Source organism: Diabrotica virgifera, chromosome 9 (assembly GCF_917563875.1).
Source record: "Diabrotica virgifera virgifera chromosome 9, PGI_DIABVI_V3a".
NCBI lineage: Eukaryota > Metazoa > Arthropoda > Insecta > Coleoptera > Chrysomelidae > Diabrotica > Diabrotica virgifera.
The window spans coordinates 162,262,066-162,334,154 of record NC_065451.1 but is presented as its reverse complement, the minus strand read 5'-3'; positions in this window follow the sequence as shown (position 1 = coordinate 162,334,154).

Here is a 72,089-nt window from a genome sequence, read left to right as displayed (position 1 = left end):
TAACATAAGATGAAATGATCAAATATCAAATTTTGTTAATTTTGTACGAGGTATGTCAAAAAATATGAATTTCACTCAAGAGTAAAGTACCTTTATATTTCACAATATCAAAAATTTTTATAATGAAAAGTTGTTTGGGATTAAAAATTATGTTTCAATATGTAATGATATCCTTCTAATCGAAAATTTGTTTTTTTAATATTGCTTCAAATTAATTATACCCAACATCATTAAATTGTCACTTATTATTTATGATAACTGTTTTATTATTAATTTTATGAAGAAAGTTATTCGTCATAAATAGCTGTGCATGGTCTAACACTGAATATGCAAATATAAAATATTATATTTTATCAATATTATACGAGGTATGTAAAAAAATTATATTTCGCGCAATAAATATGTACCTTTATAGTTCACAATATTTAGATTAGAAGAGTGTAATTGCATATTGACACATCGTTTTTAATTCTGAACAACTTTCCATAATAACAATTTTCAGTATTATGAAAAATATAGGTATTTTACTCATAACTGAAATTTGTTTGATTGGATTCTACTTCCTTTTCATTTAAATATCCGCCATTTTGGATCCGCCATTTTGAAATTTTAATTTTTAATGTTTAATTCAGATTCAACAACTTGTTAAAAATAAAGACAATAAGGGCCTGTTGTTCGAACGCTAATCAACAATGATCATTATCAAATAATTAATTACTGTCAATGTCAACTTTGTTTGGGTTGTTAAAAAGTCTGTGGAGTCTATAATCAATTAATATAACAATAATTATTAACATAATTAATAATAAATCTCATAATTGTAATTAATTATGTTTTCAGCAACCCAAACAAAGTTGACATTGACAGTTTTGATGACAGTAATTAAATATTTGATAATGATCATTGTTGATTAGCGTTCGAACAACCGGCCCTAAATGTTTTAGAAAAATGTTCTTTTTATGTTCTTTTTAGAAAATCCGCATTTTGGATCCGCCATTTTATAGTTTATAATGTTAATATTTAAGTTAGGTTTATCAAAGCTCTCAAAAATAAATATACATATGTAGAAATAAATACATTTTGTAAAGAAATTATTATTTTACAACTATTTTTTAAGTTTTTCGCCATTTTGGATCTGCCATTTTATAATGTAAATTATCAAAATTGATTCAGGTTCAGCAACCTCTCAAAAATATCCACATATATGTAAACAAACACGTTTTATAAAAAAAATTCGGATTTTACAACTACTTTTTAAGGATTTTTAGGAAAAAATCCGCCATTTTGAATCCGCCATTTTGAATTTGCAAATTGTAATGTCAGATTCGGGTTCAGCATAATCAAAACTAAAATAAAAACATTTTTTATCGAAATAAAATGTTGAATTCACGCATATTCTTAACATTATTTATACAAAAAATTGTTATTGTTTAAAAAATTAATAAACAATTAGCGGCGAAATTTGTGAGTAGAACTTTTTACTTTAACATATTTATAAACTAACAAAAAAAGTTTTAGAAAAATATAACCTTGTTTGATTTTTTCCGAAACATCTTTTCGTTCTAATTGCACTCCCCTAATTGGATCATGGTAGACAAAAATTCAAAAAGATTTTATTAGCTTATGAGTTTCTCCAGATAACCCTGTCAAGTTTCTTTTAGTTTTAATGATCTTTGACTTTTTAGTATCACTCAAAAGTCGAAACAACGAAACAACACTCAAACAACGAAATTTTTTACAGAAAAAAGGGTGAAAATCAACATATTTATTATTGTTAAACAAAATATAATCATAAAACAAAAAACATTTTGACAGTGTTACCTCAAGGAATGTTTAAAGAAAATATGTACAAAATTCCAGGTGAGTTGGTCAAGTAGTTTTTGACTTACAATGTCTACAGGCTTTGAAAAAAGCAGTTTTGAGAAAAACGCAAGCATTGTAAATTTTTATTTTCAATTTTTTTTTGTCTGTCAAATCGTAAAGTGATGCACACCGGAATATGTTTTTGAATTTCGGGGTAATTTACAAAAGAAAATGAGAACATATGTTGACCGTTTCTCACTATGTTCAAGCGCGCTGGCGCGAGAATACTGCAAAGCGAGTAGAAGGTAGGGAGATAGTGTTGAATACCCCTATCTTCGACTCACTTTGCAGCAGGTTGGCGTCAGCACGCTTGAACGTAATGAACAACGGTCAACAGCTGTTCTCATTTTCTTTTGTAAATTACTCCGCGATTCTAAAAGATATTCATGTGTGCATCATTTTACGATTTGACAGACAAAAAATAAATTTAAAATAAAAGTTGACAATACTTTAAACGCTTTTTTCTCAAAACTGATTTTTTCAAAGGCTGTAGATATTGTAACTCAAAAACTACTTGACCGACCCACCTGGAATTTTGTATATATCTTCTTTAGACATTGCTTGAGGTTACACTTTCGATATATTTTTTGTTTTATGCTTAGTTTTTATTTAACAATAATAAATATGTTGATTTTCGCCCTTTCTTGTGCAAAAAATTTCGTTGTTTTGATTTCTGAGTGATACCAAAAAGTCATATATCGTTATAACTAATAAATTTCGACAGAGTTATCTCGATAAACATAATATAAGATAATAAAATCTTTTGAATTTTTTGTTTACCATGACCCAATGGTAAGTTCAAAAATTCACAAAAATGTGCTTGAAATGTTGATTTCAACCCCTACGGCCCCCCTTAAGGATAGCTATGACACGATTTTGATAGGCAACCCATGCTGGTCTTGTTTGTCTATGTATGACATTTAGTAAAAAAATGTTTCATCCAGTAAGCAGATGATCGGTACATTTCGACCTCCTATTCGGATCTTAGACTTATAACTTTTACCTACTTATAAATTTTTAATATTAAATTTTTGTGTAATTTTAAAAAATATGTTTACTGAAAATTATATTATGGTGGCTACCCATTGTTTTATATACACAAACGTTAGTCATGCTTTTGTATATACAAAAATGGTTAACTTCTGAAGAATTATTTCCGGAAATACTGCTATGAGAATTTTCAATTTTAGGAAAGGAAATGCTCGTAATTTCAAACTATTTTCAGCTCTTTGTGAAGATGCTGGCGCCACTTCTACTTTTGCAATTAAATGTATTTGAGGAAAATGTGCATTTCTTAGAATTTAAAACAGAAGTGGAAATATTTAGTTCTCAAAACCTTAAAACGTAACCACCTAATATCAATTATAAAACAAATTCTTTATTTTGCTCCTTAAAATCATAGTTAGTCCATTGGAAAGTTATAATTAAGGTTGTATTTTTCCGATGACGCCGTTTAATTTTTTTATGTATAGGGGGGTTAGTATAAGCTTAAGTTCAAGTTTGTGGGGTTGTCACCCTTGTCCCACGGCAGCCATTTTGGTATAAAAGTGGTGCAAAGGATTTTCACACTGTATCGGGTAAACTCTCAATTCTACAGGGAATTATACAGTATGGTGCATATGTTTGGAATAAATTCGTTATTTCGTAAGCCAGCGACTTTATGGAAAAATCCTGAAACTAGTGACGTCATCCATCTCGGCGTGATGACGTAATCGATGATTTTTTAAAATGGGAATAGTGGTCGTATACTAGCTCGTTTGAAAAGTAATTCAATTTTCTATTCAGTAATGCCGTAATGTAAACATTAACAAATTATTTATAGAGAGTGTTTTATTAGGAAAAATTTTTGAAGTTATACTTCTTTACGCGCGATATGAGGGTGAATTTTTATATGTTAAAACCTACGATCCCGGCGCATGCGCATTATAACTTTGTTCTGATTGGATGTTCAAATGACATGTCAAAAAATATCCAATATGGCAGCTGTGGTTTGGACGGTTGACGGTTTGGTTATGTATGGTTGTTGCGTTTTAAAATTTGTGGGAAGAGCAACAACAAAGGTTAGTTAATAGTTATACTGCCTTTTTAAATAGTTTTCATATTATATTTTTGAAGTTATACTTCAAAATGTTTTAATTTATGTATTGTATCAGTCCAGAAAAGGAGTGGAAAGAATATATTAGTGTTTTTAAATATATTTTTCTACAAACGTGTTAAAAATGCAATTTTTAGGACTCCATAGGAGCGTTAAAAATGCTACTTTAAGGCACTAGTGCTTTAACATTTTTAAGGCACTGCAGTTAAAAGTGAATTGTCAAATTGTGAAACGTCAAAATATTTATATTTCATTTATTAACATTAATATTAATAATACAACTTGCGCAATTTGAAAAAGGTGGTTTAAAAGGTTTTTTATTATAATTTTGTGTCTTTGGATTTGTCTTCCTTGGGCGTAAAATAATAAAACATCTATTTTTATATTTCACTTGTCACCGTGATGTATAATTATGTAGGATTGTAAATATTTTATCTTAATTTTTAAGATACCCTGTATATAATATTTCTTTAAAATTATTAGTATTTACAAACACGAAACGAGCGGTTGTCGGCGAGGCTCTAATGCACAGATTGGTGGGCGTATATAATCGAGGGGTAGTTTAGTGAGCAGATTTTGTTTATTTTTAAGACATAAAAATAACAAAGTAGAGCCCTTTGACCCAATTTTTATTACTAATAGGCTAGTTCCCACGAAAGCGAATTAAACCATGAAAAGGGGATATTAACATTAAGCAAAAGAATTTTGGTTGTGTTGGAATATACATTCAGTCGATGATAACACCATAAACGCGACGGACCTGTTCTTAGGTTAGGATAATACTTAGACGGGTATTATATTGATTAGACGCAAATTATCTATAAATACAGTTCCCTTTTGTAAGAATAAGAACACGTAAGATTTTTGGTCGCAAATTACACAAGCACTTTTACATTTCGTTAATTTAATGGTAGCTATCAATAATAATTTAGTAATCTATTTTATTAATTAAAACTGTTAAACATCAAACGGACTTTTATTACGATCGTCTTTAAAGAAAACCTACAATTATGTATATCTGAAAGGTAAGTAGCATGCGGCTTGATGGCCTTGTTGGTAGAGCATTGGACCAGAGATAAAAAAATCGCGAGATTGCGGGTTCAAATGGACGATTCATATTTTTTTCTTTTTTTTTAATATTTGGCATTGTTAAGTTTTGGTTCATTTTTGTTATTATTGTTAATTTTTTGTATTGTAACTGTTAAGTAGGTATATTTATTTCGTTGAAATTATATTATAATAGAAGTATAACTTCTTACGTGCGTACAAAGTACACACTCATTCTTTTTTTTTTAATTATGTATTGTAATTCAAAGTAAATTCTACTGCTATCAGAAAACAGAAAGAAATGTTTTTTTACCAATGAACATTACTTTTAGCTTAATTTCAATGTTCAAGCTTCCACCATCTGTCTCTTGGTAGAAAGAACATTGAATTTAAGCGAAAAGCAATGTTTATTAATTTATGAAATAAACATTTTTTCTGTTTTCTGACAGCAGTAGAATGTATTATGAATTAAATAAATTACATACGTTCTTCTTTTGGTGTCAATTAATTTATTAAAAAATAACTTGGACACCCCTTATTAATAACTATGTCGATGTTTATATTACTGAATAGATAACTGAATAACCTTTCAAATAAGCTAGCACACGAACCCTGTTCTCATTTAAAAATATGTCGATTACGTCACCATGCTGAGATGGATGACGTCACTAGTATGGTATATATGTCAAAAAATAATAATTTAAAGATAAAAATAGACCTGTTTCAGGCTTTTCCATTAAAGTCGCTGGCTTACGAAATAACGAATTTATTCCAGACATTTGCACCATATTGTACCTATAATAAAGTAGGTGAAATGCAACAACCTTGTCTTAAACCTTTTTACACTGTAAATTCATCTGACAATTTGTCCTGAGTTTACTTTTATCTTATTTTTGTATAGTAACCTCGTGGTAACATATTTCAATCGTGTAAATCTCCAGCAAACTGACCAATTAGCTCTTGAACCATTTCGTTTAACATACTGTATTTTCGGTTGTGCATTTCAACAATGCCAGCACGTCCATCGCGCATCGTGCAAGTTTGAATATACATAACATTAACATACAAAAGGTCTTTATGACGGTAATTGAACGTCTAGTTGGTATTTGGAGGAAACATAATAATATTCGTGAACTAGTGTAATTTGAGAACAAATATGGTAGTAAGAGAACCCATTATTGCCATGTTTAACTTTTGTATATAAGTCCCTTAGCACATATGGTCTCACACTTGGTGGTTTGTGTGAAAATATTTTCGATGTTTTTTGTACCGATATTTCCAGTAAATTATTTTTGACGCTAATTACGGATAGTAGTAACAGTGTTAGATGTACAGGGAGAGTCTAATAATTATGAACGTATTTCCAACATAATTTTTTTTTCTATGATCGTTTAATAACGATAGTAATTACCTACTACATACCTGTAATTTCGAAGCAGTTTTTCGAAGGTGTGCTTTCTATGGATGGGAAAAACCTACCGGTTATAACCTAACACCGGTTTTTTTACTTCGCAAAAACCGGTTTTACTGGTTGTTTTTTTGTCCCAATTATAACCGGTTTTTCTTTTTAAAGTAATAACCGGTAAAAAGCCGGATAAAAAATACCTTCGAAAAAATAACGAATTTGGAGAAAAAAGAAAGATTGTTTGCTTAGATTCATCAATAATTCTTAATTTTTTTAATACATATTTATATTCGCTAAACACTCACTGAGAAATGTGATAAGCTGAATTGACTATTTTGATGAACTTGAGAATAAGCACGTCGTGTTTGCTGAATTCGGGAATCCTTTTAAAAACACATATTTGTATCAATCAGCTGTGCAGTCATGGTTGTATTATAATAAATGCTATACCTACACAAATGAGTCTGTGGGTGGAGTGTGGAATATGGAATCACTTAAAAAATGAAAAAAGTAAAACAGTTTTGTGTAGCTATCTTGTGTAAAAAGTGAATTTTTTTCGGAAATACAACAAATTTGCAAAAATATTTAGGACCATAATACATCCAATTCCGAATTTTGATAATGATTCATTATTTGTTTTTACTATTTTTGATGTTTCATTTTTGTTTTTGATTTATAATTCATATTATACATGTAGGTACATAAACGTTATAGTCTCATTTACTTCATATTACGATTATAGTCTTATAAATAGGTTCCTAATTTTACTACTTTTGAATTTTTTAATTATTTGCTATTATTACTTGGACCCGAAATTTTCATTGCATTAGATCGGTTAGATTATTATAAAGGATGTAACAAAAAGATAGGTCTTAAATTAAATCACATATTCTGGGACCAAAAATAGATCGAATGAACCTAGCCCACCTTAGTACAAATGTGCACTTTTAAAAAAGTTACAGCTCTTTGAAGTTACCAAATGAAAATTGATTTTTTCCAATCTATCGAAAACTGTGAGATTTTATATTGAAAATAGGCATGTGGAGTATCACAAACTAAAGGGCAATGTAAATTTAACGTTGTTACCCATTGGGTATTGAATATTGATTCAAAAAATAATGTGTGTGTACTTTGTACGCACGTAAGAAGATATTCTTCTATTATATAATAGGTAATTTAAACGAAGTAAATATACTTAAAAGGTTATTTGTACTTATTTTATTTAAAAATCAAACTTTCTTATCTACCACTTTCAAAAAAGAAGAATATCTTCAAAAATTATATAATAATATACTTACAATCATAAAATCTATAAAAAAAAATAAAAAATAATAACTTGCTTGGGGCTTGAACCCACTTCACGTCTACCGCGCCGTACGAAAGTTGACGCCATTTCAAACTGCACCAAACTCTCGCATACGTCATGTGGGAATATACACGAACTAAACGTTTACACCATAAATTTATATGAATTTAATAAAATTATTAGTTTGATTTTTGTCGAAATAAAATACAACAAAATATAGAGTAAGAAAACGATATATGAGATGAAATTTGTAGAAAGTTTGTTCGTAATCAGATTATGTAAATTAAAGCATTGCCTACTAATAGGTAACTACATTATTTTGTTTACATTTTCCAAATAGATAGGTATTGAAACTATTAGGTATTTCCAACTGAAACATTTAGAATTACGTACCTGCGGCTTTTAAAAACTATTTAAAAAGTCACTATAATTATAAATTTGATTTTATTTCTGTCCACATATCAATAAAAACTAATATTATACAATATTTTTGTTTACCGATAACCTCCATATTGAACAATTATTGACAGATCATTTCAAAATTTCAACACCCAATCAGAGCCCGTATAACAACTAATACCATACTGTCGGTGTGCGCATGCGCGCGGATCAATCAAATTTTATCCTCAATCGATTCGCCGCTAAAGAAGAATATCTTCAAAAACCGAAAACCGATTTTTGGAGTAACTGGTTTTTTTTGACCGGTTATGACCGCCAGGTTAAACCGCAAGTTAAAAAAACTGGTTTAACCGAAAACCGGTGTTTTATCAACAACCGCCATCCCTAGTGCTTTCTCTTGATGGAGAGGAGATAGAAGGGATAAACTATTTTAAATACTTTGGCAGGTAGTTAAATGCAATTTGCGACTCGGATGAAGAGATAGTAACCATGATCAAAATATCACGTAAGGCTTTTATGACCTGGAAACCAGTTTTATGTAACCGAAGCCTGTCGATGAATATTTTTTGCAAGGTCTTGAAATGCTATGTGTGGTCTATATTATTGTATGGTTGTGAGACGTTGACGTTAAAAATCACAATGATAAATAAATTAGCATTCGACTTGTGGTGCTATCCTAAAGATGTCGTGGGTTTCGCACACTTACAATGAAGATGTTCTCCAAATGATTGATTCAGAACAACACTGATTTCTTTGAGCTATCTTTCTTAAATGTTACCATATCATGTTAACTTAAACATACCTTCACATATAAAGAAACGAGTTTTTTAAACACTACTCAATAATTTCTTACAGATAATTTCTTTAATACTAAGATGCATTAATGGTTAAACTTTAATTTTCTTATCTTAATGTTTTTGTTTTTTAAATTAAAAACTACAAATATTTCGCAGTATAAGAAATATATGTTATGTTAATCCATATTTATATTTGTGAACAAGAAATTTTCTTGCAATCAAATAAATATTTTAAACCACAAGAAACATTTCTTCAGAAATACCCTCTGTAGTAACTGTGGTTATTAAATAAAAACTTTATCATTAATTCCGAAATGTTACTTGGAAAGAGATTTTCTTCCACAAAATAATTGCGCAGTAACCATTATTCACTATTTGTGATTTAATCTCAGTGTTTGACAAGATGGCGTGGCATTAGTTCATTTTCATAGATGGATTTTGGATTTATTGGTATTCTTTAAAATCTAAGGGATAGTTTGAAGGTACGTACATGTGCATAGGTATTAAATAAAAGTAAATTGATTAATTTAAGGTGTTGATTGTTGCATATCCGAATATGTAGTTCTAAAAGAATCATAATAGTATCTATCTTTATATGCATTTTAGATAACTATATTGATGGACAACTCTGAAAAAAGGATCTTATTCTAACTGGGAAATAAGCCACAATTTAACTTAAAAAATGATTTTATTGACGTTTCGACTTCTACCTCGTAGAGAATAATATATCTAATATAAAGCTTCAGAACAATATTGAAAGGAGCTATTAACCAACTAGGGGCTTCCATAAATGGTGGAGCTGTATACAGGTAAGTTCCTTTATAAAAATGTGAATACTTATGTATAAACTATAATATGTTTCTTGAATGTATCGTCTTCTATATACAATCCTACAATTCAACGTTATATCAAACATGGCGTGTGCTTTATTTGTCATAAAGAAATATTAGTTAGTCTAAAAGAAACATCTTAACGATTAAGAACTTTTATTGCCGAAAACTGAATAAGTTAATAGGTATAAAATAACTTAAGATGTAAACTAATAATACTTTCCTGTAATAAAATTTCTTAATAATTAGGTTTGCTGTCTCTTTTAGATTATATAAATAAATAAAATTACAATATATGTCTGCTTCAATGTTTTACATTGGTTGTATTTTTCTTCTTATTTTAGCTAAACAATGTCTATTGTGTGATAATATACAGATAAATAATTAATATTTCATATACAAAAAGAAAAAATTAACATAGATGGTAGGATAAATAAAGCCATGTTTAAACTAAATATGATTGATTATTATTTGTTGAAATGCCAAGAAATGTTTTTGGATTGTAGACTGTTTTACTGATACCTACCGTTCTGATACCAAAAAATTAATAGTTTTTATGTGGGCCCGTGTATTTGCTTTTCTTGTATTTCCTTTTGTTAAAATAAGTATGTACTTATATCTTTATAAAATTTTTTTTAATAAAATAAGTTTACTCTTTCTCCATAACAGTTTTGTTTTATGCAATTGTTGATATACAAAGTGCTATTAACAAAAAGAAGGAAAAATTAAGGAAGTTGGATTTGCCTCTCCATCATTTTATTATTGTATAGAAGGCAGTGGTTTAAGAGTGGAGAAATTATTTGTATGTATTAATATCTAACGTTTTATATCCTGTTTTTATTATCTAATAAAGAATAATTTTACCTTGACAGAATGATTGATTTCGCCGTATGTAATATCACTTTATTTTTAAGAAATATAACTTAATTCTAAATATACTATATATCTGCGAAATATATTTCTTAACATTAAATACATTAATTAATAAAGGTAAGATAACAATATTCCTTACTAAGAAATATTATTGCTTAGAAAGAACAGTTTTTTAATGCCAAGAAAATATATTCTTATGACAAATATAATTTCTTTCTGACAAATAGGTTTACAGTTTGCAAGAAAGTGATAGTTCAATCATGTTTTAGATATATTTCTTTGGGTATATTAAAATGTATTTGAAATATTTTAGAAAATTATATCTTACATACAAAGATATATTTATTAGGCAATATGCCAAGTCGATCTTTCTTAAATATTAATAAAGTTTCTTTATGTCAAGAATTTTTTTCTCTCGGTGTACCCATAAACACCATAAAGAGGAGAAAAACAGAATACTTCGGCCATATAATTATAAAACCTAATTACCATCTCCTTCGCCTTATAGTACAAGGAAAACTTTAGGGAAAGAGATTGATTTGTCGAAAGAAACTTTCATGGTTGCGTATATTGCGTATATTGCAATATTAGACAATGGTGTAGATTCACGGTAATACAAGAATTATTTCGCGCAGCAGCTGATAGAGAAAGGTTTCAGGAACTTGTAAACATGATGACGGCCAACGTCTAAATATGGACACGGCTACTAAAGAACAACAATATCGAAACTATACGAGAAGTTATTGCTGAAGAGCCTGAAACCTCTGATAGACGCTAAGTCTCTAATTTCATCATAGCAGTTTGGGTTTCGAGAAAGTAATTCTACTGTCAACCAAGTCCATAGAATAATGGATATAAGAGAGAGGTCACTAGAAGGAAAGAAAGTTTGCTCCGCTGTCTTCCTCGACGTGGAGCAAATGTTTGATTAAATATGGCACTTAGAACTTCTTAGATACAAATTAAGGAGGATTATTGATTCATATATTTATTTCAGATATATTTTTTAGGGTTTTGCAAGAATAAACCTACTCGAAAATACGAGAAATCAATGCAGGTGTATCACAAGGTAGTGTGATAGGACCAGTCCTGTACCGATTGTACACTAGTGATATCCCTGAATTAGATCATATCATAACACACTAGGTACCTTTGCTGATGATATTGTCGTCTTGGCCATAGATGAAGACAATGAAGAAGCAGCAAGGAAACTACATGCCTTTCAACAGATTTAACAGATTTAACTTTGTTAACAGATTTAACAACTGGACTAAATGATGGCGAAATAAATTAAACGAAATGAAGTGAATGCACATTAATTTTACAAGCAAGAAAAATCAACACAGTGCTGTTAATGCAAATAATAGTCAGATACCATATGCCGAGGCCACAAAATATTTGGGTATTACATTAGACGCTAGGCTACGCTGAAGGGCCCATGTTAAAAAAAAAGAAAAAATAAGAGAAAAAAAAAATGAAAAGAATCTGGTTAAGGTCGTATATTCATTACTGCAAAACAGACGTTTTTTCGTTGTGCTGGAGGGCAAAGTAAGTAGGTGGAGAGTCCAAAAGAACGGTCTCCCATAGGGAAGTGTTTTAGCACCAATGCTTTTCAATATATACATAAACGACCAACCTACGCCGACTGAAACCAAGCATTTCCTCCATGCTGAGTATCTCGCAATATGTGCTCAAGGAAATAGCTTTGAAGAAGTGGAGGAGAAACTCGAAACTACCTTAAAAACAATGACAGAGTACATCTGCAGAATTCCCTGAGACCCAATCCCTCTAAAACACAAGTCTGCGCCTTCCAGCTTCACGCAAAAGAAGCCAAAGGAAAACTCCAAAATGTGTCGAATGATAATATACTAGAGCACACAGACCAACCTATATATCTTGGAGTAACTCTGGACCGGTCCCTCACCTACAGACAATACTGCATAAAAACGAGAGGGAAAGTAACAACTAGGAACAGCATACTCAGAAAGCTAACGGCAAGTAAATGGGGTGCATGTCCTGACGTCTTAAGAACAACGGCACAGGCACTCTATTTCTCAACTACTGAATATGCGTGCCCAGTTTAGGGCCGACCTGCGCCCACGGTAAACAAATTAATACTGTGCTAAATAAAACATGCAGGATAGTAACAGGGTGCATGAAACCAACGCCACTCTCAAACCTATATAAAGCAGCGGGTTTTGCAGAACCCTCAACACGCAGAGGCGTTGTAGAGCTCATAGAGAAAATTAAACAGATTGCGGATGAGCGACATGCCCTATACAAAGCTCGAACACCACGAAAGCGACTAAAATCCAGGAAAAGCTTCCTTGGAACAGTGCAGGATGAACCGCCTGGGTATTTTCCTCTTCCTCAGGTTCAATGGACCAGCCAGTCTCTAGACTTTAAAACTTGGAAAACTATGAATAGGATAAGAACGGGAGTCGCTCCAGTGAAATCAAACATGGTAAAATGGGGGAAAATAGACCAAGATGATGTGAACTGTGACGGTGGAGAAACGCAGAATATGGAACATCTTTTTACATGCAGAAACTGTCCTTATCGGTGTACTCTCGAAGATCTCGCAAACGAACATGGAACCGACGTAGTCTGATACTGGGCGCACATTTTGTGAATGACTTGTCCGGACACGATAAAGTAAAGTAAGAAACATGAAAAGAGAACAGCTGAACATAAAGCATGCAATTTTTAAAATAATTCACTCTGTCAATCAGTCAATCTACAACAAAATATCTTTGCATATAACAGATTCTAAAACCTATATTGACATATGGAATCCAGATGTGGGATTGTGCTAGTAAAATTAATTTAGACATCATCCAGCGATTTCAAAACAAAGTACTAAGGAGAATGTTCAACGCTCCTGCATACTATTATAGGAAGGGAACAGTGACCTCCATAGAGACCTAGAAATGGATACTGTTAGCACGACAATTGAAGTTTTTGCCAAGAGTCAGGAACAACGACTTCTTCAACGCGTCAATGTTGAGGCCATACAGCTCCTCAACAACACGGATCTGGCTAGAAGACTCTACTCTAGAGCAGTGGCGGCTGGTGGGGTAAATTTTGGGTAGGCCAAGCCAGCAAATTACATATGGCTATGTATAATAATTAGTGGCGGCTGGTCAGAGGAGGCAAGGGACTCTTAGCCTCCCCATAAATTTTTTACACGTGCTACACTGTTGTGTTTACTGTGCTATTTTGCTTCGCGTTAGAGATATCGGAAAAAGTTATTTGAACAAGTTATTCCAAATAATATTCTAACCCCACATACCAAATTTCATCACAAAATTCGCACTTTTAGTTTTTTCATTATTTGTAGTCAGGATTCTAAAATCGCAGAGGAGGCTGCTGGCCGGAAAATCTCACTTGCTAATGCTCCGCGCAGCCCAGCAGCGTTTAAGCATGGTAGTTTAAGGAGACCCGGTCTCCTTAGAGCTGCATTATCGCTTAACACACATGCTGCCCGGAGATTGGGCAAGGGCGGCTAATCGGCCAGCAGCTTCCTTTGCGATTTTAGGATCCTGACTACAAATAATGAAAAAACTAAAAGTGCGATTTTTGTGATGAACTTTGGTATGTGGGATTAGAATAATATTTGGAACAACTTGTTCAAATAACTTTTTCCGATATCTGTAATGCAAAGCAAAATATCGGTAATTGACCGTGTTTTTGGATTCGCAGTAGGCCGCTTTTAGAATTAAAAAAATTCAGTTGAGTATCTTAAAAAATGTGAACCTTCAACCTGAATGGACTGCAAAACTTCAAATCTGTATTTATTTTGATATGCATATCTACTTACAGAGATAGAATTGTTAACAAATAAACGACACAAACTTTGGTAATACACTTTTACAATTAGACTGTGCCGTAACTGTTGGTTATGCGAAAAAAATGCATAGGACCTTATTTGTAGAGAATATAGTGGTCTTTAATTCTGTATAAGTTTGTTTTAAAAAAATGCATAGGTAATGAGAAAATCGTCAAAACATGCTCTCCAAGAAATAGGACTAGTTTCTGCAGTTTATTTTCAAGGATAGGGGTAGTTTTCGCAGGGATGTTGCAATAATCATATATATTTATGAAAAACCCTATTGATGGATATGGGCATTTGAACATATGGGTCAAAAAGCAAAAAAAAATTTTCAACCCCCCCCCCCTTTAATGATACGTATATGAAGCATTTTAATAAAGAGCATGTTGTGCTACGGATTCCAAGAAAATCACTTTCTTTATTAATTCTCCTTTTTTTTGGGTGCTTCCGGAAAATAATCGCTGAAAGTTTTTAATCTACATAGCATAGGCGGTTCAGATGGTATAATAAGGGGTTTTTTAAAATGTAACACCCCGTAATTAAAAAATGGGCAATTCCCCTTAAATTAAACCTATACCAAAAAATCGGCCACTTACTTGTGATTAATTTCCCTAGGGTTTCTTCTTAATTTTCATTATAGTTAGGGAAAATATTTTTTTTAAAACATCTTTTTTAAAAATTTGTCAACTTTGGGGCGCCACCCCCCGCTAAACGGTGGGTGATAGACATATGCTGTCGGGAAATAAATGGTAGTAAATATTCATTTTACTATTAAGTATATTTTTGCAAAACGTACAGGAAGGGCTACGTTTCGCAAAAACCAAAAATTACCCCCTTTAAAGGGATGAAATGGGGTTATGCGGCGAAATTTTTTAAGAAAAAGTTAGTCTCATAATAAGCTCCCCTTGATATACCAGAAATAAAACAAAACCGGACTTGTGTCCATTTTGCGAGGTTCAACCTCTATTTCCCACACTATAAAAATACTTAGAAGGTAACTGTAACAGATTTACATTTAATTATATTTTAAAAACTAAATCAAATTATGAACTAAAATATACAAATAGTTTACATATTTTATTATTTATAGAGCAGGTTTATTCTTCTCTCTTTGCTTTGTGCAAATTTGTCAGTTACAATTCGATAATTGTTACAAGTGGCACGGCGAAGTGGGCGAAGGCCAGTTTGAATTGGGCCTATACACCAGGCATAACACGACAATATAAAAATCGTTGTCCGGCAAGCTGCTTCACTTCGAACGCTTTTTGTACGGAGATCTTATGTGAGCATAGTCGGCCAGCTACGAGCGGGCCTATTAATGATATTTAAAATGCCTGAATACGATTCGATGCTTTCTGTGAATTTGGTAATAACAAAGTTGTCTTAACGGACGCTAATGTCTTGAGTGATTTAGTACATTTAAAAGTTATTTACATGCTTTAACATAATTTTTGAATATGTCTTTTTCTCTTTTAAAGCTCTTAAAATTATTGGGTAGGCCCGGCCTATCCTGCCTAGCCCCAAAAGCCGCCACTGCTCTAGAGGAAGAAACCCTTCGAGTTAATTAAATGAAAAGCAGAGTATAGTGCAAGTGATGGTACAGGTTAATATTTGTGAAACAAAATAACAGAACCTAAGGGATACTCGTGAGATTGAGATTTAAGCTTGACAAAAGTTTGTTATTGATCATATTGTTCGATCAGATTGTAATGTATGTTTTCAGGGCCGGCGATAACGGGCCTGCAAGGGATGCACTGCAGGCGGGCGCCCCTGTTTGGGGGGCGCCAAAATGAGCTTTTTTATGCCGGTGCTATACAAAATACTAATTTAAAAGAAACTGAAGGGCGTCTATGCTCCTTTTGCAGGCGGGCGCCTTATACCCTAGCGCCGGTACTGTATGTTTATGTTCTTAATCATCTTATGGGTGTTTATTAAGTGTAATTTTAAATTATTGTAACATACTGTCTATGTAATATTCTAGCACGACAAATTAAATAAACATAAAAATTATAGGTACTGATAATATTGTTAGGTGTTAGGTCATAGGCTTGATAATCTTTGTGCTACATAACTTTTCGTAATACCCCGGTAAGCTAACAGTCTCAGAGAAGTGAGTTTTTGAAATAATATTTATTATAAAAAAAACTATTAATTATTGGGCGCCATCAACAAATTAAAATATACTGCCATATGCATATACAAAAATTACAAAAAAAACTACTTGCAATAGCATTCCATTGAATAGAAATCGGTACTTACCATTGCGGTCTGCGGTAGTCTGTATGGTTTTTGACAATAAGGATCAGAGATAGATTGTGCAAAATAAAAAGACATATAAGTTTAAAACATATTCATTGATTATTTATAGAAAAAAAAATTTGTTAAAATGCAAAACTGAATTGGCACGAACATATTAAGTCCTTCACGTTTTCAAGAGTTCGAAGAAAAAGAATTAAACAGTTTGTTACATATACCTCATAATCTGCGGTTGTACTCTTGGCTGGAGCTTTGTGTAGCTCGCCTGGAACTCTGGTAGAGCGACACTTCACTAACACTTTACAGTTTCGGATCGAAAGTACTATTTCACAAATTGTTTTTATACGAAAGATAAAATTCCATAGTCTTGTTTTATTTTTAAAAAAGTAACTGCTTAGTTTGATTATCAATGAAGCATTTCATCAATTTAATGATTAAAAAAGTTTGTTTAAACATTTGATCTTTAGTTAAAAGGTCGGGAAACACGTCCCGCGAAGATTGAATTTAGTTGTTCTTGAAAAAGGCATACTCTACGCCACTACTAGATACACTGTTCCATTTATTGTACCAGAACAACGACACATAAATATACCGGTGTGGTATTTACGACAAACACATAGCTCTTGCTACTTTCACTACAGAATCTACTCAAGATTCTATCTGAGCCTAACTTTGGCACAGACAAAAAAACTGGACTTCACTGCATGTCTGATCAAACTTAACTCCTCTCTTCAGAACTTTGACTTTCTATCCCAAGCTCTGTTCCCTCTCCTTACCGTCACCTAATTCTCTTTTTTGACCAATAAAAATATCTAAGCCTCCTACACTACTTTATTAACCAATAGTAAAATCAAAACACATTTTAAATCCAACCTCTTTATTAGGGAATTATACCCTTTGACCAATAGGGTCATTTAGCCATGTCAGCGATCCTTACTTAGCTTCAACATTTTGAAGAAAGGTATTGCTGAGTCCTCAATTAATACACGCGCTTTTTAATACTCAAAGCAGCATGTTTTGTGTATCTAAATTCGTAGATCCATGGAGCCAAAACGATGATTAGCTACAATGTAACACTTTTTTACATCGCAAACTGACTGTTTTAAGCTCAATTTTAGAGCGATAATATAAACACTGAAATCCGAATGTAGATATGTCTACAAAATAATATAACGTCTTTCTTTTAACAAAACGGATAAACTCCAAATTATCACGTTTAAATAAATTCCTTACATTCGCTTGGCATATGAAGCTATATTTTTATGTCTACAGGATGGGACAAAAATATGTTAAGATAAATTTACAATTTTTGGTTTCTGCATAAGGCAAAATAATTGCGTTCTTTTGAACCGTTTCAATATTCAATTAAATATCCTCTAATTTCGGTCTGTCTCTTTGTAAATTTGTAAAAAGCTCAGGCAATAGATAGTTACCAAGGATTCAGCACTCCAACCTATAGAGAATTTCCTCTGTCTCTAGATAGATGTCACTAACGCGTTTGTACGCATTTAATATTTTATTAATATGCATACTTTGACAGCTGAATTCAGTTCACTTTGGGATACAAAACAGGCGGCTCTAAAGATGCTGAAAAGCAGAAACCTTTGTCAGCCGATGGTGGTGGCCCCGAATCAAATTTAGTCTAAAGCTTTCTTTCCTTATCCTTTAATTTTTGTTAGGCCGTCGTTATAATGCATTTTTCAAACCTGTTTCTCTGCAGTGTTCGAATAAATATTGTAGAGTCTTTATTTCTTAACTAATAATGCGGGTGTACTCCAAAAACAGTCAGACAAGTATACATTAACAACTATTCCAATCCATCAATGAGAATTGCAGAAACTTTTATTCGCCATTTCAAATTCCACTTGCTCATTGATTACATAAATCGACTAATTAACTATCATCGTCTAATCAACCATAAAATGTAATGAATATAATGTGAGATCAGTCAATACCCAATAAGGAGGTCGATTGAAAAGTTGTGTTTACGGCCGCTTCCATATGTGTAGTTTGTTTTGACTTACATCGCTACTGTTTGTTTTCGTTTAATTTATGGCTAATTGCGAAGTAGCTGTGAAAGTTTCTTTTAGGGAAAAGTGTTACCAAAAAACAATCTAAATATTTAGGTCTTGCGGGTTACGAAAATAAGTAGTAGATACATCGTATGTGTGTCTTGGTGCAACATTTCCTTTTAAAATCTTTCTACATATTTATATTGTACATTATAAAGAACTATAAAAAAATCGTAATTAGTGATTAGTTGAAATATCACCTTAACGTCCATTATCGTCCTAATGGACTACTGAACGATAAAGGCATAATTGGCTTACATTGATATTTTTAACATGTATAATACATGAATACGAAGGAAATTGACCAACGGAAAATGCGAAATACATAAATTGAAAAATAAAAACAGCGAAATAACATCAAACAGAGAAGATTTACTAAATATCGTAGAAGAATTTTATTTGGAACTATATAGGAGCCAAAGGCTGAATCAAAATAATCTGAGGGAAGCGGTTTCAAAGAAAATAATAAACCAAGGCTCCGAAATACTACCAGAGATAACCACTAGCGAAATCCATCAAGCACTGAGAAAAATGAAAAATGGAAAAGCACCAGGTGAAGATGGAGTCGTAATAGAGGCCATTAAAAACGGAGGCCACATTCTTATAGGTAAAATAAAAAATCTCTTCAACTTATGCCTTCATCAAAAGTCGATACCTGAAAAATGGAAAAACGCAGTAACAATACTTTTGCATAAGAAGGGAGATAAGACAGACTTAGAACATTATAGACCCATTAGCCTGCTAAACCACTTATACAAACTCTTTACAAAAGTAGTGACATCAAGAGTAGAAAAGAAGCTAGATTTTTACCAGCCAAAAGAACAAGCTGGATTTCGATCAAACTTTGGGACAAACGACCATCTGCAGGCAGTCAAGTTACTAATTGAGAAGTCAATAGAATATAATAAACCCCTTGTCCTAGCATTCGTGGATTTTCATAAAGCCTTTGACACGATAGAGCTGGATAGCATTTTAGAAGCTCTAAATGAATGCCGCATTGACTACCGTTACAGTACACTCATCTATAATATTTATAAAGAGGCAACAATGAGTGTTAAGTTACATGATAAAACCAAACAAATAAGCATAGAACGCGGCGTAAGACAAGGCGACACACTCTCGCCAAAAATATTCATAACTGTTCTGGAATATGCCTTTAAGATGCTCAACTGGGACAATAAAGGGATCAAAATAGATGGAGAAAAGTTAAATCATCTTCGTTTTGCAGATAACATAGTCCTTATAACTGATGACCTAGGAGAAGTAAAGAAAATGCTAAATGAGTTAGACGTTATCTGCTGGAAAATAGGCCTGAAAATGAACTTTTCTAAAACTAAATTTATGACTAATCTGATTCCTAGCGGACAGCTGATTATACGCGAACAAGAAGTAGAACTAGTGGAAAAGTACATTTACTTGGGTCATGAAATTAGAATTGGCAGAGATAACCAAACATGCGAAATAAAAAGAAGATTAACTCTTGCTTGGGCAGCCTACGGAGCTCTGAGAGACATATTTAGGAGCAGTATACCGATCGGTTTAAAAAGACAAGTGTTTGACCAATGTGTGCTACCGGTAATGACATATGGAGCAGAGACACTGACTCTAACCAAGGCAACAGCGTCGAAAATGCGGGTTGCTCAAAGGCGCATGGAAAGATCCATGCTGGGCGTAACTCTACGGGATAAAATAAGAAATGAAGATCTCAGACAAACAACCGGTATCGCAGATGTTGTAGAACGTATCACCAGGCTCAAATGGAACTGGGCAGGACACGTCGCCAGGCTGAAAGATTCAAGATGGGCACGAAGACTGATGGAGTGGATACCAAGAGAAGATAAACGAAGTAGAGGAAGGCCGCCTACACGATGGACAGATGATATCAGGCGGATTAGTAAAAACTGGCAAAAATCAGCACAAAACCGTGAAGTGTGGAAACAATTGGGGGAGACCTATGTCCAGCAGTGGACGTAAATTGGTTGGATGATGATGATGATGATGATGAATACATGTACAATCCTTCAAAGCTGTCAAAATTACTAAAATCCTTTATTAAAGGTATATTCTATTAAAATCCCTAAAGAGAGTTACACCACAGAACGTTTTCGGAAGAGCAATTCCATCATCAGTGCTTTTTACCTGAAGTAAGTATAACCTTTTTAATGAAAGCAAATGTATCTTAGGTTAAATTTTGAATAAGGTTGAAAAAATTACAGTGGTTATACTTAGAGGTTAAATACATGCTTGAGCCACAAAGATACGTGGGTGAAAACTTTAAATCATATACAATTGTAGCATGTTATGTCATATGTTTACAATAAATTAAAGCGATGTTTAAAATATTTTTGAAAATAATATCAGGCACCACCGGACAGTTAGGTATTAGCAATTGAATCGAATGGAATTTTGAAGGATGTCAGAACTAAACTATCAGTGTACCAAGAAGATGGGTAGGACATCTGTGGGTTACTCTACAAGATGGGCAGGACATCTAGCACAGCAGAACAACCCTCCTAGAAGAATCTTTGTGTCACAACCTGTGGGAAGTAGCAATAGGGGTAGGTGTAGATGAGGATCGTAGAAAAATAGGCGCAACAAACTGGCAATAGTTGGCAATGAATAAAAGAACAGCTCTTTTATAGGGCTGTTCGTAACTGTATACATTTTTATTTTTGTATTAGTATTACTCAAATTGAGTAACATAGGTCCATTTTCCGTTGGAATTTAGCATGCTGAACAGACGGGGTTGTGAATTGCAAATTGTAGAATTCCCTCGTGTCTTCTTTGCTTCAGCATCCATCTGGCTTGCAAATTTTAGATGCAGTGGAGGTGTTACCAGGAAAACGGTCCAATAAGTTGTTAATTTGATATTGTTTTAAATATTTTTAAATATTTTATTCAGAGGTCGGCAACGCGGCGCCCGTGGGCGCCACTGCGCCCTTCAGTAAATTTTAATGCGCCCTTAAACTATTGGTAATTTAGACAAGAAATTCAAAACGTATATTTTTTATACGTTTATATGGTCATGGTTTGTTAGGTAAAAAATAGTTGGCGCCCGCCATGAATTTTTAATTTAGTATTTCACTCTTTACATTAAAAACGTTGCCGACCTCTGTAGGTTGAAAGCTTAGACTTGTATTCTATAAGTGTTTAAAATTAGGATAAAATGAATGTGTCGGGGTTCTGAATAATTGAAGAATTGAAATAAGAGTTGTCAAATGTAGATTAATTAGGAAAGTAAACTGAAGAAGATGGGCAGTTGAACTAAAGATCAGAAATGAGGATTATAGAAGTGGAGATGGTTGAGAAGGTTTAGAATAAGTTGACGAGGCATAATACAGTGGGTGATCATATTATTAGAGCCACCTCAGAAAATTTTAGTTTTGTTTAATAATGGTATGTAAGTTTTTCTTTATACGGTCCACGTTGCCTTTGAAACTTTAGAAATGAATGCTATGTTTCTGTTGGAGTGATTAGTATTGAATGTTAAAGTTTTTATTTCTGCTATTTTCCTTGGTGAGATGTCTTTGGATTTCCCATGATGTTCTGGTACCACTAGTGAAACGAACGCGCAATTTTTACTAATTTTACAAAAAAAATTATAGGCCTGTCAGAATATCACTAGAGAGCAATGGAAACTCGCAAAGTTTGTTATAACTCTAAACACCAGAATACAAAATAATAGGCACACGAGTTGCAAGCTAGGCTGGGCAGCACTGACAAACAATGGCATCTGAGTCACGCATTGACACACATGCGTGTTGCCACTATTGTCAGACTATTTATTGCACTTTCATAAAGTGTAACAAGACAGCCAAATGGAAATAAATCCATTAATATAATATGATACAGCTCAATTATATACCCTTCCTCTAAAACATTAAATTTTACTAGGTGGCTCTAATAATATGATCACCCACTGTAGAAGTGATATTGAATGTGTGGAAAATTAAATCAAGAAAAGATCATTATTAATAATTCAATTAGATCATTGAAAATTATAATGGGCTCTTCGTAATTATGTTCCCCACTTAACTTATGTAACCCACTAAGAAAATAACAACCGCACGAAAAAAATATTTGCTAAGCGGAAATTAAAGGAAATTGTAAAAGTTGAAAATGGCGGAGATATTGAACAAAAACCATTGCTATACAACCAATCAGGTCTTACGCTCGCGCCTTTACCGCATACGAACTACCTTAAAATATTGATTTTAGTAAAAAAAATGAAAGACAACAAAATTGTATAAAATTTAATTCTCTTCATTTTTGTATAGGTCTAGGTTGTTATAAAACTAATAATAAACGACACAATTCAAGAATTATGCTATAACTGTCAATATTTCCCCCCTTAACTCGGAAAATATCGACCGCGCGAAAAAAAATATAAAAAAATTAATTATGGGAAATCACATTTTTAATAATTTCAGTTCTCACACTTTTTGTCGAAATGTTCAAAATGATGGAGATATTGAGCAAAAACGGTTCTCGTTTAAAATCAAGATGGCGGCTAACGCAACGATATTTATTAATTTTCACTACTATTGACCCCTCGAAAGATTAGAAAAATAAAATTTTGAACAACTCGGCATGCAAGGTAAAATGCTATCCCGACTGGACTAGTAGGTATATAACTCAAAAACGTAGGAAATGTTAGTGGCACTGCTCACTCCAATGTTTGTTTTTATTTCCCTTATGTTTTATATGCATGGCATATTGCATTTGAATAACTATTAGTTCTACTTAATGCTGTGGGTGGTGCGAATAAACACATAAGTCAAAAAGAGCAACTTTTCAGGAAAACGTAAAAACTGATTAATTCCTACATTATGAAGCACCCGTTAATCAAATTTTATAACTTACTGTGATTTAATGTATTACACATTATGTCTTGTAGAAAATCAATTACAAATATACATTTTTTCCTGAGTTTTGATTGACTTATTCCATTTGTCACCCACATTGAGTATAAAAAATGACATGTGTTATTTCACAATAAATGAAATATAACAAATTAACCAAAAATAATGTAATATTCTAAAGTAATCAAGAAAAAAATCATCAAATTAACAATGCATTTTACAGAAAGTCCATATTTATGTTAAGAGGCATTTATACACATCAGTTGTTACCATCTTCATCAAATTCTTCTACATCGGGATCGGTTGATATCGACTTTGAAGAAGACGGCAATTGTCTATAAAAATCAAGGAAAACAGGTGGAATGTAGTCAAATAGTGCCAAAAGATCCCTTCTCTTTTCTTCGGAAATTGGCAATGCCATGTTTGTAATCTGTGGAACATTGCTTCCGTCTTCTAGCCATTTTTGAGCAGCGTTAATGCGTAAAAATATTTGTTGGTATGGTTCATATTCGTCTAAGCTACTTTTAAAATTGATTTCGCCAAAATTTTTATTGTACTGAAAACATCGTACAGGTTACCCCTTAAAGTCATTCTTTGCTACATCCTTCTTTCTTTTTACAAGTGGGCCTTTTAACATAGCTGAGAATGTTAAAAAGTCGGTCTGGGTCATTTCGACAACGGTAAACATTGGTCCGCAAGAGCGAACCAATTGATACCAATCATAAGGATGGCTGATTAAAATATTGGTTGTTTTCTCTTTTCTTTCCATAATAGCGTGGTCACCATCCACTTCCATATGGGAATGCCCAAAAACCATAAATTTATGTTCTATAACGTCAAGATTTTGGAACTTTTGTAAGGCTGACGTTAACATCGCAGTCACAAATGAATTTTTGTTCTGTCTCCCGCAAGTATCTGAGTATATGATTATTTTTTTAATAGTAGGGGGCTAAGGTTTGAATATTATTGTAAAGACAAGACGCAATTTCATTGGCTCCACGAGCTGCGATAGTCTCGTACCACATGTAGCAAAATGACTTACCTGTTGTATTATCATGGATTGTTAATTGTATAATTATACGTCCATAGCTGACGCTTATAGAATGAAATGGAATTAGCTAAAAATGAAGTAGCAAGGCACTGTTGTAAATCCATCGTGAAGCAGCTAATAGCTTCATCGGCTTTTGCTAGTCCTTTATTTTTTTGTTTTTGTTTTTTTGTTTTTTTGTTTTAGCCGCATCATTCTCAGCAAAGTCTAGTTTCAATTTAAATTTATCGCATTCGTCACATATGTCTGCTTTTCTCTTTTTAATTGCCAAGTTTAAATGGAGAAATTCTAAGAGTAAATACACATAAGTCAGACTTATGTTTATATTCACAACAAATTGTCGACTTGTGATAATACACTATCATTATTATTTCAGTTTGACTTATATGGATTTTCACAGTCATTTTTCATAGAGATATATTAAGTTTTTGACATATCATTTTACACAACCACGGGTAAGCATGGTTAGAAGAAGGATATGACTTAAAATTTTTTTTTCATTTTTTGACTTATGTGCTTATTCCCACCACCCATAGAATGATGCTCTCTTCCCAAGATAATTTATTTGATACGCCATTGATGCAACGCTCACATTGCATTGTATACAAGTATTCAATGAATGAGTCTGAACGCACTCCTATGAATGTAGAATTATGTTTTCCAAGTGAACAGTTAGTTCCGAACACTACTAGAGAATTAAAGAATACAAAGTAGATTGGAAGAGTTCTACTTCAATTGGTACAGTTTGTACAGCTAATAATGCTTTTATGGAAAATGAATTCAGTGGTCTTAAGCCTGTTTAAAGAAGAAATATAGATTTTTTTAAAAACAGTTTTTATGTAATTGTTGTTTTTATATACTATATAGAAGGATAATAATCTAAAAATCAAACAATTAGACATGCACATCATAGATTTAATGACATCATAACCCACTGGTACAAACTTGACGGCAAACAAATTCAACAAATTTTTCCTCATATTTCAGTTTTTAGTCAAGTCACCTACCGTCAAGTTTAGGAGGAAAACGCTGTTGCCAAATAAAAAAACATATATGTTTACCACAGCAGCTACCGGATACACTGGTTCTTGTCTTTAACTTTAAGAGTGTGAAACAAATAAAAGATAATATCTGTAATATAAGTGTCAAAGTCATGTTGTCCAATAAAAGGTTTTTGTTTGTTAATTTTTTTCTCATTCTTTTATGCCCTTTGGGAGCTGTGCCTATTTAGTCAGCAAAATTTCTGAAAATTAACGTCTAACTAAACCTACCAGAGTGGCGGACTACGGTGAAGGAAAATGAGGAAACTTCCCCCATAACAAGGTTCAAAATTAAAGAAAAAACTGGTTGAAACATAAAAATATATTAGCTGACATGAAACTTCAATCACAGGCAAATTCAACCAAATAAACACGTTACTTTGGAAAATTAAGGCAATTTAGTGCATATAAGTTATTATTTATGTCTTTTATAGGCTATTGATTATGTACTATAGAAAGGAACTACAACGTTAACGGGGTTTTATTATTTCATATGGTCAATGAATCTCTATATATGAAAAAACCGCGGAGTGCTACCATTTAAAGGGGTGCGTTTTTGAGAAATGGGTGAATTAGTCCCTGGGCACAGGTTACATTAGGGTGAGTTCTATGCACTTTTGGTACAAACACGTCTACATAAAAATTGTTCCTGGTTAAAGTTCCTATCTAAATATAACTTTTTAAAGTCAAAGATACTTTTTTTTACAAAAATATATTCAAAAGAAAAAGCACAAAGAAACCCAAAAGAAAGAAATTTTGTTTTTTGTCCCATAACTTTTGTCCACGGGAATATAGGTATAGACATTGCTTCACAGAAAAAAAACTTACATATTTTCTCTTTAAAATGATGTTTGGTAGAGGTCATTAGGATTTACAGTTTTCGAAATATGAGTTTTCAAAGTTTGCCATTCACAGCAATTTTGGGCAAGTTTCCATGTTACAGTAGAACCCCGCAAATCCGAACTAATTGGGGGGACAGCCTGTTCGGATCCCGAAAAGTTCGGATTATCCGAAAGTTAGCTTAACCGTTGATTAAAATATTAATATTAGCCTAACTAAGAATTCAAAGCTTACACTGCCTTTGATTTTGAGTCGCAAAACGTTCTCGCAAGAGTGTGGACAATATTTTTAGGACTCAAGTTGACTAAGAGAAAACCGAAGTAAGTTTATATTTAAACTTTTCAAGCACTACGCATAAAGTATGTATTTATTTTTAAGAAATTTTCAATGTCAAAGTCCTACTAATCCTACTGTGCAATTTTCTGGTTATACTCTGTATAATAAACATGTTGTTAAGTTTTTGTCTTGAATTTTTTTATTTTTTTTTCACTTTCCGTTGGTTCGGATTTGCCGAACGTTCGGATTAGAGGGGTTCGGATTTGCGGGGTTCTACTGTATTTCGCAAATATTGTTCTGTAATTTTTTCTACGCAACTTTAGGCATATGCAATGGTACATGTAAGAGGAATAGGAATCAATTACCTTTAAAATGTTCTACTGTATAATGTCGTACGACTTCTTTTAAAGAGGTTATCTTTTTCAAGATTTTATACTTTTAACGAGTTCCTATATTTTTTACGATTATTTTTTAAATTTCCCATTATAACATTTTTTTTTCTACATTTAGGTATATATCATATAATAAAAAAGAAAGCTTATTCTGTGTGCTTTAAAATGGTTTATTATAAAATATTCTAGGATTATTTTTGAATAAGATATGCTTTTTCAAAATGTAATAAGTACTTGCAACGATTTTTGATTTTAGGATTATTTTTTAAATTTCTCATTATAACTTTTTTATGTGATTGTGTGTTATGATTGAATCTTATTTTTTATAGGTAATACTTTACTTTGGATCCACTTGACTCGGCCGGGCAAACTTCAAAATATGGATTAATTCCAATATTTACTGTCAAAGCTCCTGCACCACAAGTTTGCGTCAAAAAATAGCGTGTAAATGTACCAAAGGATGTACAAAAAACTGCGGTTGTAGGAAGATAGGAATTAGTTCATCAATATTCTGCAAAGGGTGCATGTGCATGGGTACTAATTGTGGGAACTCTATGACTGAAGTGTCAGAGAAAGATATTGAAGCTAATGCTAACGACGAGATGGACTTTGATTTTGAAAATTTTTTAAATGTCAACGTTTAAATAATTTTAACTGAAGTGATGTTTTCTAAGACTAACGTTTATGTAATTTTTGTAAAAGAAATAATTTTAAATAATACAGGTAAAAAAATATCAAATAATCACTCGGTTTCCATTATTTAAATATAGATGATACACCATTTTAAAGAACAGAAAGTAAGCCCCCTTTATTGAGCAATATATAGTATATTCATGTACAAGAAAAAAGAGTTATATTGAGAAAATTAAAAAATAATCCTAAAATCAAAAATCGTTGCAAGAACTTATTACATTTTGAAAAATAATATATCTTATTCAAAAATAATCCTAAAAAATGTAAAAAATAATATTTTTTTATATTTAATTAGGTATTATATAATATATAATATAATATTATATTATATATACTATATATAATATAATATTATTGTTTTATTTTTATATTATATTATAAAAAATCGTTAAAAGTATAACACATTAAAAAACCATAATCTCTTTAAAAAAAAAGTCGTACAACGTTATACAGTAGACCATTTTAATGGCAATTGATTTCTATTTCTATTACGTGTACGTGTGGCATATACCTAAAGTTACGTAGAAAAAAGTTACAGAACAATATTGGCGAAATAACAAGGAAAATTGCCCAAAATCTCTGTGAGTGGCGAACTTTGAAAAATCATATTTCGAAAACTATAAATCCTTATTACCCCTACTAAACAACATTTTAAAGAAGAAATATGTAGGTTTCTTTTCTGTAAAGCCATGTCTATACCTATATTCTCGTGGACAAAAGTTATGGGACAAAAAACAAAATTTCTTTCTTTTGGGTTTCTTTGTGCTTTTTCTTTTGAATATATTTTTGGAAAAATAATCAATAATCAATATTGATCAATAATCAATATCATTGACTTTAAAAAGTGATATTTAGATAGGAAATTTAACCAGGAACAATTTTTATGTGGACGTGTTTGTACCAAAAGTGCATAGAACTCACCCTAATGTAACCTGTGCCCAGGGACTAATTCACCCATTTCTCAAAAACGCACCCCTTTAAATGGTAGCACTCCGCGGTTTTTTCATATATAGATGTCCATTGACCATATGAAATAATAAAACCCCGTTAACGTTGTAGTTCCTTTTAGCTATCTTATTTTGAATATAATCAATAGCCTATTATGTAGTTTGGGTTTATCCTTTTTATGTCCTTTGGTTAATGTTTCATTGGAAGTTCCCCCTAAGGCAGATGTCCCCTCCCAAGGCAAATGTCTAGATACGCCATTGAACTACCATACAAGACTATTACGAACCTAATTGACTAATCAAGGATAGGGAAGTAAAAGTGAAGTTGGTTAAATAATAAACTGACGTTAAAATATAAACTAAATATAGAAAATATAATTTGAAAAGAATAATTTGACATTATATTTAACTTCTAATATTATGGCAGACGTCAGTTACCATTTACCATCTCACCAAATATAATAATGACGTCATATATACCCGTCACTACTTCTAGCCGTCATTGGCTGTAAAAGAAATGGCATGCCAAGAAAATCTGTTTATTTTCTATATATTTTTTTAAATCTAAAATATGGTAACAATAGTATGATACAATTGATCCAAATAATGCCATAACCCAGACATCCAAAGTGAAAGTTATCCTCCAACACCAAATTGTTCTACATGGTCCACATAATGTTCAGAAAAAAGTCACACCATTTTGAGCGTCGGGTTTGGGAAGTAGAGGGGGAGAAATCGGTAAATTCGTAGTTTTTTACGTTTTTCGTCAATATTTCTAAAACTATACGGTTTACCATGAACAACTTTCTATACAAAAATGTTCTACATTAAATTTGCAATAAAAAAGGTCCTATCCATAATCCTTCTAAAATGAACGGTTCCAAAGTTACGGAGGTAGTATAGTATAATTGATCCAAAAAAGGCCTAACCCAGACATCTAAAGTAAAAGTTTTCCTCCAACGCCAAATTGTTCTATATGGTCCACCTATTGTTAAGTAAAAAGTTACACCATTTTGAGCGTCCGGTTTGGGGGCGAGATGGGAGAGAAGTCGGTAAATCAGTAGTTTTTTTACGTTTTTCGTCAATATTTCTAAAACTATGCTTTAGCGTAAACAATGGTCTATACCAGGGGTTCCCAACCGGTGGTACGCGTACCACTGGTGGTACGCGGGAAGATTTCAGGTGGTACGCGTCGCGTTGGTGAAACAAGCGATTACGCTGGTCTGCGAAACTGTCAGTGCAGTTTGTCGGGTCGGGTACTGCTTTCTAGGCTGTCATCCAGTGGCGGCTCGTCAGAGGAGGCAAGGAAGGCTTAGCCTCCCCATAAATTTTTTACACACGCTACACTGTTTTGTTTATCATGAATCGCGAAAACAACCAGCACTCTCACTATTATACAACGTGTACATTCCATATTATCATTAAATATCCATACGCACGGAGCATTAGCATTAGAACACATGATTGCGTCTCAGTTTTTTTATTATTATTGTAGGCAGAACCCTGGGTTATCCCGAGATGCATGAACGGAGCCGAGAAGTGGAGCAGCCTCCGTAGCTGATGCACCACGCAGCGCAGCAGGCGTTTAAGGAGACGCGGTCTCCTATCGGAGAGTTTAACGTTACACTGACCACATTTCGGTTCAGGTTCTTTTGTTATTAAGAACTTTTGTGTGGCACTGGTATGACCTAACCTAAGGCGGGTTATTGTCACTTGATCCCTTCTTTTGGTGGGGAAACATGTCCATGGTTTAATGTTCGGTTTAATATTCCAAAGATTGGACACTGAAAATTGCCACCGGTTTTGCCACTCACTTAGGATACGCGATTTGATAACACTTGAAACATCACTAGTTGTCACATATTGCACGATAGTAGAGTCAGCTGAGTTGACGGCTTCACGCGCACACTTATCTGCTTCTTCATTGCCTCTTATACCAATATGTGACGGGATCCAGATGAAGATTACCTCCTTATTACGATTTTGTATCTCGATCAGATTTTGTTTTATTTTTGCCAGAATGTAATTCTCTGGGTATATTTTTCCTATGGATTGTAGTGAGCTTAGTGAATCAGTCAAAATGATGTATTTCTGATTTGGTGAGGATATAATATATGTCAGTGCCCCGTATATGGCATATAATTCTGCATTAAAAGTACTGCAGTGTATTGGCAACTTATATTTTTGGCACATATTCGAGGATATAACTGCTGCTCCCACGCCATCTGTTGATTTTGAAGCATCTGTATATATTTGAGAGAAGTTTGTATACTGTGATAATAAGTTTTGCAGATTTTGATGTATTATACTATGGTTAGTAGTATGTTTGTCCAATGAAGTTAAGGTGGTAATTATTTTTGGTACTCCCAAATTCCATGGCGTAGCAGGTTCAAAACTAACAGGATAGCAAGGAGGTAAGGTGGTGTTAAGAGATGAGAGATCCATTTTGATTCGGTGGTAGAAAGGTTTGTGTAGACGTGGTTTATTGGAGAAAAATGTTGATAATCGGTTAAGGTGATCATATTTGAAGGTGTGGTTATTAGGATTTGCATTTGATTTAATTGCATAGGTTAACTTTAAGTACATTCTTCTGTAATACAGTGATGGTTCAGCTGCTTCACAATACAGGCTTTCTATTGGTGTGGTTCTGAAAGCTCCCAAGACAATGCGGAGTGCAGTATTGTGGATTGAATCTAAAATTTTAAGAGAAGACTCAGTAGCCGATGAATATGCTATCGCGCCATAGTCTAATTTAGATCTGATTAGAGTTCTGTAGAGCGAGAGCATAGTTTGTCTATCTGCTCCCCAGTCTTTTTTTGACAATGATTTAATGATATTAAGTCTTCCTTGGCATTCGATTGCCAGTTTCTTAATATGTTCTTTCCAATTTAGATGTTGGTCGAATGTAATTCCTAAAAATTTTACAGTATTTTTCCGAACTAACGAATTGTTATATAGTGAGAGTGAAGGGTGATTAGGGCAGCTTTTCTTTGAGAATAATATAAATTGTGTTTTTTCTGTAGAAAATTGAAACCCACAACTTTGCGACCATTTCTCTAGTTGATGTAAGAACGTTTGTAGCATATTCGTGATGTTTTCCATATTTTGACTTCTCGCATAGATAATAAGGTCGTCTGCGTATAAGAGACCTTTCAGTGGTAAGTTCATATTGGTTAGGACATCATTTATTGCTACTAAAAAAAGTGTAGTGCTTAACACTGATCCTTGTGGAATACCATTCTCTAGCTTTGTTTTTGGTGATAGCATACCATTAGTTTTAAGTTGGAATGATCTATTGGTAAGGAAATTGTTAATGAACGCTAGGCAGTGTCCCCTGATATTTAAATTATGTAGTTTCTTGACTATTAGGTGTTTCCAAGTGACATCATAGGCTCCCCTGATGTCAAAAAATATAGCGACGCATTTTTGATTGACAGCAAAAGCTTCAAGTATGTCATTTTCTAATGCTAAAATATTGTCTATTGTTGATCGATTTCTACGAAAACCACTTTGATTTGGAATGATTAGGTTTCGATTCTCAAGAGTCCATAAAAGCCTTTTATTTACAATTTTTTCCATTAATTTACCCATAGCACATGTCAAAGATATTGGTCTATATGAATTTGGATTACTTTTTGGATTGTTTGGTTTTAAAATTGGTATAATAATAGATTCTGACCATTTTGGTGGAAATCTATGTTGAGTCCAGATTAAATTAAACAACCTTAGTAAGTACTGGTGAGCGTTTGAAGGTAAATTTTTTATAAATTTTACCGGAATATCATCAGGTCCCGCTGCCGAATCTTTAAATGAGTTAAGGGCTTCGTTGTATTCTTCCATTAAAAAAGAAGAGTTTATAGGACTTTTATCTATCTCATCGAAGTTAATTAGATTACGTTCTTCATGTTGCTTAAGTGTAATAAAGCTCTGGTTATACTGGGTATTACTAGATCTGTGTTTATAAGTGTTAGCCATTTCTTCTGCGATTTCGTTCTCGGAGGTAATAACCTTATCTTGAATATTTAGTGAGTTGATTTTTAAATTTAAACTTTTTCCCGATATTCGTTTTATCTTGTTCCATGTGTCACTCATAGGAGTAGAGCTGTTTATTTTAGAAACATAATCAATCCAGGATTGACGTTTAGCTGTCTTTATTGTCAATTTAGTTATGGCTCGAGTTCTCTTATATTCTAGTTGGTTTTCAAGTGATTTATTTCTTTTATATTTATTAAAGGCAGTTTTACTTTCTCTTATGACCTTTTTACAAGACTCGTTCCACCATGGAACTGGTGTTGAATGTTTCGCTGGAGCTGTTTTACCGATTGAGTTTTCAGCTGCCTTAATAATTATTTGGGTCAAATTGTCTAGACATTCTTCGACATTAATTATTGTTGTCGAGCACTTGTTTATATATGATTCTATCTGTTGGGCGAAATGCTTCCAATCGGCTTTATCTATTTTCCATTTGGGAGAGAAATGGGTTGTGCGTTTATGTTGATTGTTTTTTATACTTAATGGATAATGGTCACTGTTGTATGTGTACTGCTTTGGATACCAAGACAAATGTGGGTAAAGATGACTGTCACATATTGTTAGATCAAGTGGTGTAGCTTCTCCAGTTCTTATATTAAATCTAGTCGGGCTTCCGTCATTTAAGAGAGACAAATTAAGATGATCTATAATTTCTTCAATGGCGGTACCCCGTTGATCTTTATATGCTGATCCCCAGATGTGATTATATGCGTTTAGGTCACCCAAAATGCTTCGAGGAGTAGGAATTTGTTTAAAAAGATCCTCTAGTTCGTTTCTGGAAATTACTGCTCCAGGAGGTAGATATATGTTGCAAATGTTTATATTAGTTTTCCCAATTACGGTGACAGCAATGGCCTCTAAGTTAGTATTTAGAGGTATTCTTATCGAGTCATATGAATTATTAATTAAAATTGATACACCGCCACTAGCAATGTTTTGGTTAAGTCTTATTTGATTATGACAAACATAGTTTCTTAAGATTATATTTTGATTTGGTTTAAAATTGGTCTCTTGTAAACATACAAAATCTGGATTTTGTTCTGAAAGAATGATCTGTAGCATAGGTAAATTATTGAAATAGCCATTTATATTCCACTGTATTAATTTATTAAACTCCATTTTAATTTATTAAATTTATTTATTGATTTGTTTGTGAGAAGTCACTTTCTGTATCGGATACTAGGTCCTGTGGGATTTGCATCTGTGTGTTTTTAGAAGTGTTTTAGAAGAATTTTCCTTAATTTGGTATTTCGGGTCTTTGTAGATCTGTCTTGAGTATAGGGATAATATTTTGTTTAACATATCGATGAGAGCTGTAAAGTTATCTGTATAATTTTCAACGGTAATAAGTGGATCGGGTGAACTCTTTATGTTTTCGAATAGGTCTGTTATCTGAACATAGCTTAGAACAAATGGTGGCGACTGCTGGTTTATGAATTCTTCTAGAGATTTTCCTTTATTTTGTTTTTTCTTTTTCTTGGGATTAAGTGCTATTTCTGCTGGATTGGTAAACATCGGTTTATCAGTGGTATCATTAGGGGGCGGGGAAGGACTTAAGGTATCGTCAATCGTTCTTTTTGAACTATTTTGTGAAGACTCAATATTCATATGTAAGGTAGTTGATTCGCTCTCAGTTTCTTTGGGGTTCAGTTGATTGTTTGTAGTTGGGGTAGCTGATTGAATTGAAACAGATGCTGGTGTGATGGTTGATATTTCTGGAGGATTTAATATTGGGTTTTTTTCTGCTGTGGTTGGAGCAATAGGATTTGGTTTTGGATTGATAGGTTCTTGTATGCTGGTTGATATTTCTGGAGGAGTGAATGTTGGGATGTTTTCTACTGAGGTCGAAGCGATAGGATTTGAGTTTGGATTGATAGGGTTTTTGCAGTTAGTTGCCGTATGACCATTTTGTTTACAGTTGTAACATGTCAAGTTGCCACTCGATAAGAATATTCTGTATGAAGTATTATCGTAGTTGATTAAAAACGATTCTGGAATTGTGAGGTCTGGTGGGCTGATAAAGATTTCCCTTCTGAAGCTCATTATATGACTAAATTCAGGTAACGGTGCACCAATTTTTAAAAAGGACATTGTAGATTGAATAACAAGTCCCATGGACTCGAGTTCTTTAATTAATATATCATGAGGAATTGATGGACAAACATTAGAGAGAATAATTCTTTCGGAAGGAGTTATATACCTTCGAGCTTGTATAATCTGATTGTTAACCACGATGTTGCCGTTATTTTCAGTCATGAATTTTTCTACGATATTTTCAGATGATAAATACAAACATATTCTATTGTTTGATAATCTAGAGCAGAATAGTATATTTTTTGGATGGATGATTTTTCCCAGCGGGAGGAGGTAATCTTGTATTTTCGCATCTTCAATGGAATTAAAAATGATTGCCTGGCGCTTAGAGGGATGTTTTTGTTGAATAAGGGCGGTAGAGTAACTTCTTGGTGTAGAATTATCCATTTGAGAATTTCCTGGTAAATTTATTTCACCGCTTTGTGACATCTTGATCGATTTTTAAACATTTCTAAGTACGGACCTGTCCCCGACTGGGAAAAAAGCCGAGTGGACACACAGGTCGATGGTAATTAAATGTTTTTGTTTAACGTCAAGCAAATTTCGATATAAAAATTTACAATAATGTTAAATACTAATTAGATGTTTTCTGTGGAAATTACAGTAAAACTGTACTTACAAATTTGGAAAGTTGAGATTCAATTGATCACTAATAACTTCACCAAGTTTGGTTAAATTTTGAAAACTTATTCTCACTTAATTTGAACTATTTTGTAGAGCCAAAATAAACACACCGTTCCGACATACAGTCAGGATCGGCCTCCTTAACTACTTTTATTATATTCTGAAACACGAAATATGAAATGCCTTAAAAATGTTTATCCTGATACTGATTCGTTAAATTGATAAACATAATTTCACTTATAACAGTTAGTTTCCACGTTAACAACAATAAACAGAATAATTCAATTTGGAGGTTACGAATTGTCCGTTACGAATTTGTATAGTTACGAACTGTCGCCGTTACGAAGTGTCATGGAACCATTTTACATGGAACCCCTGGATTGTATTATATTGCACACTCATGCTCCGCTCATGTTCCGAGCCTGTTACAATAGGACAGTAGTATTCAAGTGAAAAACGCTTAAAATTTGTAACCAGATCAAGCACAGTAACATGTGTTTGCAATAATTATCTGGACTTTTCTCCACAACAAAAGATGAAAAGATACAGATGAGATAATTATTCAGAGATTAGAGGGTATTCAGAAGTTATAAAATGAAAATCAATTTTTTCCAGTATATCGAAAACTATTAGAGATTTTTTATTGAAAATGGACATGTCGCATTTTTATGGCAGGAGCATCTTAAAAAAATTATAGTGAAATTTGTGCACCCCATAAAAATTGTATGGGGATTTTGTTACCTTAAATCCCCCTAAACTTTTGTGTATGTTCCTATTAAATTATTGTAGTACTATTAGTTAAACACAATAGACCTGGATCTCGCGTACCAAAAAAAAGTTGATTAATATCAAGCTGAACATTTGTTAACATCTTAACGGTGTCTAGTCGGACAAACTTTGATGTACGGGAACACTGGAACAGGGGAAGTTTTAATTGTGGAACAGTTTAAAAATTTGGAACGTCAGATTACGAAAACGTCCCATGTATTTTGTCGGGACAGAACATCCAATTGATTTGTTACCCTTTCATTAAACTCTCATGCAAAAATCAGACTGCTATTACTAACCAACATGATTCCTGTCACTTGACATGTTCTTCGTGTTCCACTCATTAAAATGCCCATTTGGTGATAAACACCAGTCTGATTTATGCATGAGAATTTAATGAAATAGTAACAAATCAATTGGAAGTTCTGTCCGACAAAATATGGAACGTTTTCGTAATCTGACGTTCCAAATTTTTACACTGTTCCACAATTAAAACTTTCCCTGTTCCAGTGTTCCCATACATCAAAGTTTGTTCGACTAGACACCGTTAAGATATTAACAAATTTTCAGCTTGCTATTAATCAACTTTTTTTTTGGTATGCGGGATCCAGGTCTACAATGTTTTTCAAACTTTTGTTTTTGTGTTTAACTAATGGTACCTACCACAATAATTATTTTATTTCCAACGTATACAAAAAATGGTTGTTGGGGGGTTTAAAGGAACAAAACCCCATAAAACTTTTATGGGGTATACAAATTTCACTGTTTTTTTTTAAGATGTTCCTGCCATAAAAGATGTTCCTGCTCTAAAGGTAGACTTCCGCACCAAGCGACCGAGACAGGAGACCGCGACAGGCGACAGATAGGTCGCGATTAGACGATAGTTGGTCGCTGGTCTCGGTCGCGGGCTGCAGAACTACCCTGATATAATTGCATTGAGAGCAGTCGTGGGGAGACCTCGCCTATCTGTCGCCTGTCGCGGTCTCCTGTCTCGGTCGCTTGGTGCGGAAGTCTACCTTAAGAGTTTTCGATATATGAAAAAAAATCGATTTTCATTTTGTAGTTTCAAAGGACTGTAACTTTTTTGTGTGTACTATTGTATATAGGTAAGTGAGGTTCAATCAACCTATTTTTGACCCCAGAATCTGTGGTATAATAATTTATGACTAATCTTTACGGGACATCCTATACAGGGTGTCTGCGTAACTTGGAACCATATGGGAAACTTTTTTAATATCAATTTAACGAAAAAAAGTCATTCTTTATAAAGTGCTCTGCATAGTCTAAAACCTAAGATGCAATCATCAGATATCAAATTTTGTCAACAGTATACGAGGTATGTCAAAAAATATGAATTTCGCTCAAGAGCAAACTACCTTTATATTTCAAAATATCAAAAATTTTTATTATGAAAAGTTATTTGTAATTAAAAACCATATTTAAATATGCAATAACAGCCTTATACTTGAAAGAAAAAATTTCTGAAATTTTCCTAAATTACCGATTCCGAACATCATTTTTATTTATTAGACATGTAATAACTCTTTTATTAATAATTTTAGGAAAAAAAGTTATTCTTCATAAAAATCTGTGCATGATCATCTCAAGATGCAACCATCAGTTATCCAAGTTTGTTAATTTTATACGAGGTGTGTCAAATAATATGAATTTAGAAAGAATTTAGAAATTCTTATAAATTATAATTCATAATATTTGACACGCCTCGTATAAAATTAACAAACTTGGATAACTGATGGTTGCATCTTGAGGTTTAGACCATGCACAGATTTTTATGAAGAATAACTTGTTTTCCTAAAATTATTAATAAAAGAGTTATTACATGTCTAATAAATAAAAATGATGTTCGGAATCGGTAATTTTGGAAAATTTCAGAAATTTTTTCTTTCGAGTAGAAGGCTGTTATTGCATATTTGATTATGGTTTTTAATTACAAATAACTTTTCATAATAAAATTTTTTGATATTTTGAAATATAAAGGTAGTTTGCTCTTGAGCGAAATTCATATTTTTTGACATACCTCGTATACTGTTGACAAAATTTTATATCTGATGATTGCATCTTGGGTTTTAGACTATGCAGAGCACTTTATAAAGAATGACTTTTTTTCGTAAAATTGATATTAAAAAAGTTTCCCATATGGTTCCAAGTTACGCAGACACCCTGTATATTTAGTATTATTTCAGTATATTAATGTTATGAAAAACGTCACTACCGTTTGAAGTCCACAAATAATAGATTACCTTTTATACATTTCTTTCTTCTCAAGAAAGCATCTGTAACATAAGCTGCACCGAAGATATTTCAACAAAGCCTTGAAATCTAAAACCTCTGACAAAAGGTGTACAAGACACAAAAAGAATAATGGCCTAACAACAATTACATAAAGAATGAGAGAAGATTACACGGTGTGTTCACGGCTCTAGAGATTGTTTTGTCATAAATTTATGTAGTTTTGGAACAAGGGGCTTATTTATGTAATTTTAGATGTTACAAAACTAGTCTCACGATTATGTGTAGTTATTTCATTATTTAAGGGGTTTATTAATTAAGGAAAAGATTTATGGATGTACATATAAAGAAATAAACAACTCTATATATCTTTAGTTCAGATATATTATACAAGGAGTTCCTTAAGTAGTACTGTCGCCAGGGGTGGTAAAACAGCCTATTTTATTTAAATAGACTTACCCAAGTTTTTTTCATGTATTTTAACCCGTAGAACACGAATTTTTTGGGTAACAGTTGGTCCGGATGTCGATAAGATTGTTATAAACAAAAAACTTGCAAAATTACAAAAAAAGCGACTTTGCACAAAACAAAACTTTTTTTGTATTGTTTTGATCATTCTAAGCAAAACATTTTCTTACAAGTTTTTCCGTAAGATACATAGTTTTCGAGATAAACGCGGTTAAACTTTCAAAAAATTGAAAAATTGCAATTTTTGAACCCGAATAACTTTTGATTAAAAAAATAAAATAGCAATTCCACTTACAGCATTTGAAAGTTCAAGTCAAATTATACCGATTTTGATTATTTGTATTGCTAAAAATTATTTTTTTTATTGTTAAACAAAGCTATAAACAAATTAGTCTAGGCGCCAGAGGGGTCACCGTGTCCTTTTCAATTCTGATGGACAAACTCAACGGTTTCTTATGGATTTTTGGCTGCTGATTACGAATTTCGAGGGTGGATTTCAATCCGAGTGGTCAAAAAATTGTTATAAACAATTTAATTGTTTATAAATTGTTTATAAGGCTCTGGCTCATAAACTAAAAGAGATAAAAATAAATGTTTCAAATAAAATTTGTTCGTTAATAAAAAACGAAGAAAAAACGTTTACTAAACTTAAATCCAACAGTTAGAACTCAAGATATTGTAAAATTAGTGCACAATGCAAATTGCAAAATAAGTATTTTTCGAAGCTTTATCGATCGTAACTCAGTTTCTACGCATGCAAATGAGCCCTAGTAGGTCTTATTTTAAAGCTTCCTTATTAGAATTCCAAAAAAAGTTTGTTAAATTACTTTATCTTCATTTGTTTTAAAGTTATACCAGTTTGAAATTATAATTTTCTTAAAAAAATTGTACATTAATTTGTTTATAAGGATTTCAAGTAAATTTGAGCTGTAAACATTTATACTTTAATTAACAATAATGATAGAAAAACTCAAAAAGAATATTTTGAGCTTTTTAAAATGTTCGTAAGTTTATTTTTGGTCAAGATATCGATATTTTAATGGCGCGCTATGAGGCGCAAAATCGGCTCACAGTCAAGTCAAGTATGTAAGTATTTTTCGACGCTTTATCGATCGTAAGTCGGCTTCTACACATGCAAATGAGCCAATATGTAATATCGATATAAAAATGAATCGAGTTCTTTTACAGCATCATCATTGCATATAAGACGAGCATTTATGTTGTGGCGGCATACACACAATTGACGTGCCTTGATGATGTTGCAAAAGAACTAGATCCACTTTATATGGATATCATATAGATAATTAGACTCTAAGGCCCCAGAAAGTTTTAGTTTTACTGCCTATAAGAACAGACTTAGTACCACCATGTAACTATGTAACTGTAAAAATTGCTCCAAGAACTTATGCAGAAGTAAAAAAGCTGATATTATCTGTATATCTCGATGCAGATGCATGAAAGATAATGTTTGTAAAAATAGTATTAATAAATAATATCAACTTATAGGTCTGGATCCCGCGTATGAAAAAAAAGTTGATTAATAGCAAGCTGAAAATTTGTTAATAGCTTAAGGGTGTCTAGTCGGACAAACTTTGATATATGGGAACGCTGGAACAGGGGAAGTTTTAATTGTAGGAGAGGTTAAAAATTTGGAACAGTCAGACCACGAAAACGGCAAATGTATTTTGTCCGACAGAACAGACTTAAACTCTCCGAACCGAGATTAAACTCTCATGCAAAAATCAGACTGCTATTTATCACCTAATGGGCGTTTTAATGAGTGGAACATGTAGAATATGTCAAATGACAGGAATTATGACAGATGATAAATAGCAGTCTGATTTTTGCATGGGAGTTTAATCTCTGTTCGGAGAGTTTAAGTCTGTTCTGTCGGACAAAATAAATGTGCCGTTTTCATTGTCTGACCGTTCCAAATTTTTAACCTGTACCACAATTAAAACTGCCCCTGTTCCAGTTTTCCCATATATCAAAGTTTATCCTACTAGACACCCTTAAGCTATTAACAAATTTTCAGCTTGCTATTAATCAACTTTTTTTTCATACGCGGGATCCAGACCTATTACTTTTTAGTTATATTTCTGAAATATTAGTTGTTAATGTTTTTTTTCTCATTTAGTACAAAAAATAGAAGACAAAGTAAATAGAATGAAAGGTGATACGAGGTACAGTATGATGATTTAACTATAAGAATTATATGATACAATTTTATTAGGATTTTCAAAAATGAAAAATGAACATAACGTATATATACACATAGATATTATAATTTGCATCGAGAAGTTAGCGCGTGAACCTTTAAGCGGTGAGCCAACCTCGCGCCTCAGAGCGCGCTATTAAAATATCGATATCTTCGCCAAAAATAAACATACGAATATTTTCTTAAGCTCAAAATGTTCCTTTTGAGTTCTTCTATCATTAATATTAATTAAAGTATAAATGTTTTGTTATGTAATATACTTGATAAACTGACAATTAAATGTGGATTCGGTTAAACAACTTTATTTAATGTACATTACCCATACAGTGCCACAATTAACTTTATATAGTCTAGTCGGATACAATACGTATGTTCCCTAACCACTAGCTTGGATAACTAACGTCGAAAATGACACACACTGTCAGTCCTGCTAAGTGTTACCCATCATTTCCATCTGTAACTAACTTAACACTAACAGATATACAACATTTCCTTCCCTACTAAACTAAAGGTCTAATCTAACACGTTTTTTGCCTATCCTGGAACTACGTCTCAGGGACGTTTCAGTTCCAGGTGAATTTACTGCGCAGTCACCACTAACTGCTTGTGACAGGCTACTACTAGGGTGTGCCTCTGTTTGGATGGATGGAGATTTTACCTGTATCAAATTTCCTTTGTCTTGTTCATCCGAATTTGGAATTTTAGCTATAGGAACCATGTCATTGCCTACATTTGCATGTGATACTGGTAAAAGCTCCGTACATTTTTCAACATCCAAGTTTACACGTGTGTTAGTTAATTTTCTTAAATTATTCACATGTTTATACATAATTTTATCATCTACCTTTACAAAATATGTAGTTGCACTTACACATCTTACAATAACCCCTTCTACCCATTTGTCCTGAACATATGGACCTAATTTGCCCACTAACACTTTTTCACCTGTAGTAAAGACATCTGGTTTTACATAGTCAACATTTTTGTTGAACATAACTTTCCCTTCTTTTCTGGGTTTTAAAAGGTCAATTCTGGTTCTAGGTTTAACTTTGAAGACAATTTCATTGGGACTTAACCCAGTACTAGCACTTGGTGTATTTCTATACTTAAATAGGAAATTTACCACTTGCTGCTCCATAGTGAGCTCCGACTGTTGAATGGAACATTTTTCCAATGCAGCTTTGACTGTTTGAACATGTCTCTCTGCACACCCATTTGACTGAGGGTGATATGGTGGACTTTTTAGAATGGTTATTCCATTGTTTTGACAAAATCTTGTAAATTCAGTAGCGTTAAACGGTGGACCATTATCACTCACCAGCATAACTGGCAGACCCATCAAAGAGAAAGTTACCTTCAACTTGTCTAAGGTGTGTAATACTGAAGTACCCTTTTTCATAACATGTATATCAACCCACTTTGATTTAGAGTCTACAATAATTAAAAATGTACAATTGTTTTTATAAAAAAAATCAACATGTATTCGTTCAAATACATTTTCAGTTTTAGGCCAAGACACTAAAGCTTTTTCAGAATTATTTTGCGTTATCTGACATACCTGACAACTATTGATCATTGTCTCAATATCCTGTTGCAACCCCGGCCACCACACTACTGCTCTAGCTAACATTTTAGACCGTACGATACCTATATGTCCTTCATGAATTAATTCCAAAATACTTTCACGTAATACAGTGGGGATTACCACCCTTATACCTACCATCAAACATTGACTTTCAATAGAAAGTTCATTTCTTTTCAAGAAATATGGTTTAAGTTCACCATCTCCACATTTATTTGGCCAACCTGTTTTTACAAAATCCATCACCTGTAACAAAATACCATCTTTTGATGAGACTTTAGCTACATCCTCATATGAAATAGGTAAATCCTCTGTTAAATTAAATGAATTAATTGAACTATCAATACCAGTTACGTCACTCAAAGGTAATCGTGATAACATGTCTGCCTCATACATCTTTGACCCCTTTCTATATTCTATAGTATAGCTATAGGCTGATAAAATGACATTCCATCTAGTAATCCGTGAAGCAGACAATACTGAAATATTGCGATCTGGGTTAAAAAGTATTTTTAACGGTTGATGGTCTGAGACCAAAATAAAAGATCTACCATAAATAAATTTATGAAATTTTTTAACGCAAAAGATAATAGCCAAGGCTTCACGTTCTAATTGTGAATAGTTTTTTTCAGCCTTACTGAGGGAACCTGAAACAAAAAATATTGGCTTCTCCTGACCGTTACTTTCTCTATGACTCAACACACCTCCCACTCCATAAGCACTTGCATCACATGCTATCACTATGGTTTTATTTGTATCATAATGTGCGAGGACATCATTTTCACAAATTAATCTTTTACTTTTTTCAAATGCTTCAATACACTCCTTATTTAATGAAAATTCTTGACCTCTCTCCAAAAGTTTATACAAGGGCCTTAACTGACTTGATAACATAGGTACAAATTTACTATAAAAATTTATTAGACCCAAATATGAACGTAACTGTGTCAAATCTCTGGGTTCTGGAGCATCTACAATGGCCCTTAACTTTTCTTTAGTAGGATGTATACCATCTTTATCTATTAAATGTCCTAAATACTCAACCTGATTTTCAAAAAATCTACACTTGTCTACATTTAGTTTTACATTAAACTCAGATAATTTACTTAATACTTTACCTAAAATTTCCTTTGCATGTTCCAAAGAACTACCAGCAATCAAAACATCATCCAAGTACACACTAACACCTTGTATACCACAGAGAATTTGGTCTATAACAGATTGAAACAAAGCTGGTGCACAAGCAATTCCATATGTAAGCCTAGTATACCTAAACATACCCATGTGAGTGTTAATGGTAAGATATTTTTGAGAATCTGAATGCACCTGAAGTTGTTGGTATGCTCCAGACATATCTAAAACACAAAAAATCTTTCCACCTGCTAAACTCGCAAAAATGTCTGCTGGTATAGGAAGAGGATATTGATTTACATTCAAGACCTTATTTACAGTGACTCGAAAATCCACGCAGATTCTAACATCATTTCCACATTTTTTTGGGACTATTACTATGGGCGAGGCCCATTCTGAAAAACTAACTGGTTTTAGAATCCCAACTTTAATCATTTGGCCCAACTTTTCCTCTACTTTGTGTTTTAATGCATATGGCATCGAATAAGGTTTTCTAAAAATAGGCGTAGCATCTTTTTTAATACTAAAATTAATTTTAAATTTCTTAATAGGGTTACACAAATTATTGTCAAACACTACTGGAAATTTGAGTTTCAACTCACTGACAGTATTTGAGCCTTGAAGGAAATTTACAAATCCAGATGAAAACTTCTGTTGCCACCCAGGAAACAGGACATTGAGCCAATTTCTACCTAATAAGGGGGTAAACTGCTTTGGAGATTCTATTACTGTTAGTGGCAATATAAAATTATTATTATCTAATTCAACCTTGACATTACATTCTCCAATAGCTTTAATACCTTGCCCTGAAACCACATTTAACTTATAACTTACAGGACTTAATTTTACCTGATTACCGAACATTATTTTGTAACCATCTGCAGATATTACTGACTTACAAGCTCCAGTATCAACCTCAAAATCAATATATAACTCACCATTTAATAATAGTTTTAATTTGTGTAGCGCCCCTGAAGCTTCATCTTTTAACATATTCAACTTCCACAAATCTTCATTGAGTTCGTTACACTGCAACACGCTGTCACTTTCACTTTCTTCTACAACCCCTATGGTAGATGAATTCTTCTTGTTTGGACATAATCTCTTAACATGTCCCACCTTAGAACACCCGTAACACTTCCACCTAGACGCTGGACAATCTCCTTTCTCATGCTTCCTTCCACACTTAGGACATTTTACCTTATCACTGCTAGACTGCTGGAAGCCAGATTTTTTTAAGCTATTGACATTACTGCTTGTGTCCGCTAAACTCCTAACCTGTTTTTGGGCTAGTTCCGATGCTTGGGCTATCTGACATGCATTAGCAAATGTCAGACCTGCTTCCGCAAGCAATTTTTTTTTGAATACCTTCATCCATCATGCCACAAACAAACCTGTCTCTCAGTGCATCCTCTAAAAATTGCCCAAAATTACATGTGCTGGATAACTTCTTCAGTTCCACCATGTAATCACTAACTGACTGATTCACTTTTTGTTGGCAGTTATAAAACACAAATCTCTCATAAATTTCTGACACAGGTGGCGCATAATGAAGAATTAACTTGCTTTTTATTTCAGCATATGTTAATTCTGTTGGTTTTTTTGGGGCCACCAGATTTTTGAGAGTCTGATAAACCATAGGACCTGCAAGTGTAATGAACAGGGAGATCTTCATATTTTCATCTACCTTATTGACTATGAATAGGTGCTCTAGTCGTTCTAAATACGAATTGAAATCTTCCCCACCTGTTTCATTAAACTGCTCAATGTTTCCTACTAATGCCATGACTTTTTCCTTGGACATCAACAAAAAAAAAACAAGGTTACGTCACCCTAACCTTACTGTTACAGCACGAAGCTCTCTTTCCTTGTCTAAGGACCGAGTCACACCACGATCACTTGCCACTGTCACTGATCGCTGACAAACTGTACTGTGGTTTGGTTATCCTGCCAACTGCGACCATAACCTTAAAACGAGCACATGTGACATGTGAAAACTTTTAAGTTGTTTAAGACCGACCTCGTCGCCAAATGTTATGTAATATACTTGATAAACTGACAATTAAATGTGGATTCGGTTAAACAACTTTATTTAATGTACATTACCCATACAGTGCCACAATTAACTTTATATAGTCTAGTCGGATACAATACGTATGTTCCCTAACCACTAGCTTGGATAACTAACGTCGAAAATGACACACACTGTCAGTCCTGCTAAGTGTTACCCATCATTTCCATCTGTAACTAACTTAACACTAACAGATATACAACATGTTTTTAGCTCAAATTTGCTTGAAACCCTTATAAACAAATGAATGTACAATTTTTTTAAGAAAATTTTAAATTCAAACGGATATAACTTTAAAACAAATGAAGACAAAGTAATTTAGCAAACTTTGTTTAAAAGCATATTTATTAAAATTTAAAATGAGATGTTCTACGGCTCATTTGCTTGTGTAGAAGTCGAGTTACGATCGATAAAGCTTCGAAAAATACTTATTTTGAAATTTGAACTTTGCATTGTGCACTAATTTTACAATATCTTGAGTTCTAATTGTTGGATTTAAGTTAAGTAAACGTTTTTTCTTCGTTTTTTATTAACGAACAAATTTTATTTAAAACATTCTTTTTTATCTCTTTTAGTTTATGAGCCAGAGACTTATAAGCAATTTATAAACAATTAAATTGTTTATAACAATTTTTGACCACTCGGATCGAACTCCACCCTCGAAATTCGTAATCAACAGCGAAAAATCCATAAGAAACCGTTGAGTTTGTCCATCAGAATTGAAAAGGACACGGTGACCTCTATTTGGCGCCTAGACTAAATAGTGTTTGAGCGTTTTAACGCGTGCCCAAAGCATGCGTTTTTTTTATAATGCATGCTACGTAGAAATTGCCTGTTTGCAGGCGCTTGCACTTGTACCTACTCGTTCGATTTTAAATAAAAGATGCATTCTAAACATCACTCAAGCATTATGTGTTTATAGCTTTGTTAAACAATAAAAAAAAAATAATTTTTAGCAATGCAAATAATTAAAATCGGTATAATTTGACTTAACCTTTCAAATTCTGCAAGCAGAATTGCCATTTTATTTTTTAATCAAAAGTTATTCATCATCATCATCATCACGTAGCGCTACAACCCTGCGTGGGTCCTGGCTGACTGTATAACTGTCTTCCAATTTGTTCGGTCTTCCATCAACCTAGGGTCAAATGGGATGTTAATTTTTCGGAGATCTGCTTGGATGTTATCTCTCCATCGCATTCTGGGACGTCCGAGTGGTCTTTTGGCTGTAGGAATCTCCTCCCATGTCACCAGTCTTACAAGTCTCTCGTTATGAAGTCTGTGCACGTGGCCTGCCCATCTTAGTCGCTGTGATTTAATTTCTTGGACAATATTTTAGAGTTCTTTTAATTCGAAGTTGGTTCTGATCCTATACTGGTCTGTGTTAATGTCGTGGTTAGTGTTGCCCAAACTCAGTCTTGGTCTTGCAGTCTTGGTCTTGTTCTTGCGTTTTAGCAAGACCAAGACCAAGACCAAGACCGCCTAATTTGAGCAAGACCAAGACCAAGACTTACCGTGCAAGATTTGAGCAAGAACAAGACTAAGCCTGCAAGACTCTTGCGTCTTGCAATTAGAACTGAGGGTCATTTTATGAAGAATATTAGTTCGGGTATTTCTTAGGTAGGTACTCTATGAGAAGCAAAAAAATTTGTAAAATTGGACTTATGCGCCTTACGAACAATACCATAAACAAACATACATTCTTCGCTCTGAAATTAATTGTCCAGGTATTGAGAATAGCCGCCCTCCATTCATAAATTAATAGGTCTGGATCCCGCGTATGAAAAAAAGTTGATTAATAGCAAGTTGAAAATTTGTTACTAGCTTAAGGGTGTCTAGTCGGACAAACTTTGATACATGGGAACACTGGAACAGGGGAAGTTTTAATTGTGGAACAGGTTAAAAATTTGGAACGGTCAGACCACGAAAACGGCACATGTATTTTGTCCAGCAGAACAGACTTAAACTCTCCGAACAGAGATTAAACTCTCATGCATAAATCAGACGGCTATTTATCACCAAATGGGCGTTTTAATGAGTGGAACATGTAGAATATGTCAAATGACAGGAATTATGACAGGTGGTAAATAGCAGTCTGATTTTTGCATGAGAGTTTAATCTCTGTTCGGAGAGTTTAAGTCTATTCTGTCGGACAAAATAAATGTGCCGTTTTCGTGGTCTGACCGTTCCAAATTTTTAACCTGTTTCACAATTACAACTGCCCCTGTTCCAGTGTTCCCATATATCAACGTTTATCCGACTAGACACCATTAAGCTATTAACAAATTTTCAGCTTGCTATTAATCAATTTTTTTTCATACGCGGGATCCAGACCTATAATGTATCGAAATTTTTAAAAATATGTCATATGCTGATAAAAAATATACCACCTAATAAGTATGTAGTTCATTTCTTTCCTTAATTAGTTTTCTAGGAATTTAAACACGACTACTAGCCTAATAAAACAAAAAAAAAGTCAAAATGTAAATTCGTACAGGTTAAAGCAAATTTTATATCAAAGTACAAAAGATATTTTCAAGAAAGTATCCAAATCATACAAGGGGATCATTGTTTAAATAATTAAAAAGGGGTCATTTTTGCAAAAAGAATACTTTTGTAACTGCTGAGGTAACTAACTTATTAATGAAGGTCCATGGGATTTTTTTCTGCAAAGTTGAAGAGAAAATCTTTCACATAAGACTTACTAAATTAAATTTGACCCCCTATTTATTTAAATAATTGTATATAAAACTTTAAAAACAAATTTGCAAAAACTTATTTTTAGCGTTTTAAATAAGCGCTATAAAATATCTTATTTTAGAGACTAAGTCAAGCTATATTACCAGTATTAATAAAAAAAAAATTGGTCAAAAAATATTTAATATTTTTTTAAATATTGAATTTATTTATTAAATGTTACTATATTTTAAATTGCAAAAACGCGGTTGTTGCCAAAGAAATATTCACCTGCTTAAGATCTCATTATTTTTATTTTTATGTATATTTTCTATAAATGTATTGATATATTCAAATTTCAATTAAACTCCCCCCTAAAATGGCATTTGAAAATTATTCAAATTTGTTTATAATTTGTTTTTTTTAATAACGTCGCGTGGATTAAGTATTTTGAAATGCCGTTTAGATAATTGGGTTCCTGGGAATTTTTTACTAATTAACAAAATTTTTTTGTCGTTTTTTCTTCTTCTTTTTTTTCTTGGAGTTATATTACTACGGGCCCTTTTAGGTTTAAATTTTATTAAGAATGTCGAATCTCTGAGTTATAGATTCTAGACCTAAAAATATTAAGATTTAACTAAATTTTCTTAAATAAAATATGGCTACTTACTGAGTTACAGGGTGTTTTATTTAAAATTTAAAAATTATTGTTACCCAAGTACTTTAAAACTATTTGACGTGTCCTTATCATACTTGGCAGAAAGTGTGGCTATTATAGACCCCACTAAATTGTGATTAATAAACGTTTCTAGCTAGTGCCAGAGGCGTACGACAGGGGATAGTGAATGATTGACCCTTCCCAAATTCTACGCGACTGAGTGAATTACTATTTTAGCGAAATTTTTCGATTCTAAAATATTTTGTATGTAAATAACTTTATTGGTATCGCTAAAGTCATCAGTTTGAGAGATATTGGAAGTTTAAAATGAATGAATGGATGAATCAAAATAACTATGCCGTTTCATTTTTAACGTCCAATATCTCGAAAACTAATGATTTAATTGTTACCAGTATAGAGTACATTATTTACATAGAAACTATTGGAGAATCGAAAAATTTCGCTAAAATAGTAATTTCTTCAGTGGCGTAGAATTTGGGAAGGGTCAACTATTAACTATCCTCTGTCGTACGCCTCTGGTAGCAGCTAGAAACTTTTTTTTATCACAATTTAGTAGAATGTATAGTACCCACCCTTTCTGTCAAGTATGATAAGGATACGTCAAATAGTTTAAAAGTACTTGGTAAAAATCATTTTTAAATAAAACACCCTGTAACTCAGTAAGTAGTCACATTTTATTTAAGAGATTTTAGTTAATTCTTAATATTTTTAGGTCTAGAATCTACAACTTAGAGATTCAACATTCTTAATGAAACTTAACCCTAAAAGGACCCGTAGTAATATAACTCCAAGAAAAAAAAAAAAAAAAGAAGAGGAAAAAAGGACAAAAAAATTTGTTAATTAGTGAAAAATTCCCAGGAACCCAATTATCGAAATGGCATTTCAAAATATTTAATCCCCGCGACGTTATTAAAAAAATAAATTATAAACAAATTTGAATAATTTTCAAATGCCATTTTAGGGGGAAGTTTAATTGTAATTTGAATTTATCAATACATATGTCGAAAATATACATAAAATAAAAATAATAAGATTTAATACAGGTGAATATTTCTTTGACAACAACCGCGTTTTTGCAATTGAAAATAGAGTAACATTTAGTAAACAAATTCAATATCTTAAAAAATATTAAATATTTTTGGACCAATTTTTTTTTTATTTAATACTGATAACATAGTGCAACTTCTCGTGTAAAATAGCATATTTTATAGTGCTTATTTAAAACGCTAAAAATAATTTTTTGCAAATTTGTTTTTCAAGATTTATGTATAATTATTTAAATAAATAGGGGGTCAAATTTAATTTAGTAAATTTTATGTAAAAGATTTACCCTTCAGATTTGCAGAAAACAATCCTATAGACATGCATTAGTAATTTAATGACCTCAACAGTTAAAAAAGTAATTTTTTTGCAAATATTGCCCCTTTTTAATTATTTAAACAATGATCCCCTTGTATGATTTGGATACTTTCTTGAAAATATCTTTTGTACCCACCTAATCTTTGATATAAAATTTGTTTCAACCTGTACGAATTTACATTTTGATTTACATGTAGTGTAATTTTATTTTACTAGACTAGATAATAATATATCCTTATTCTGTAAAAATATCGCTGTAATAATATTGTTTCTAGACATGTAAATTTGTCATTGTACACCGAGTGTACCAATCAAAGTATTCTTTTTTCTCAAAGACGCATCACTCTGTGGAATATTCTAGCATTTATAAAATATTGAAATTAAAACCCAACTATAGCCTCAGGTTTTCTTAACATTTTGTTTTTTGATTAACTTTTGATATTGTTTTTTGATACTTTTTTAACTAGCCATGTTATTCATCAATACAGGGTGTTTTTAAATAAATATGGCAAACTTTAAGGGGTAATTCTGCACGAAAAATAATTTGACAGTTTGCATTATAACTGTATGTTCGCAAATGCATCGTTTCCGAAATAGGGGGTGTTAAAATTTTTCTTACAAACTGACGATTTATTTATTGCTCTAAAACCGGAAGAGATATGCAAATGAAATTTGGTGGGTTTTATGAGGTAGTTATTACGCATTTTTGACATACAATTAAGAATTTAATATTCACCATTGGCGCGCATAAGGGTAACATGACCCGTTTGTTTAGAATTACCCCTTAAAATTTGCCATCCTTATTTAAAAACACCCTGTATTGATGAAAAACATGGCTAGTTGTTAAAATACTCAACTTTACTGTTATCCAACATTAGCGAATGAAAAACAAAATGAAAAAAAAATATCAGACTGTATGTTGGGTTTTAATTTCAGTATTTTATAAATGCTAGAAAATTCCACAGGACGATGCTAACTTTGAGAAAAAAACACAGTTTGATTGGAACACTCATTAGTACCGATAAGTTATCGGGTACCTATACAACGACAATTTAACTTCTAGCAACAATATTATTACAGCGATATTGTTAACGAATAAGGCTATATAATAATAAAAAATCACTTAAACCAGAACACAGGTTTAGGAAATTCGAGACATCAAAAATGACCTATTTTTAAGGAGGTGCCTTAATTTCTTGGAGAAGTGTATAATTCTCGGTTTGGTATTCGGTACCAAAATGAGATCTGGCGTTAACATATGAAGGGCCAGGGGAAAGAACGATGAATGTCTATCTGCAAGCATTTTCGGTAAAATGAAAAACAAAGTTACATATTCATTGTTTTTACCCCTTGTCCAATCTTGTGACGTGATTTTAAGACGATTATCATATTTATTTCCCCTTGTCCATTCACAGGTTGATAGTACTCTTTCTAAGCTAACAGATTGCACAACAACCTCAAAATGACAAAAATTGACATTCATCCTTTTTCCATCTGACCCTTCATATTGTGCACATCTGTCACTGAATTGAATTCTTTTCAAATCATACATTGTCAATGGCAAATACTCGAAAAAATACGTAAGTATAAACTTTGGTTAGCTGGAATATAGACACGGATCGCTTAGATCGTAGGTTCAAACCCCACCCGGTGTCAGTTGTTTAGATATTTATTAATTTGGTTGGTCTTTACTATGGCTGTGATATTGAAGCTTAAAATTGACCTACTCTGTTACGTTGTTCTAAGATATGTAATAGGCTAATGGGCAACTGCGCGACTTGCAAGACTCTTGCTGCAAGACCAAGACCAAGACCAAGACCTGGAGCGCAATACCAAGACCAAGACCAAGACCAGGTGTACTGTCGCAAGACCAAGACCAAGACTCTTTAAGTCTCGTCTTGGTCTTGCACTTGGGCAACACTAGTCGTGGTGAGGTCCGAAAATTTTTCTAAGTATTTTAAAAGTTATTCGGGATCAAAAATTGCAATTTTTCGATTTTCTGCAAGTTCAACCGCATTCATCTGGAATACTATGCATCCACCCAAAAACACTTAATAATATATTTTTTTTTAAAATCATACAGAAGTAAAAACTTCGTTTGTACAATGGTATAAAAAAAGTTTATTAAGAACCATTAAAAGTCATCCAAAAGGATTCGCAAAACGTTTTCGATCTAGATCAGATCATCTTCAGTGCGTTCTGCTTAGTACATGAAACTAGCAACATTATGAAATTGGTAACATCGAGAAATATGGTTTAGATACCTATATAATATTTATAGCTTACAGATGGACAGACTGTGTCCATTGGACTGTATCCATTGAATTGGCAAGAACCACACGTTTTTATCGAGCAGAGAACCATGTTGCCCTTTGAGCACTCCTAATACATTTAAACTTTTAACATCGACTTGGAGTCGCTATAAATATTATATAGGTATCATGTAAACCATATTTCTCGATGCTACTTAAGAATTTCATAAGGTTGCTAGTTTCGTGTACTAAGCAGAACGCACTGAAGATGATCTGATCTAGATCGAAAACGTTTTACGAATCCTTTTGGATGACTTTTTAATAGTTTTTCAATAAACTTTTCTTATACCATTGTACATTGTTTTTACTTCTGTATGATTTTTTAGTTATGGTATACAGCCAGCTACTGGGATTGTCCCATTGATTTTGTTAATATTTTTTACTTAGAATGGCCCCAAAAATACAGAAAAAAAAAAGAATGTGTGTGTACTTTGTACGCACTTAAGAAGTTATACTTCTATTATATGATTTCAACGAAATCAATATAACAGTTTATTTATATTTTATTTAAATATTAAACTAATTTTAATACTCACTACTTTTAAAAAATATTTATTAAAACAATACGAAAAATTAAAAAATTAAAGAATAAAACACACGCAAACACATTGAAAAATGAAACCAAAGAAATTATTTCTGAACAATTGTTGAGAAAATTTTAACTAAATACGTATTTTCTGAAAAAAAAAATATAATAAATACACTTACAATCATAAAATGTATAAAAAAATAAGAAAAATAAAAATTTGCATTGTGAATTGAACCTGCGTCTATCAGGTTTAGATTATTTTGAGCTCACCCCAGGCAGAATTTAACTACCGAGACATGTGAATGAAGTGGAAAGATATACCTAGCAACTAAACGTTTTAATTTTTTTGACAGTTGCTTATTCTGTTAGTTTAATCAAATAAGTTTGATTCTTGTGGAATTAAAATACGACAAAATATAGACTAAAAAAGCAATATATTAGATGGAGTTTTTTGTTGGTAATCAAATTATGTAAATCAAGGCATTACCTACTAGCTAGGTAGGTACATTTTCCAAATAGGTACCTAATTTGTAATTTTTTATTACAATAATGAAACATTTACAATAAGGTACGTACCTGTTGCTTTTAAAAACTATTTAAATAGTCACTACAATTATGAACTTGCTTTTTGTTACTGTCCTCACAACAATAAAAACTAATATACACAACATTTTGTTTATCTAGAATCTCCATTTGAACAATTATTGACAGATGATTTTAACACCCAATCAGATCCCTCATAACTAGACTTAATCAAATATGCAAATAAAAAGGTATGAAATATGCGCATAAATATGCAGTATTTTACCCATAAATATGCACGTTTATATAGAAAATATGCATGTAATTAAAAAAAATATTTACAGTACTTTTTATTTAGAAACATATTTACAATATCTTCACATCACATGGTGTATTAATTAACATGTATATATTTTACTAACTAAGCTAATTAATTAAACATTTAAGTACCTATTTAAGTATTTTAACAAATACGTAATTGATATTATTTCGAATTGTTGTAACAATAAATAATTATCAACTGCTGTTCAAAATTTTCTAACAAATACTTATGGCTTCTATCTGATTACATAGAAAAACTTCTTTCGATATTAACTGATGTAATTGGGGCATTGTTCAAATTTACGAGAATAGTTGGTTCTAAATTAAGTGCTTCGAAAAATGTCCCAGCTAGTACTTGAACCACTTAAGAAAAAATTTGGTAATAACCACTGTTTTTTTTTCCATGGTTGCTTTGAATTTTTGAAAAATGTCCTATATAATATGTATTACTTTTAACGTTTTGAAACAATGATTCAAATTCTTTTATTTAAAATGTACTGTCTAACAATGATAATTATTTGGAGGATTCTAATTGAGTAATAGTTTTCTGAACAAAACTATAGTTTGATTTTATGAATGACACCACGACACTGAACTGTCTATTTGCGGTATTTTCAAAGCACAATAATTATTCACAATTATGAAGAAACGTGTTCACGCTTATTTTACAACAAAAGCGAAATGGGCGGTCAAAATAAAAATTTTTACCTAAAAATATAAACTGGCTGATTTTGGAACCTTTGTAACCAAAACGTGACAAAACTGTGTACCTACATATAATAAGCCGCTCTTTTAAGCTGTGTACATATAATAAGCCCAAAATTTTCAGGTACTCAAAATTTGAATCTGAATTTGGAACGTCAGACTAAGAAAACGTCAGATGTATTTTGTCGGACAGAACTTCCAATTGATTTGTTGCCCTTTCATTAAACTCTCATGCAACAATCAGACTGCTATTTATCACCAACGTAATTCCTGTCATTTGACATATTCTACGTGTCGAACTTATTAGCCCTGCAGTGGTAGCGCCTATTTTAACACAAATTTGATGCGCCGGGTTCACCAGACCCGATATATAAATATAATATAAATATATATTTTTGTATATTTTTAAATATTTTTATTAAACGTATTATAAATACGTTTGTGTGAAAATAATATTAAATAATATATTATTTCAATATTTTTTGATATTTCTTTACAACCCTACATTTTGATACAAAAAAAAAAACGTTTAATTTACCCCTTAATAAAACATGACATATTTATTTTAAAGAAACATAAAAAGTAATATTGAAACAAACTAAAAATCATAAAATATTCGATTAAGTGGAACATTCATCACAGTAAATATGGACATGTTTGAGGCATAAAAATGCATGACAATTTTGCAATAATATTTTGACTTATTGTTATTTTAACGTCCTCTTCGGCATTCGATAACTCATATTGGACTTCGCAATGATTGAAGTTATCGTTCTCAGAACAATCATCTTCTGAATCAATCTCTATTTCATTGCCAGATGATACTTCTTCTAGTAGACGAAGAAGTCTTGCTGGGCCTCGTAATCTATTATCTGCAAATAATTATTGTTATAAGTTATAAAATACAATATAAAGAAATTATTTAAATACATAGCATATTATTATCAAGTTGTAACAGTAAATAAACAAATAAATTTAAAATACTCACCAAAAAATTACTGTCAGGTTTTGTAGCTCTGGGTCTCCTGAACCCGACGTATCCACTGTACAAAAAACAAAAGATCATAGTAACTTACTCGAACGCCTTTGTACTGCCGGCGAAGATAGAAACATAGCCGCATGGTTTTGTTCACAGAGCTGTTGCCAACGGAGTTCTGTGCAGTTAAAAGTAGGTTTGGGTTTCACAGACCCCTGCTACCACCGCAGGATTAAAATGCTCAGTTGGTGATAAATAGCAGTCTGACTTTTGCATGAGAGTTTAATGAAAGGGTAACAAATCAATTATAAGTTCTGTCCGACAAAATGTATCTTCGTAGTCTGACGTTCCAAATTTTTAACCTGTTCCACAATTAAAACTTGCTCTGTTCCAGTGTTCCCATATATCAAAGATTGTCCCACTAGACACCCTTAAGCTATTAACAAATTTTCAGCTTGCTATTACTTTTTTTTTGGTAGGTACGCGGGATCCAGACCTAATTGTAAAATATGGTGTAATCCATGTTTTTATATAATTCGGACCATACATTTAAGAGATAATTAGGTTGCATTTTACCATAACACTAAGTATATACAAGACAATAAATCATTATGCAAGACCATTAGGTCTTATGTCTATTTGTTTAATCTAACAGCCATAAACTAGAATGTACATTTAAATAAATATTTATAGCAAACTTCATTACTTTAACGTGAAACAATCCATCGTGTATTTTGTAACATTTTATTGTTTCTTCAATTTCCAAATAATCTTTTCCAGTGTGCCTGTTATACAAGTAATTGTAAACGTTTTGACATATTGGTGTTATCCATATGTTCAAAGATAATAGTAATCCTATTTCAGTTACACTTATAGCCTCACTATTAAATAATCAAACAGTTACGCCTTGAAAGCAAAGAAATAATTATTTCTATAATCAGTATTAGCCGTAATTGGCCTCGTTTTTCTCACCAGATGATAATTTTAATGGCTTCATTTTACTGTGAGATCTTTTACGACACATCAGACACTCTTAACTTGAAATAAGTTATCAGTAGGTATAGTTTAATGATGATTTAAGAGGCATTAAATCATGGTGTAGTTATGATGATGTCATAAATGCCCTCATTGCTATTAACAATGTGCAGCGTGCTGGTGCATACCCAAGGTGTGAGAAAAAATCCATATTCTTTTTATTTTATTATCACAGATGATGGCAGTTTAGTCACATGGAAGATTAACCAAGGGAAAGAGTTATGTAAGATCACTTTTTTCTCTATATCATGTATTATTTTCATGTGCAATATAATAGACACATAATTGAGTTAAGATTACTACCGCGTGATTATCCTCTGCAGCAATTAAAGACAGGAACTTATAAATCATTATTGTACATATTATAATAGGAACCATAAATGTTATGGTTAATAATAGAAACCATTATTGGATACTTGTTACAAGGTATTAGTCAGGATGTTAAGGGCCAATTTCTCATATCGAGTTCAACTCCAGTTTAACCTGAACTTCTAGTAAACGTCAGTTTAACGTCAAAATCGTCTTTCTCAATTCACGTTCAACCGATGGCAGTTTAAACTTGAACGATGCTTGAACGGTGGAATTCGGCCGTTCAAAGATTTCAGAACTCAGTTCAGATGATTTCATGGACTACGCATGCGTTGTATTAACACGAAACGCTGTCATAATATAAATATATCCTATTTTATTATATTAAGCCTAACGATAAACGATAACATTATTTTTGTTTTTATAATATTTATTTATAATTATTAAAATGACTATTTGACTATAAATACTTAAATTTAACTTTAACAGCATAAAAAAGGTAGTTCAAAATGGCGACAGTTTTTTACCTTTTGCCATCTATTGGCAGTGGCGGCGCCTGGTGTAAAATATTGGTGGTGCACACATAATGTTAACATATAAAAAGACCTTGAGACCCTATTTCCGTAGGTAAAGGTTTTTGAGTGTCTTCAAATTGTAAAAATCAAAGGACCTTATTAAAAATTACAATAAATAATGTATTTTATTGACTTAAAATTATAATTTAGTTTTTAAATGTTACAAGCAAGTTTTGTAACGAAAGTCAGTCACCTGTTATTTTTTAGATAAATTATTCACAAACAAATTCAGTAAAATTTGGAATTTCTGGAATCATTTTTTTTATTGAAAACATTGCGAGTGCAGTTAATCGATCCTGGCCCATAGCTATTCTAAGGAAAGTTTTGATATGTTTCAATGCAGAGAGACATCGTTCTGTTTCTGCAGTTGTCACTGGCATCGTAACAAGTACATAATTGGAGCATTCCAATCTGGAATTCCAACTGGATAGTTAAAATCGTATCTTCTATTTTATTCATTATGCTTCCTCTTCTCCAAATATGTGCTTCACACCTACACAATTTGTAAGTTTTTACACAAATCTCCATTTTAAATAATCATTTATAATCCCGAAGTTTGCACTTTGGTACATTCTTAATTAACAAATTTGGTTTCGGCATTTTTAATTTTTCTTCTAAATATAATGAAGAAAATTTAATTGATTTTAAATATTCCACGCTAACATTTACGTCCACAAATCCTTCTATTCTTAATATAGTTCCGAAATTCGAACTTCATGAAAGCAAAATTTAAACATACGTGTGCCGTGCACGTTGAAAACACCAAAGATCATGCCATAAGATCACATCCAACTTGTGATCCTGTGGCCATCTAAACTTGTGGGCTATAGCGGGTAGCGGGGTGGGTGGTGAGTTGTATTTTGTAGTATGAAAAGTCATTGGTATAGGAACCACTGTGAGAGCGGTGAACGCGGGGTTCTGTCTAAGGCCTCGCATCCGTGAACTTTCTCCTTTGAAATAGAATAAAAATAATTAAATGTTACCTATTAGATACTTATAAACTCCTTGGATCTGTTATTTCGAATTTCAATTACTAGTTAGATTAAAATGTTATTTATAGAATGATAAATATTACATATATGAATGTTGGTGTGAAAATAATTTTGGGGGTTCACGTGCACATGTGCACTTATGGAGAAACCGCCACTGTCTATTGGCATTTCTCGAAAGCTGTAGAACGAGCACTGACATGAACGTGCAATGAGAAATGCATTCCAAACAAAATCGAAGATCACCGGTGAACCTGGTTCAACTGAACCATAGATTACCGTAGGTATGAGAAATCGACCCTTAAGAGAGAGATGGCTGAAGATAAACTAGGCCGGTTTAGAATGATCAGTGACATATTGGATTTTTAAACTAAAAGAAATCCAACCTATCTGCTATCAACATGAAGCATCCCTTCATGTGTTGTTCCTAGATTTTAAACAAGCGGATATAATAGCACCATCCAACAAACGTGTGCTGGAGACCATGCACAAAGAGCCAGAATTGATCAACGTCATAAAAATGAGAAAGGTTCAATACTTCGCTCATATAATGAGAGGACCTAAATATCGCTTACTCCGGTTGATCATTCAGGGCCAAATTAGGGCATTAGACAATGGACAGGTCGAACGGTCGAGGAATTGTTTCATATAGCTGCCGACCGAGAAACATTTCATCAGCTTGTTAATACGACGATAGCCAACGCTTGAAAACAAGCAAGGCACACAAAGAAGAAGCTATAATAGGACAAGGAATACAATTTATAAAACACTGAGCTCCTTGGGCATTCCCGCAAAACTGATTAGGTTGATTAACACACGAAATCATGTAGTATGGAGAGGATTCTCATCTGATGAATTTGAAGTGGACAGAGATCTCAAGGAGATCCGTTATCCACGATGCCTTTTAACTTAGTATTGGAAACAATAATTTTCAGAAATAGCCGAGATAAAACGACCGGATTCATCTTCAACAATGAGCATCAATGTCTGGCCTTCGCTGATGATCTTAATGTTCTAACGTAACCAAGAAAATGATTAAGAAATGGTATGAAAAGATTAAAAAAGGTGACAAAATATTTTGACCTAGAAATAACCCAGGAAAAGTCAAAGTAAATAATACTCGGAAATACATGGCAAAAAGAAGATCATATCTAATGAAGCAAGGGCACATAATTTCGAGGTGGCGCGCGGTTCATTTTACGTATTATATATGTGTTATAATAGACGAGACAGGTCAAAAAGAATGGGAACTGAATGCCAGAACTGAAAAAGATGGGAAGTCTAAGACCACTGATCAAATCCAAATATGTGCCGAGAAAAACAAAGCTAAGGATATACAGTGCGCTGGAATAAGTGTTACCCCACCCCCTTATTAACTTATTTATTTTTAGCACATAAGCAAAAGGCTCAGACAGGTCGATTTTTAAAATAGGCAAGGCATGATATATTATAGCATCAATGTTTAGAACTTTACTTAATCCCTCTTCAGGTGACAGGCATAACTTTGATTTTTCTAAATGGGAAAGTACATTATGTGACAGTCACCCTTGTTTTCATATGATATTTTTTGACATGTTTTGTAGTAAATTTAACTATCTATTTACTAAAAAACATGTCAAAATTTACATGTGAAAACAGGAGATGACCCTAAAAATGATTTTTCGTGTCCTACAAAATTCATGAAAAAGCAGATAGGAGGTATTGTCACATCACCGACGATATACCAGAAATATATGTGGCCATACCAAATAATACATCCTTGATAAATATAAAAATTTTTATTGCACAAAATCTTGTCATATATTTTTTTCCATAATCATCACTACGATGATGATTCATTGTATTGAATTGTAATAAAAAATTGTAATAAAATATACAATTACAATCTGGTCATAACTGACCAATGAGCAATTTTAATTTAACCTACATTACTACTGTTCCTTAAAATGAAGAGCTTACCCCATTGCGTCTCTTATCTAATCTAACAAGATCGTGCACTATTTTAACGTACACAGACACACAAGCACTATGCTCTGCTTTTCACTATCACCTATCACTCAAACTAGTTCAAAAGGCTTTGTCCTCTTCAATCTTCTAGTTTGCCCAGTAGTATCGAGGAGCTGGATTTACTCAATATTCTCGTACTTATGAAGTTGTTGCTCGTGACTTCCTGCCATCTTCTTGATGATTATATTCAGGTTCCATTTCTAGGTCCTTATGGAGATCACTGTTCGTCACATACCAAGGAGAATCTACAATATTTCTCAGTATTTTGTTCTGGAATCTTTGTATAATTTCTATATTACTTGGTCTAGTAAATACACCCCTATAGTGGGCATCCATAAGTCCATACAGGTCTTAATATTTGTTTATAAAGTAATAACTTATTATGCATCGACAATGTGGAGTTTCTTTCAATTAGCCAATACACTTTTTACATATATCTTTCTTTTGCCTTTCATAGCCACAAGGCTACGTTTCCTTCCTGGTGTTTTTGTAGAACACTTTCAGCTGATTCTAAAAAAAAATAAAATGAATGGTAATTTTTCTATTATTTACAATTAAAAATCAAAAGAAATAGGTACTATTTGCAGGTTATATATGTAATATGCATAGTGTGACCAACTCCAATTCTGTCGAATTCGGGACAAGGCTGAAAAAATATACCTAAAATCCAGGACTTTTCAATGAAAATCGGGCTATTTTTTTTTAAATATATCTACAACTTTAATATAATCATTTTATTGATTATTTAACATTTTTATGTTAACAAATTTTTTTTTGATGGGATGGGTTGTAATGATAATTACATTTTTGTTAGTTTTTGATGTTTCGACCTCCAATCCGGAAATCGTTCTCAAAAAAGGAAAAAATTAACTGATGTTGGATTTCCATGTAAATAGAACCTTAGGTTAATATAAAAATATAATTATGATTATTTAATATCCATCTTTTTGAATCATCTTTTCAGAAGACGATAATTAAAATACAGAAACGGGACGGACAAGTCCAGAGTTTGAGTTTTCGTAGAACTATAATACCACGATATAAAATGTGGACGTTTTGGATGTGGTATTAGTATTACACGCTAGAAATTGTCGACTTTTTTTCTTCCCACCAATTCAATTTGATGTGAATTATTAGAAGAATAACGTATTCAAAATTTCAAAATAGAATTTTACGAAAACTTTGAAAATTCGGATGGCCCGGAAGCCATGTCCGGGACGCCGGGACACGACTTCGTAATTCGGGCCATGTCCCGGATTTTTCGGGCTAGTTGGTCACACTAAATATGCATAAATAATTCGTTTCATAAAGAATAACGAAAATTGAAAACGGATTTTATAATACTTACATAATTGTTTAAACAAAAGAGATCCAGCCAGAGCAAAACTAACATACAGAACAGCAAAAAAAAGTCACTAATTCTAATTCTAATTTCTATTTTACATCCAATCATAAATTTTTAGGTTATCATGAAATGTGAAAATGTGAAGATCACGCGGCACGCGACCCTACTTACCAGGGCCGTAACTACGATGTTGGGGGCCCTGGGGCAAACGTGATCTGGGGCCCCCTACCGGGAGGTCTGGGGAATGTACCCCCAGCGGAAGTGGGGGGGGGGTGTTTCGAAAAAATGTTTTATATTTAACCCCTTGAAAACGCATTTTTCCTCCTGTGTGAACACTACATTCTCTTCTTTCTTTTGTTTTCAGCATGTCCTGCAATAACTATAAAATTAACAGCGCTAATGATTACATCTTCATCTGTATCTGACATCGGACGGATCATCAACGAATGCGTCCGTTTGCTACAATGTAAATGGTCTTACTTTATAGCGAACGAATAACCAAGCGAACGTAAATGCATCTTAAGGTGCATTAAGCAACTGCAGCGTGAGCCAAACACACTCAGTGTACTGGTGGGACTGATCCTAATGTGCTGATTCTATTACCCTTACCTTTTTTCAATATGTTGTACCATGTGGTTCCTTTCACGTACCAAGATGTGGTCTGGAGTAAATTGGTTAAGACAAAGTAGCTGGGACCTGGGGCCCCTATTCCGGTTGCATTTTAGTTTTTATTTCGCCAAAATAACTAATTTCCTCAGTAACAGTTTATATCTTTACGAAAGGTCTCGGGGGCCCCAACTTAGCCCGGATCCCCTCTTCCAATGGCATTTTAGGTTTTATTACGCCGAAATAACTAATTTCCTAAGTAATAATTTAAATTTTTATATTAAGGTATAGGGGGCCCCAGCATAGCTCAGGCCTCAGGGGCCCCTGTTCTATTCCAATTGCATTTTAGTCGAAAAGACTAATTTCCCCAGTGAAAAATTAAAACTTTATGTTGCGTTATTTTTAAAAGGTCTTTCTAAAATTGTGTCATTTGAAAATATTTTTTCTCCCAAATGGGAGAAAAACAACTTAAAGTAATCTGCTATGCGGACGATGCAATACTAATCTCTCAAAGTGAAGATGATTTACAACGTATGCTGCAAAAATTCAACATAATCGCCAGAAAATTTAACATGTTAAGTTCCTCAAAAAAGAAAAAATGCATGGTTATAACAGCAGATCGAATAAGATGTAAATTGGAGCTGATAGAACAAGTGATGGAGTTTAAATACCAAGGCATCACACTATCTAGCTACGGAAGGCTCGAAACAGAAGTGGAAGATCAAGTGAATAGAGCAAACAGAGCCGCAGGTTGCTTGAATGACACAATATGGAGAAATAAAAATATCGGAAAAGAAATGAAAGGCTGAATTTACAAAACAGTCATCAGACCAATAATGACATACGCGGCAGAAACACGACCCGACACAGAGAGGACAAAAAGATTGCTCGAAACAGCGGAGATGAAAACCCTTCGAAAAATCGATGGTAAGACTCTATGGGACAGAGCTAGAAGTACAGATATACGACGGAGATGTAAGGTGGATAACATTAATAACTGGGTAAGAAACAGAAGAATAGAATGGAATGACCACATAAGCTGAATGACAACAAATAGGGGGTAGTCAGGACAGCGAGAGACGGTTCCCCATTAGGAAGACGATCATTGGGAAGATCACGAAGACAATGGAACGACGACTTACTAGAGGCACATTGAAAAAACAGACAGTCATGTCTATACAAAAAGAAGAAGAAGAAATTATTTTGTTGGGATCGGCTTTTAAAATACATATTTTTATTTTCCTCGTTAAAATCTATGTCAATCTCTGTCAATCAATGTACTCGTAATATCTCGGCCAATCAAAGAGGACTCCTGCGGGGGCCCCCTTGGCCGGGGGCCCCGGAGCACTGCACCGGTTGCCCCAATGATAGTTACGGCCCTGCTACTTACATAGAACACGTGCGGAAAATTTGAAAATGAACGCAAATTAAATAGTTAATGGCCTCACTTAAAATATAGGACATTGGTAGTATGTTCATAGAATGTCTTGTGGTAACATTCCAACAATAATTTAATCAGATGTTTACCGAATGTTCCTTGAATGTTCAGAACATTCAAACATTAATAGAACTTTGATAGTACATTCCTGGTATGTTTTGTGTTGTTAGGGACCAAGAGTGAAGGAAAATAGTAAGTCAATTTAGTGGGCAACGAGCACGATTTAACAAGAAGCCACCCCGTTTGTGACAAGTTATGTAATGTATAAGTATTATATTGTATTTTTAGTCCTAGGCCTTCAAGAGCTGTTGAGCTTTGTAAATAAATTATGAAAGTTCAAAACATAAATCCATATAAGCTACCATTGAATACCTTCGTATTCCTATACCTTTCAATACTATATCTATTCAATCATCAGAAGATGAATATTTTTATTATTGCCTAATAAATTCTTTGTCAGAAACTGACATTAGGCTATGATAGGTCAGTTTCATTTACCTATATTTGGCTTTTCTCTAGTTTTTCTCTCCTCCTACGGTCCATGTCTGTGGAGGTTGGTGACGTGGTCTGTGTGTATTAGATCATTTCCGTTGGTGCTCATCCAGTCTTTTATATTTCTCAGTTTTTCTTTCGACCTAGTCTTCTTCTTCCACCTATCCTCCCCCCCCAGATTAGTTGTAGCTGTTCGTAATTAGTACGTTCTTACGTTATAATGGTTGGGGTAAGCCGTTTGTCTAATTTTAATAGATGGAATAGTCTTTGAACTACTTGTGGGCTGTGGCTATGTATTAATATTGATTAAGACTTATAAGTTGGTTTGGAAAAGACTTAAATACCTTAGACTGTCAAAGAAGAGAGAATTGTTGAACATCGACATCTCGTTCATTCACAAATGCATCAAATTCAAAGTAACACCAACTTTTGCAAAATGTAAGGTACCTTTCACTGCTACTTTAAATTTTAAATCACAAACAGATAGGAAATTTCTTCAAAAAGAACTATGTAAACATCATGCTCAATTGGATAAGATTAATGTTCAACTTAAAATACTATATAATAATATTGTACGAGAGGTGTCATTTGATAATTTCAGAGATTCCATGGCCAATCATTTAGATAATCTAGAGTACATAAAATATTCTAAATTCAATAGATTAAACAATAAATTACACAATTTGTTAAAAAAGAAAAATAATCATAATAGTAATAGTCAAGACACTAATAGATTGATGGGTTCTTTCAAGTTTAGATTTCACAAACGTATATTTAACTAATCAAATTGCTCCTTTTCTAATAAAGAACTGGATTTTTTGTCCAACGGATTAAAATTCTCTACTTTAGTACCATTCAACAAGAAAACGGTTGAAGAATTTTCAGTTAACATTGACTCAGTTATAGAGAGTTTACCTTTAGACAACATTTCTAAAACCAACTTGAAAAGTAACTGTTTCCTTTCTTTACAAAAAGATCTTATTAAATTTAACAATAATGTTAATAATATTAAAATCAAATGTTTTAAACAACTACATTTGATTCGACAAATATCTACCAAATTGAATAGGAATAACCTTATTGTTACTAAAGCTGATAAAGGTAACTGCCTCATTATTATGCATCATAGTATTTATATTCAAAAAAATTGAAGAATTTTTAAGAAATAACAACTTTGATATTTTAGATAGAAGCCCTTTAAATAAATTAGTTACCAACTTAAAAGCTACCTTATCTAAACTCAAAGATTTCCTTCTTTTACATAAGATGAAAGAAAAAACCTTCATTTTGTCAAATCCTCAACTACCAAGACTATATGGTTTACCAAAGATTCATAAACCAAATGTTCCTATGAGACCAGTGGTTAGTTTTTATAACACTCCAGTTGTGACACTGTCTAAATTCATTAATACTATTTTACAATCTTCAATATCTTTGCAACCTAATTATTCTGTTAAAAATTCTACTGATCTAGTTAATAAGTTGTTAGTTTTAAATTTACCCAGAGATTTCTTTCTAGTTTCGTTTGATGTTAGTAATTTGTTTACGAACGTACCAAGGGATGAAACCATTCCTATAGTGGAGAATTTACTTATTAACAATAACATTAATAAAGATACAATTTCCCACTTATTGGGTTTACTTAAAATTTGTTTATCACAAGATTTCTTTTCTTTTAACAACATTATTTATAGACAGGCACAAGGCCTTGCAATGGGAAATCCATTATCACCTTTTCTAGCAGATCTGTTCCTTAACAACCTTGAGATTAATATCTTTGATAATAATTCTTCAAATCACAATCCTTTACAAAAAATCTTGTATTGGTTTAGGTATGTGGATGATGTGTTGGCTATTATAGAAGGAAATTCCTCAGATGCAGAAAATATTCTAGTTTCACTCAATAATTTACATCCAGCCATAACTTTCACTTTAGCAACAGAGTCTAACAATTCTATTAATTTTCTAGTCTTAACATTAACTAGAATAGAGAACAAATTAAGTTTTTCGGTCTTTAGAAAACCAACTCAGACTGACCATACTATCCCTAGATCTTCGAATCATCCTTTTCAACAGAAGATGTCTTCTTTTTATTGCTATACCCATCGTTTACTTACCTTACCATTATCAGATACAAATTTTACTTCTGAATTGGATATTATTAAACAACTTGCACATAGTAACGGTTACTCCCCTACTTTGGTTGATAACATTCTCAACAAATTAAGGAATAAAAGAAACGAAGAAGAATAAAAGCTTATATTGCGACCCCAGACAACTCCAACTCAGCAGTTATGTATAGATCTATATCATACATAGGTTATCCTTCAGACAATATAGCAAAAATCTTAAATAACATTCCTAACTTAAAACTTTCATTTAAATGCAAAGATAACATCAAGTCAATTTTCTCTCATACTAAAGACAAAATTAAAAAAACTTCAAAAAGTGGCATTAAATTGTCATGTGGTGAATGCCCTGTGACTTACGTGGGTAGAACGATGCGACCTTTGGATACTCGTATCAAAGAGCATCTGTCAAAGATTGATAAATCTAGCTTTGGTCATCATTTACATGCATCGAAACATAGCTTTAGTCCACAAAGAGATAGTAGGATCTTACACAGCATACCTAATAATAACTGGATGCCTCAGAAGGCAAACGGTGTAAGTCAATTCTCCCTAAAAATGACTTATTGAAGTTTAACACACATTATTATATATAATAATATTATTATTTCCTTGTTTCTATTATGAATATGTTACCCATGTTATGATAAATAAAGACGGTTTATTTGTTTTTAATAATTACTTATATTTCTGCAACTACATTCAGAGACATCATAGTATCTCATTTTAAACACTTATTGACTTACACCGATTGGCTTCTGAGGCATCGAACTATACCAAAATGAATCTACTAGAAGATCTAGAAATAAGTAGAGAAATGAAAAGAAACCCTCAAAACTGTGTTAACACCCAGATTCAATTAAATTGTAAATTTGATCCTATTTTTAAGAAATTTCTTTAATAATTTTGGTTTAGTATACAGTATACCTAACAATTTATGAAAGTTTTTTGAACATTACTTTTAGGTATTCTTGAGTTTTCGTTCATTTTTTACATATTTTTAAACAAATAAATATTTGTTATTTGTCTGAATTAATCAATACTGTTTTTAAAAAATTTTTTTTTTAAATAACAGCTTTCGAACTCTGAGCTTGTCAAATGATATTTCTCCTAGGTTTGATTTCATCTAACTTCTTCTACACTTGGTCGAACTATAACAGTTTTGTTTTTGGGAGAATTTTGATAACTTATAATATACACGTTAACATTTCACTTCAATAGTAATAATAGTAATCTTTTGAAAATTTAACTTTAAAATTTAGTATCTTAACTTTAAATTCATTTAACCTATACATGGCTTTTTAGCCATTTTCAATTTTTTAATTAATATTTATGAATATAGAGGTCGCATAAGATTGTAGTTCCTTCTTTACCATTTTAATAAATGACAGTCTTCCTCAGCTGATCTGCTGTTCACGTGGGCTCAAAATGGTCTGACTCAGCCATGTTATCTTTATAAATTAATAAAAGAATTTAGATGTGATTCTATTCACTGTAAAGGGTTATTACCCTATATCTGTGGCTTTTGCCCAGTATTCATGTTTTTTGTTGTGTTGTTGAGCAATTGCTCTTCTATGAAGGTATTTTAAGAGGACGTAAGTTTTTCACTCATTTTTTATATGAAAAAAATCTTATCTTAAATATGTCCTTTTAGGAAGCTCTGATGATGGCACGTTATGTGTTGAAAGTACTTAGCTGATATAAAATATATTTTTTACACACTATCAAAAGTTTTTTGAAAACATACACCTGTTTGCCGTTTTGACCCTTATAAGTTGGTGCCCGAAGTCTTACCTGGATGCCAACTATGGTGGTATAGAAATTTTTTCATGTTAACAAAACTGGTCCTGGTAGTTTCACTGAGTCTCCTAATCTTTTTTGGTTGATCCTGTGGGTGAAGGAATAAAATTGGCTTATTCCCAACTAAAATAGTAAATTGAAATGAAGTATTAATTTGAAAAATTAAGATAATACTTAATGCGGCTTATTTATGCGTTTTATTCACTTTGTAAATATTTTTTGTGGGCACTGTATTAATACAGGTTACACCGCATCCTCAGGGCCGTAACTACCATTGGGGCAAACAAGGCACTGCCCCGGAGACCCCGGCCAAGGTGGGCCCCACTGGGGCTCTCGTTTATTTGGCCGTGCATAGATTTTAACGAGGAAAATAAAAATATGTATTTTAAAAGCCGATTCCAACGAAATATTTTCACTTGATACAATTTTAAATAGACCTTATAGTGGCACCCTAGACCTCAACATACAGTAGAGGGGGATAAGCAGGGGCCCCCGAGACCTTAACATAAAAAATTTAAATTATTACTTAGGAAATTTCGGCATTCGGCGTAATAAAACCTAAAATGTCATTGGAATTGGAAGAGGAGACCCGGGCAAAGCTGGGGCCCCCGAGACCTTTCGTAAAGATATAAATTGTTACTGAGGAAATTAGTCATTTTCGCGAAATAAAAACTAAATGCAACCGGAATAGGGGCCCCCGGTTCCAGCTACTTTGTCTTAACCAATTTACCCCAGACTACATCTTGGTACGTGAAGGAACCACATTGTAGTCGAACAATATAATTAAAATTATAGTATATCTTTTATGAAAACAGAAAAGATGTTATATTGATGGTACCTGCAAAATTATTTAGCTTAAAATAAGGTGTTTTCAAAATTTTTTGTGTAGGTCAACTAAAATAGCAATATGTAGGTACAAGAAACTTCAGTCATGGAATGCATTAAAATGAGTTTTCAATGGGTTAAATATCAAAAAATTTTCCGGACCCCCCATTCTGCTGGGGGGTAAACCCCAAACTCCCCGGTAGGGCCCCTGGTAGATCACGTTTGCCCCGGGGCCCCCAACATCGTAGTTACGGCCCTGCGCATCCTCATCCCTCCGTAGACCGCAAGCTGTAGCAGAAACGCGACGGTAGACCGCCTGCTATAGTGGCACCCATATTTCTTTTTAAACTCTATCGATCGCCCGTCCTGTTGCATTTTATGTTTTTCATTAAATTTATTATTTCTTCTAATCCTCTCATTTGTGATAAAAGTTCACAACAACAAGAATCCCCTACCCATTTCCCATTTCAATTTCATTAGTAAGCAGGTAATTTCACGTCCAACAAAGTCGTGAATAAATGTAATTTACCAAAGCAAACAATTCTGTAGGCATAGTCGTGTTAGTACGATATTTCTTAAGGGAAATATTTAGGACTTTGAAGTGGAACTAAAATAAAAAGACTAAGCTTTCAATCTAATAGCACATTAAATAACATTAAAAACATTAAAAATATTACTCCACATCCTACCCGATTGAAAACATTGGGAATTTTCTCTGGTTACACCTGCGAGGCTTCTAAAATTTGCAAGCCATAACGGATGCTGAGACTAAAGAAGATGAGGGAATTTTACTAGAGAATGATTCCCTTCGTACTCCAATCAGAGTAAACATGTAAATAAAAAATGAATAACCATTTTCAATTTCGTTGCAACACGAAACTACAGCCGCATCATCTTCTAGTTCAATCCAGAGAGTGCAGCAAGCACCTCTACCGATTTCGAAACTTATTAGTCTCTCATCAGGAGGCACATAATATGCTGCTCTCTCTGACCAAACCAGGACAGACCCCGGCGTGCAGTTATGGATTGCAACGAACGAAATGGTAGGGATGCCCTAGCGGTAACTGCTAGCAAAAGACTAAGTTTTCAATCCAATAGCAGATAAAATAACATTAAAAACATTAAAAATATTACTCCACATCCTACCAGATTGAAAACAATGGGAACCCTCTCTGGTTACACCTCAGAGGCTTCTAAAATTTGCAAGCTATCCCTTATCTTTAACTATTTAGTGGGAAATAAGTCACAATTAAATTGAAAAAATAATTTTATTAACGTTTCGAAGCCCAAATCGGGTTTCGTTGTCAAAATACAAAATACTACTAAAATAAACAAAAATGTTGTTGCTAAGTATAAAATTCTTCTAATAATTTATTTAATCTGACTCATTTATATTGGCAATTCAGACGTATATTATACATTTTAAACTAGAAGACTTTAAAATGATATCGACAATATTTATGAGTTGCGTTCCTGGGACGACTGTACGAAAAGATAGTTCATTCTTATTCTTCTTCTTCTTCCTTCTTGTATGTAGGCTTTAAAGCCTGTTTCTTCTCCAATATTATCCTCCTAAATTGTTTAGGTTATCGCACCACCTTTTTCTTGGTCTGCCAATACTTCTTCGTCCATTTGGTGACTTATCACGTGCTATTCGTACTATCCTATCCTCTGCCATTCTACTAATGTGTTCGTTCCACTCCTGTTTCCGTTTTGTCACCCATCCATTTATGTCTTCTATATTGCATGATCTTCTTATGTTTTCGCTCCTCTCCCTATCCAACAGACTTTTCCCTGATATTCGTCGGAGTATTTTCATCTCTGTTGTTTCTAGTAGTCGTCTCGTTTTAGATGTGTCAGGCCTTGTCTCCGCTGTGTATGTTAATATAGGTCTAATTGATGCTTTATAGATTCTTGCTTTTGTGTCTTGTCTTAAGTGTTTGTTCTTCCAGATTGTGTCATTAAGACATCCCGCCGCTTTACTTGCTTTTAAGCTTTGTTGTCGTACTTCCTCTTCAACATCTCCGTAACTGGTTATATCAATTCCCAGATATCTAAACCTTGCTTCCTGCTTTATTATTTTCCCATCAATTTCGATTTTACATCGTAGTGGGTATTTAGATGTTGTCATACATTTGGTTTTTTCTGCTGATATTATCATATTGTATTTCTTGGTTGTTGTATTAAAGATGTGTGATCTTTGGAGATCGTCTTCTGTCTCGGCGATTAATGCGGCGTCGTCTGCATAACACAATACTTTGATTTCTTTATTCCCCATTCTGTAACCACGACCTTTACGTACTGCTTCTATTATTTCGTCCATTATTATATTAAAGAGCAGTGGGCTTAATG